The sequence below is a fragment of the Mytilus trossulus genome, chromosome 7 (genome assembly GCF_036588685.1).
Source record: "Mytilus trossulus isolate FHL-02 chromosome 7, PNRI_Mtr1.1.1.hap1, whole genome shotgun sequence".
NCBI lineage: Eukaryota > Metazoa > Mollusca > Bivalvia > Mytilida > Mytilidae > Mytilus > Mytilus trossulus.
In genome coordinates this window covers 49473526-49543259 of record NC_086379.1, presented here as the reverse complement: position 1 = coordinate 49543259, position 69734 = coordinate 49473526, and the positions used below count along the sequence as shown (strand labels likewise).

The 69734-nt window shown below is 32.6% G+C and overlaps 3 protein-coding genes across 3 annotated transcripts; 1 reads left to right on the top strand and 2 right to left on the bottom strand.

The window, feature by feature from the left end:
- Window positions 1-26307: 26307 nt before the first annotated feature.
- On the top strand, window positions 26308-31153 carry LOC134726486 (putative deoxyribonuclease TATDN2). The gene is made up of 3 exons (XM_063590892.1): window positions 26308-27315; window positions 29262-29278; window positions 31147-31153. The coding sequence occupies exons 1-3, from the start codon at window positions 26308-26310 to the stop codon at window positions 31151-31153; spliced, it is 1032 nt and encodes a 343-aa protein (XP_063446962.1).
- Window positions 31154-35151: 3998 nt separating this feature from the next.
- Window positions 35152-37822, bottom strand: LOC134726485 (uncharacterized). Its single transcript, XM_063590891.1, has 3 exons — window positions 37819-37822; window positions 36720-36795; window positions 35152-36263 (listed from the first exon to the last, which is right to left on the bottom strand). The coding sequence occupies exons 1-3, from the start codon at window positions 37820-37822 to the stop codon at window positions 35666-35668; spliced, it is 678 nt and encodes a 225-aa protein (XP_063446961.1). The 3' UTR covers window positions 35152-35665.
- A 2929-nt stretch (window positions 37823-40751) lies between these two features.
- LOC134725218 (MAM domain-containing protein 2-like) lies at window positions 40752-59793 on the bottom strand. Its single transcript, XM_063588864.1, has 3 exons — window positions 59721-59793; window positions 43144-43287; window positions 40752-41081 (listed from the first exon to the last, which is right to left on the bottom strand). Exons 1-3 carry the CDS (start codon window positions 59779-59781, stop codon window positions 40924-40926), a joined length of 363 nt encoding a protein of 120 aa, XP_063444934.1. The 5' UTR covers window positions 59782-59793; the 3' UTR covers window positions 40752-40923.
- Between the last annotated feature and the right edge of the window lie 9941 nt (window positions 59794-69734).

The window sequence follows — 69734 nt, the reverse complement described above, 5'->3', positions numbered from 1 at the left end:
TATTGTACTTTCTTAGGAAGAACGATCAAATTATCTTTATTCGTTAACTTCACATTCTGCTATAACGATGTTCTATCATATCTTGCCTCATATCTTGTCCAACATCTAGAATTGACAATGTAAGCGGTTGAGAACAAATTTAACAACACAATCAATAATTTCACAGTTGTCAACATTTCTATGTATCAATATTCCGGCATATGTAATGTGTATATCCCAGTTGAAACACTATGCCAGGGCTCGCATTATGATAATGATTTCCTTGGTAAAATAATAGAGGCAGTGCCTGCTGCTTACAATGAGGCTATTGAGCCAAACGTTTGGAGTGGATTAGACGAATTGTCCCGTTCAAAAAAGTTACGAACGCAATAATGTGTTGGTTGACTATTTTGTAATAAAATTGATATCGAAATTTGGAAATGTATCAAAGATACAGGAGACAACAACCACACAAAAAGGTTACTAATGGGACTACAACTAACTGCGTAAATCCTTCACCTGTAGACTCAACTGTGTTTCAACTGACCCCTGACCAACTTGAATATACAAGTGTACTAGTTCAGAGAAAATGGACGTCATACTAATTTCCGAAACATAATAAACCAAAATGAAAACAATCAAACATACAAAACTAACAAAAGTCAGATGTTCTTGGCCTAATAAAGGCATTAAAAGACGGCGCAGTTGAACATATTAAGTGACGAAGGATATGTTCCTATTGTGGTAACTGTATTCTGTAACTGTTTTCCCATGAATGGGGCATACCAAATTAGACTGATCAAATAGGTTATTACTTGCACAAGCAACACGACATATGCCACATTTTGTTACCATTCTTTAGTTCTACATAAAAAAAAGTAATCAAAGTCTTCAAAATTTTGCATTAATATCAAAATATATATTATGCTAAACAGAAAGTTGGGTACACAGTTTAAATGATCTGAGTTTGTTTTATACACCTAATCGCTATTTATTCCATTCCGGATAAGTTCTAAAATAACACAACTTTTTTTATCCAGTTGAAGCTATCTGGGACCCTGTTTAAACAATTCACCATGGATTATACTTCTAATGAGACTTTTTTTAAACTACCGAAAATACTTCAAACAAAATATTTATTTACTCAAATTTTAATTTCTAAAAAAGTTTTTCCTCTCTCAGCTCACTACTGATGACCTCTATTTTCGGCGGCATGACCCAAACAGGAAGTTGTATACATGACTGTTTTTCCAGGATTGGACTAAATAGCGATAAGGTGTAGTCAAAAACATACTACATAAAAAAAATCTTGTTTACGGTCTTAAACCTCCACTTTTTAATTTGATCAAGTTGCTTAGTCATTTGATTTGTTCTTTGTTGCGTTTGAAATACTTTTGGGACAGGTGGAAGGACGGACGAAGAGATAGACTAAAATGATGGACAGAAGGAATCCCAAGGGTAATACGTAATGTCCCAGTTGCCAACCCATAGAGTAATACAAGTAATAACATTTTGTAAAAAAGAAGTATAGTTCAAGATATAAAGTTATTGCACATTCGTGTTTAAACGATACCAACTGGTATGTATGTATCGCCCTTGTTGATGAACCAGCAACATATTAAAACATATTCTAAGCTAGAAAACCTTATGGTATTTAATCACAATTGCTCACATTAGAAGTCTAAAAGCTAATATCTTGTCACTACATTTTTTTCACAATGGAAGGGTAAACGTCACAATACAGCAATAATAGTTTATTCTATATGTTATTGAACACTTACTCTCGCAAGTATACGAGATGTTAACATATCCATAATCATACAAACACTCGTGGTTGTTTGTAATATTTCGTATATCCACTTCACATGATACTTGGTCTTTGCATGTTTCTTTGACTGTTTCAATGGCGTGTACTGGTAAGATACAATCTTCAGAAGTTGTCAAACATGAACTGTGGGTTCGTCTGATTGTAACATCGATATTGTTCAATTTTAAATCATTATCACATTCTAGATGAATAGGAGAATTAACAGGAAATGTTACTTCTTTTTTATCTGAAAATATGTGCATACATTTTAATATCAAATACATGTACGTCACAACTATTTTTTTGTTAGAACTAACTGGATAATCAGTGTATTGTTCAAGATAGACATAATTAACTGAACAGCATGTAATAAGAAACTTCGACAAAGTGCTGTTCTGATTCCCTTTGTCATTACTTTGTAGAAATGGCATGGCATTGATATTATTTGACTAATATCACCGATTCAATTATATAAAATCAATAAAACGTTTTAAAATACAGCTGTTCTCAAAAAATAAAAAAATAATCGAGATTAAAAATGTTCTCGGTAATTTTATTCATTTACTTTAACTTTTTTGTATGCTAAAAGTTCTTAAATTTGTTGATAATACCGATGCGATGTTTTTTAACTCCAAAAAGACGACAGATAGCTATAACTTCAAAAAATGTAGATCTATACATTTTCAATTGAGGCACGTAATTGATCATCTCAATAGTTTAAAAGAATGAGATTCCTACCAAAGTCTTACTCTAGTTGCATACAACTTAGAAAGTGTCATTTTTTTTAATTTTATACCTTATTTTTAGTATACAAGTTTCAGGGACTATATTTAACAACATTAACAAAACTAACTATGTGTTGAGTTTGATTGTGTTAGATACAGTCTCTTTACTCTATAATATCAATCGCATCTTTTAAAACTATCAAAATTTATGATAGGAAGATCTTTATATATATATAAGTTTTAAGTACTAAGGGCTAATGAGGGTATTAACTACATACTCGTGGCAAATATACTGAGTGCCAATGAAAACGCAACACTTGGTTTTTCAAAAATAAAATTTATATTAGAAATGATAATCTTTCAAAATAAATTGTTCTTGAAAATTAACAATTCTAACAATAGATCGATATCTAACAAAAATGTTTCGTTGTCATCTTTCAGACGCTACAGGTAAACGAAACATCCAATGTCGAATCATCATGATCAACTCACAGTCCTAACAAAACAGGTTACAACCCCGATGTGCACCGCCATCTCGACAGCGCCGTGGAATTGATCATCCCGGACGTTTAATGTGATCTCGAGGAATGATATTCCACTTGTCCCGCAAAGCAAACTCAAGCTGACTTTATGATATTGGTGATGATTTTCATCGTCTAAACCATGTCTAATCTGATGCAAAATTTGCTCGATCGGACCAAAATCGGGCGAAACACACGACTTTTGGCTAAGATGGGTGTTAAATGTCTATGTTACCACCACTGACAGTTTTTGGTACATAATGAATGAATTTTGGTCTACAGAATTCGATTTTTACGTCTGAGGGCAATTTTGATGTCACTAAGGAAAGACTTTGGTGCTCTTTAAAAATCTCTGCACAAATGGTGCTTTACTGCAATTGCTCAAAAGGATCTACCGTGATCACCATTGAACTCTCGTGACCTTTGAACAGCCATCAGAGGTATTATCGGATATGTTTAAGACCAAATGTATCGGTCTGGCTGAGCATTTTTTGCTTTTTGTATCCCAGGATGTTGCTTATCATTGAATGATCCATTTTTGTTGAATTTGTGGAAGATTTGGGTTATTGAAGAGGTTACAACTTCAGTCTTCTCGTAATTGTATGCTGTGAAAGGCTTCATTGGATCATGTTCAAAACTGCATGTCACTGGTTGTCAGAAAGTCCTGGCATTTACTCAGATGTTTATTGCAGTTTCCGAACAATAAGGGCGGGAAAATTTATGACATTAGCCAAGCTTAAAATGACAAAATCGTGAAAACGGTGCGTATGTTGAAAAGCGGTGAACTCGGTTTATGTCCGTTCAAAATAATCCTTACTTTGCATTTGTTCCAAAAATCACTCAACCGTAAAGGTGTCGACAATTGTCTTAAAAGTTATTTTTAACCAACTATACAAAGTTCTAATATAAATAAAATAAAAATTATCAGATTTTTTTGAAAAACCAAAGTGTTGCTTTTTCATTGGCACTCAGAACAACGCAAACATCGTCTTAGTTTCCGTCAGCCCGTCATGCTCGATGGACGCCAAATTGTATTATAAATATTTACAAATATTATTATCATCATCATAACAATTACAATGCATATTCAAACATCATACAATTTCAATGTACGTATTATCCTAAATAAACCAAAACCAAACTTCCTATAAAATGCACCCCTTCATAGACGGTCAGGGCCGGTCAAGAACAACTAGAGATAAAACGATATAATCGACCAAAATTTTCTAGAAATCTGTGTCCGTAGATGCCAAGTACGCAATCCAGGGCCTAGTGCTCTGACATACACCTTAAACATATGTGTACTGGCAAATTAAATGCGGTAAAAATATCAACATACATACATGTACATCAAAAATTATAGTTAAGTGTTCACTCGTTGCACGACAGCAAGAAAGTCTCCCTATGCTTTACCACCAGAAAGTATACCCATTGGTCACTAAGTGTGACCCTATTATATATTCATACGACCCGTATCCGTCAATACAATATTTTCCCGCTATACTAAACGAAACGCGGAAAAACACAATTATATAGGGACTTGTCTTGCAACCTGCCACCTACGGACCCCATTAAGAGTGTCTGTAAGGTTTCCTCTCGTACAGATATGGTTACACTATCATCTATACAAAGCATCGAACTAATACACGTTACACATATAACGTCTCTATTCTGACCGGACGTGTCTGCGTACTTATACATCCCGCAAAGCTACGTTCAAGTTTATTCGTGGTTTTACAATCGGACTTACTAAGCCAAAATTTCATTCTCTGGTTACCGTGAAGATTAACGATTCATAAAAAGTGTAAAAATATGTTATGTTTTTAGACAAAAGAGAGTCTAAAATTACCAAAGGGATATTCGTCCTTATAAATACACAAAAAAAAAAAAAGTCCGGGCAAAAAAACCTAATAGAAAACTGAACAACAGTATAAAAGCACAACAGATAAACTAAATTTAAGACTGAGCAACACGATCCCCACCAAACACCAGAGATTATTTTTGAAACTCCGGAAGGGTAAATAGATGCGGCTTTGTATGTGTCTTACTTGTTTTATAAAAGTTTTGGCAACTGATAATGATCTTTTACGACAAAGTCAAAAGATAATATCTTACTTTTATTTTGATTTTTTTTTACAAAAGGAACCCCTTGACTCAGATATATAGCATACTTTTTGTTTGTTGTAATTATACAATTGTAACAATGTTTAACCTGCTTACCGTTTGACAAATTTTCTTGTTTCCTGTTTTCAGAAAATCACGATACAATCTTTCATTTCGCGTCAATACAAATACGTGTTGGTTATGAACATTTTCAAGTTTCCTTATACAATTAAGTTTGTTATTATTATAGTACATTAAACAATTCTTCTGGTTTCCTATTTCCGGGGATATAATAAAAACACAAAATTCTGGTCCTAACAATCGATGATGTCAGTCACCTTAAAAAATCAAGTTAATGAAATTTCAAACAGAGTTTAATTGTAAAAAGAGACAACTTTCTATCAAAAACATAACTATCAAACTTTCTAGTGTTTTGTTTTCTCTTTTACTATACGAAGATACAATGTATTCGCCCAAACCCCACCACTATTGAATTCGTAAAATAAGGTAGAATAAGTTTAAATCATCAAAACATTAAATTATTGAAATATCATTGCCCTGCGAAGTTTAAATAGACTATACATGTACATCATGCGTCAACAATTTCAAATAAAATGTTTTTTTACCAAGGAAAACATAATTATATAAGACCATTATTTCAACAACTAAATATATGGACCAAGATACCAATTTCGCCTCTGAATAATTTAGTAATAACATACGACCGATTAAATTTGTACTGTATTACTAATGTATTACTAAACTATGTTTAACAGTCATTCTCAACGAATAATTATAACAAAAAGTGCTGACCTTTGCCTACGAACAGACACACAGTTGCCCGTGTTCAATATATTGCAAAGCTCGCAAAGTTTGAAATTAGCATCGTTGAGGAAGATCCATTGTTGCAGTGGAATTCAGTTTATCTTCCTTGGCCCGATCGTAGCCCGAATTTAAACCGTACCGACCATATATGGGAAACCATTGGGTGTAAATTGCACGAAATGACACCACAGTTCAAAGGTGGACTATCAGTCCCCGAGGGTATCATCAGCTCAGTAGTCAGTCCTTCGGTACTGACATGATTTAACAAACTTTACTAAAATTGTCTGTTTATAAATTTTGAAATTATTATGAAACTAAGGTTTCAACTCCCTCAGGCAAAGTTGGCTTTAGACGAATTTGGCTATTTATTTTTGGTATTTTAGACATATAGCTCTTCAATGATTTACGGTACTTATACATCTTCGGATTTCAAATGTTTGGCTTTGAGCGTTCCTGGTGAAGGTAAATCCAGAAAAGCGCTTCGGACGCAATAAATTATAAAACGTGTTGTTTTCCATTTTTTTCAAACATGTCATGATATAAACAATGATACCCTTCGTCAGGAATGGTTGCTGCTGTCTTAGTAACAAATTAGTCGACTTATGGAAAGAATCAGAAGACTTTAAGATGCGGGTATTGGTTTGAATTAAGAATGCGAACAAAGTACTAATTCTTTCGCGTATAACGATCAACCATAATTAATCAACTAAATAAAATACATATTTTGAAATGTCTGACATTGTAAAGTTCGACTACAGTAAAAGTTGTAAAATGCATTTTTTGTCATACATTTTTTGTTCGTTTGAATGTCAATGTTATCATTAACTACGTTTCAATATTATTTTACAAATATTTTATCATATTCCATCCAGAATAAGAACCTGATTTTTCAAGTTTTAAAATTCAAAGTGTGGCAATACTTTTTTCCATGTGTATATATGTCATTTAAATGTTCCATACATAGAATCGAATTAAAATTTCTTGCACAACTTTTATAGCAGTGATGAAAGTCATTTTGATGATTTGCACCTAGTTTAAATATACTAAAGATGTTTTGATTACCAGAGGTTCAGGGAATGCCAATCCAACTAAAAATGAAGGGGTGTTTTTTTCCATAAACATATATAAGTATTCTAATTAATACATTGAGAAATAAACATTCTGTTCAATAAGGAAAACAAAATTCTGGATCCAGATTTTCACAATACCTTTTAGTGTCAAATTTTGCAATTTATAAATTATGCTAAACAATTCAAATTTAAAATTAGCAAAAGTTCTTTACCTGATATTTGTAAAGTAACCGAAAATAAATCCAGTAGTAATAAATAAACTATGCCTTTCTGCATTTTATCCACTATTCCTCAAAATAAATACAAAACGAGAAAGGTCAATTTATGTTAGAGTGTCGTATATAAGTACGTATTTAGTTTATTTCCGTGTAACACATTTTGATTAATTTATTGTACATGTATATCTATATATTTTTTTTAAGTACGTCTGAGTTTTATTGATATTGAATTTTAAAAATATTCTCTCTCACAGGTCTGTTTTGTTAAGAGCCAGTCTGCCATAAAACCATGCAAAATCTCAAATTTCGTCCAAATTGGTAGTAATAACTTTGCAACATTATATATATTTCCAAAATCTTTGGGTATTTAGGAGTTAAGATAACAAAAAAAATTTGGTTTATTCACACTATTTTCCATTTAACAGCCTTATTTGCATATTAATTTTGTGAATTATAAAAAAATAATGCAAAAAAATCACCAAAATTTAGGTACTTTTTAAAGGACTGAATAATTGATATATCTCTCAAATATAGCATTATCTTGTTATATTTTGCAAAGAACATTATAAAAAAAAAGAAAAAATGCATTTTGACATACTTTTACTTTTTGGCAGGTTGCCAGAGAGGTTCGAGCAACAGATGTATTAGATAACTTGCACGTAGTACATGTACTCAGTAGGTGTTTTCTCTCAAGATCATATTTATTTTTTTAAACTTTAAGGATTTTTTCAAAGGTGCATATCAGTTCTAAAACAAGTTAAAATTTTTAGCCTGGCAAATAATGGGAAGTTATTAAAAAATGCCCCCAAATATCTATAAAATGCACTATTGTAATAGTTTTTGGCCCTTAACATTTTAACTAAAACTGATCAAAGTAGACTTATATTTCGGACAATAACTTTTAAAGTTTAAGTGTATAGATCTTTACAATTTTTTTTCAGAAGGTTCAATACCACAAAAGGAAGCTTTGGAACGATTTTGATGATGATGGTCCCTACCGTTTAGGAATTAAGGGCCCAAAAGGGGCAAAAAAACAAGCATTTTATAGTTTAAGGATAATAACTTGTCATGTGTATAAGTATTTCAATTGCTCTGATATTGTATCATAATGTTTTAAACCACAAGTAGAAGGTTTGGGTTCCTTTAAATGGGCCATGGAATAAAGGCCCAAAAAGGGGCCCAAAACAAGCATTTTTCTTATTTCAAGACGATAACTTGTGTGTACTTGTATGGATCTCTTTCAAACTGTACCACAATGCTCCATATAACAAAGGGAGGCTGGGATTTAGTTTTGGATTAATTGCCCAAAATATGTAGGAATAAGGGGCCAAAAAAGGGCCGAAAAGAAGCACATTTCTAGTTTCCAAACAATAACTTGGGTTTAAGTACATGTATATAGATCTCTCTGTAATTGTACTACAAGGTTCTATACTAAAAAGGAAAGGATGGGATTGTTTTTAAGGGTTATTGCTAAAAGGGGTTTTCAATAAGTTTGGGGGGGATTTGTTAAAAAAAATAAGGGATTTCTTTTTTTTTTAATTTTTCAAATTTCAAATTTTGAAAATTTTCAAGAAGAAATCTTCAATTGCACAGTATTGTGCAATAAATTTGTTGATCTTTGGCCACATTTATTTTGTAACAAAAACCTTCAGATGAATCGTATATAAGTACGTATTTAGTTTATTTCCGTGTAACACATTTTGATTAATTTATTGTACATGTATATCTATATATTTTTTTTAAGTACGTCTGAGTTTTATTGATATTGAATTTTAAAAATATTCTCTCTCACAGGTCTGTTTTGTTAAGAGCCAGTCTGCCATAAAACCATGCAAAATCTCAAATTTCGTCCAAATTGGTAGTAATAACTTTGCAACATTATATATATTTCCAAAATCTTTGGGTATTTAGGAGTTAAGATAACAAAAAAAATTTGGTTTATTCACACTATTTTCCATTTAACAGCCTTATTTGCATATTAATTTTGTGAATTATAAAAAAATAATGCAAAAAAATCACCAAAATTTAGGTACTTTTTAAAGGACTGAATAATTGATATATCTCTCAAATATAGCATTATCTTGTTATATTTTGCAAAGAACATTATAAAAAAAAAGAAAAAATGCATTTTGACATACTTTTACTTTTTGGCAGGTTGCCAGAGAGGTTCGAGCAACAGATGTATTAGATAACTTGCACGTAGTACATGTACTCAGTAGGTGTTTTCTCTCAAGATCATATTTATTTTTTTAAACTTTAAGGATTTTTTCAAAGGTGCATATCAGTTCTAAAACAAGTTAAAATTTTTAGCCTGGCAAATAATGGGAAGTTATTAAAAAATGCCCCCAAATATCTATAAAATGCACTATTGTAATAGTTTTTGGCCCTTAACATTTTAACTAAAACTGATCAAAGTAGACTTATATTTCGGACAATAACTTTTAAAGTTTAAGTGTATAGATCTTTACAATTTTTTTTCAGAAGGTTCAATACCACAAAAGGAAGCTTTGGAACGATTTTGATGATGATGGTCCCTACCGTTTAGGAATTAAGGGCCCAAAAGGGGCAAAAAAACAAGCATTTTATAGTTTAAGGATAATAACTTGTCATGTGTATAAGTATTTCAATTGCTCTGATATTGTATCATAATGTTTTAAACCACAAGTAGAAGGTTTGGGTTCCTTTAAATGGGCCATGGAATAAAGGCCCAAAAAGGGGCCCAAAACAAGCATTTTTCTTATTTCAAGACGATAACTTGTGTGTACTTGTATGGATCTCTTTCAAACTGTACCACAATGCTCCATATAACAAAGGGAGGCTGGGATTTAGTTTTGGATTAATTGCCCAAAATATGTAGGAATAAGGGGCCAAAAAAGGGCCGAAAAGAAGCACATTTCTAGTTTCCAAACAATAACTTGGGTTTAAGTACATGTATATAGATCTCTCTGTAATTGTACTACAAGGTTCTATTCTAAAAAGGAAAGGATGGGATTGTTTTTAAGGGTTATTGCTAAAAGGGGTTTTCAATAAGTTTGGGGGGGATTTGTTAAAAAAAATAAGGGATTTCTTTTTTTTTAAATTTTTCAAATTTCAAATTTTGAAAATTTTCAAGAAGAAATCTTCAATTGCACAGTATTGTGCAATAAATTTGTTGATCTTTGGCCACATTTATTTTGTAACAAAAACCTTTTTTTTTTGTCAAAAATTTAATCACAATCTCAATTCAGACAGCATCAAGTTTGATCATTGACCATATTTAATTTGCCTCAACTGTTCAGAGTCCAACCACTGCGGTTGTATAAAGCTGCGCCTTGCGTTTTCACCTACTTTCAATAACAATTGATGACAATCTTTTAAAAAGCTTGTTATATGAAACAGAGTTGTGAACATACTTGTACTTCAAAAAATCTTCCTCTTTGAAACTTTTGATTGGAATGCAACCAACTATAATAGGGCAAATCACTCATTGAGTGTCTTGATTAGAAAGTTGTGTCTATTAGAGCGTATGTAAAAAAATGTGGTCATTTTTTTTAATTTTATCTACGAAAAAAGATTATGTTTGCAAATATAATTTGCCATATGAAAGTTTTTGATTAATATCTTAGATTAAATCAAGATAAAAGAAAGACATTTGAGGTAACCCTACTTCTTCAAAAATCGGAAGCTTTTCCAAAATTATCTTGAATGTTCCCTCTCCAAAGAGCATCTCTTTCGTGTTTGTTGATACTTTGAAATTTTGATTTTAAGTCCCCTAACGGCTAACGTCTAAGTGGACTTAGGTTTGCACTGCATGTCTGTCAGTCTGTCTATCTGTCAGTTCGGCAAATCAGACTTTTTTGTGCTTGTAGATTTTGATTTGATTTATCATGACAAGTTACAGGGCAAATTCATTATTCACACTTTAAGCTTTATTCTTTGTTCAGTTGAAGCCCTTTCTCTAGAATTAAATTTTTGATGACATACTTTTTCATTATAAAACTTCTGTTCACATGAAAATAACTCATTTTTAGCTCACCTGGCCTAAACGGCCATGTGAGCTTTTCTCATCACTTGGTGTCCGTCGTCGTCGTCGACGTCGTCGTCATCATCGTCGTCGTTGTCGTCTGTCGTCGTTATTAATTTTTCAAACATCTTCTTCTCTGAAACTACTGAATGTATTTGAATGAAACTTAGCAAGATTGTTCCTTAGATTATCCTGCCCAAAGTGTGAGCTTCGATTTTTGATCCGTCAAAAAACATGGCCGCCGTTACTTAAAATAGAACATAGGGGTCAAATGCAGTTTTGGGCTTATATCTCAAAAACGAAAGCATTTAGAGCAAATCTGACATGGGTAAAAATGTTCATTAGGTCAAGATCTATCAGCCCTGAAATTTTCAGATAAATCAAACAAACCATTGTTGGGTTGCTGCCACTTAATTGGTAATTTTAAGGAAATTTTGCAGTTTTTGGTCATTATCTTGAATATTATTAAAGATACAGATAAACTGTAAACAGCAAAAATGATCAGCAAAGTAAGATCTACAAATAAGTTAATATGACCAAAATTGCCAATTGACCCCTTAAGGGGTTATTGTCCTTTAATGACAATTTTTCACAATTTGTTCATCATATTTGCTAACTTTAAAAAATCTTCTCCTCTGAAACTACTTAATGGATTTGAATGAAACTTTGCATGATTGTTCCATAGATTATCCTGCACAAAGTGTGTGATCCGTCAAAAAACATGGCCGCCATTACTTAAAATAGAACATAGGGGTCAAATGCAGTTTTTGGATTATATCTCAAAAACGAAAGCATTTAGAGCAAATCTGTGATGGGGTAAAAATGTTCATTAGGTCAATATCTATCAGCCTTGAAATTTTCAGATGAATCAAACAACCCATTGTTGGGTGCTGCCACTTAATTGGTAATTTTAAGGAAATTTTGCAGTTTTTGGTCATTATCTTGAATATTATTATAGATAAAGATAAACTGTCAACAGCAAAAATGATCAGCAAAGTAAGATCTACAAATAAGTTAATATGACAAAAATTGTCAATTAACCCCTTAAGGGGTTATTGTCCTTTAATGACAATTTTTCACAATTTGTTCATCATATTTGCTAACTTTAAAAAATCTTCTCCTCTAAAACTAATCAACCAAATTCAACCAAACTTCAACTGAATGCTCAGTAGGGTGTATAAAATAAGGTTTGTGCTTTATTTTTTATTTCGTCAAAAAACATGGCCGTCATGGCTAAAAATAGAACACAGGGTAAAATGCAGTTTTTGGCTTATATCTCAAAAACTCCAGCATTTATAGCAAATAAGACAAGAAGTTAAAGTATGTATTAGGTCAAGGTCTACCTGTCCTGAAATTTTCAGCCGAATTGGGTAACTGGTTTTTCAGGTATAATGCCCCTGAATTGATGATTTTAAAGAAATTTTGCAGTTTTTGGTTATTATCTTGAATATTATTATAGATACAGATAAACTGTTAATAGCAAAAATGTTAAGCAAAGTAAGATCTACAAATAAGTCAATTTGACCAAAATTGTCAATTGACCCCATAAGGAGTTATTGCCCTTTAAAAACTTTTTTCACAATTTGTTCATCATGTTGACGTACTTAAAAAAATCTTCTTCGAAACGGCTGTATCAATTTCAGCCAAACTTAGGCTAAATGAGTTTCAGAGTATCTAGTATAAATTTTATATTTCATTTCCTTGTATGTCAGAAACATAGCTCCTATGGCTAAAACAGAACATAGGAGAAAATGATTTGTTTTTTGCTTTTGAAGAAAATAGGACGATTCAAAGAACATTTAAATAAATTGAAAAGCCAAAATAATCATTGATGAGAGATTTAACCAAAAACATTAAGGTGAGCGATTCAGGCTCTTGAGATCCCCTTGTTTTAAAGACAAAATGACATTTTGAATGTTTTTTCTTTTCTTTGGTATTTAGTGATTCAATTTTGTTCCAGTCTGATAACTGTGTGCAGAGTCGTTGTCTTTGGACATAGAAAATTCACTGAGATAGTCAGAATTCAACAAGTTTTTACGTTTTGCTTGAAGATTTTGTCTCGATATTTTTATGTAGTTTACATTACGACAAATTATAGATCAAATTTTTGTTCCATAACAATGAAATTGTAACGGGTTGGGGACTACGTATTGCCATGTATTCCTCGCAGAATGCTTGTTTTTATCAAAAATGTTCAACCCTGATGCTGCAAAATTGTTTAATATTTAGTTAAAGTAGATATTGATGACTTTATTATGTGAAACTTTTTTTTAGATCTATCACACTTTTACTCTTTTTTGATAATACCTTCTTCATGTTCATTCATGACTAAAAACTTGTATTTAGACCATTTTGCACGTTTTTTTACGGTAGACCTCAATAATATTACATGTATATGAATAGTAAAATCTTACCATTTTAATGACAATATAAAAAAGATGATGTGGTATGATTGCCAATGAGACAATTGTCTACAATTAAGAGACCAAAATGACACAGACATTAACAACACTAGGTTACTGTACGGCCTTCAACAATGAGGAAAGCCCATATCGTATAGTCAGCTATAAAAGGCCCCGATAAGACAATGTAAAACAATTCAAATGAGAAAACTAACGGCCTTAAGTATATAAAGAATGAATGAAAAACAAATATGTTACTAGTACACATAAACAAACGACTTCCACTGAATTACATGCTCCTGACTTGGGACAGGCACATACATAAATAATGTGGCGGGGTTAAACATGTAAGCGGGATCCAAACCCTTCCCATAACCAGTGACAGTGGTATAACAGTAAATCATAAGAATGAACTATAAAAATCAGTTGAAAATGGCTTAACTCATCCGAAGGACAAAAAAAACAAGTGGACGTGGGGTTCTTCAATATGCTGAATCTAACCATGCATTTAGTTTTTGGATATTTGGGACCGGTTATCAAATTGGTCCAAATTGAGGTCTTAAGGGTCTAAAATTGAAAATTATTTGATTTCATCAAAAAATTGAATTCTTGAGGTTCTATGATATGCTGAATATAATCATGCATTTAGATTTTGATATTGGACCATAATAGGTAAATGTAAAATTAAACTTTTTTAAGTTTTTAAGTTTAAGTTCTTAGACCACACTCATTGTGTTGTGTCAACTATTTAATCCCAATCCAAATTCAGAGCTATATCAAGCTTAAATTTCTGTCCATACTTGCCCCAAATGTTAAGGGTTCAATGTATGCGGTCGTATAAAGCTGCGCCCTGCGGAGTATATGGTTATTACATGTGGTTATGAAATACATTTTATTGCAATTTGAAATATTTCAGTTTGTCTCAGCTGGTAGTAATATGCCAACTATATTTTACATGTCTTATTCCCAGGCCTCAAATTGCTAGAGATTACATTCTAGGAGGAAACTTAACATTACTGTTATGTCCACTGTTCTACCAAAATTGACATATGGATAACTAACTGGTTCATGTCAGCGTCACAAAATTTCAGTTGGAGTTTTATCAGGAACTTCTAGGAGTAGTCTCTTTATATTTGGCATAAAGCTGTATCATAATATAGACAATATAGCACTTTTCTAGGTAAGAGGCACAATTCTATGAAATTCACAAAACTATAAAATCTTCCTCTTTTCTGCAAAAAGATTACATGAATGTACAAGGCTTTCATGAATCATTATCAAATACAACATGTTTTAAAAATTTAAGACTGAACTCAATTGTGGCCACTTTGAATTTAGACAAAAAGCGTCTAAAAACTAGACTATTATAAAATACATATATAAGATACATGTATATCATGTTATGGAGGGGTATTTGCGAAAAATACAAGTCGAGGGACTTAAATTTCCCGAGCCACTAGGCAAGGGAAATTTTGTCCCAAGACTTGTATTTTTGTTGATTTTTTATAAAATTTATTGATTTTCGAGTTTCAGTTAATTTCATGTATCTAAGAGAATTTTTTGAAAATTAAGTGTTCACCCCAAGAACCGGTTTGGCCACAACATAACAATTTCAAGTTTATTTACAATATACACAGTGTGTATATGTAAAGTATGTTTTTAAAAAATGAACATAATTATGTTCTCATAGTTTTTGGCTATATTCATTATAGGTTGAAAAATACAGGCAAAGTTTAGATGTTTATGAAGTGTCATATTTTGACTTAAGTGGAACCTTAAAAGGTAGCACAATACAAAGATTTTATAACTCCAACTCCCAAGTTTTAAAATGCTGTAACTTTCTTAATAATGCTTGAAAATTTATAAAAGTAGTATTTTTGGATAGCTAACATATTACTCTTGCAAATTAATGCAATGTTAGTATTATGCAACAATTATGTAACCAATTATAATGTTAACTGTGTCTAAAATATTTTTCACCAAATTTCCACTTTCAAACAAAATTAGTTTCTGCAGAGGTATCCCTAGAGAGTTGATTTTATTATATGTTGTTCCTATGGCCATTATCTACAAAAGGGTGTCTCAGATTTCATACAGAATGTATAGAACAAATTTTACACCTAATTAAACATTATCTTCTTTTATGTGGTTAGGATGTTTACACTAATTAGAGATTTATGAGAGAATGGAACACCATAGAGACAATCTGAGACACCCTTTTGAAGCCCATGATGTGTTAATTAAGATTTTGTTAAAATTTTCTGTATAGTTGAAGAGATGATAGAGCTAAATTCATTCGAGTGAACTTACCCAGATTTTGTCGCTAATAACATAATAATTGATTACGTAATGAGTGCATTCATTTAAAAGATTAATCTTTTATCTATCTATATATACCTCTTTTATTATTTTCTATGCATTCATAAGAAAGTTACAGCATTTCAACGGTTAGAGATTGGAAGTAAAAAAATCTTTGTATTGTGCTACCTTAAGAAACAAATTTGTAATCAGAACGATCGCGTCCCTTTATACTTTTATGCTGGATGTAGAAAAGGTCAAATTCTTCACGCGCGACTTAGAATGAATAGTAGTTCTTTAATATGTCACTTGTTTCCAAGAAACTTAGTTTCTTCCCCTAAATGTCACTGTGGTGACTTAGAAACTAGCTCACTTTTTATTATTTTGCCCACTATACTCGGACATAAGACAAGAACTGATAATGTCATTTGGAAGCCTAAAATTAACGGCACTTATGGACACCGAGCTTCTATTAAATGGCTCAGATACAATTTCGAATGAAGAAAACATTAGTTTATTTCTCATGGTACAAACTTTTAAGGTTAATTATCAAAACTAAAAGGTTTACAAACTAATGACTGACACAATTAACCTGTAAGCATTTCGTCTTATCAGTTGCATTTTTCTTTACTTTTCAGTTCATTATGTAACTCAACTGACAATATCAATATTTTTATTATGTAACAGAGCATGTAGTTTTGATTTATTTGTGTATAATGTATTTAATTTACTAAGGAGACAGATTAATATACGCAATTGTTGCTTGTTTCTGGATCTTTATTGTGAATGTGTTTATAATTTATACATGTATTTATCATAATAAATATTGTTTACACTAACCATCCGTGTTTTCATTTTCGCAATAGAGTATCAGATATCAAGATACAGGAAGAGAAGAAACATTTTTTATTGTTAGTAGCTTTTTATAAAACGGAAAAATCTTTTCATTGTTCACATCAAATTCAGGATGATGTGATACAATAGCCTATACCACACAGTCAGATCCCCCCCGCTTTTTGAATTGAAATATGTAAAATCTAACAGAAAGACGCCAAGTGGTGAGTGTACAAAAACGTCCACGCTTCCGTCAGTCGGGTAGGTATACTAAGTGATAGATTGTCTGTGACCTCTACGTAATGAATATTCATAAAGTGACGTCAATGTCAACCGTAATACAAATTATCTGTGTTCACAAACATGTAAATACGGAATTGCCGCTCAAGTTAACAGATTTGTTTAGAATTTGTGAAAGTATAGAGAAATTTAGTGGTGTATTTATATAGGATTAGTTCTATATTAATCTAGAAAGGTTTGTACAAAGTGTACATGTAGCCATGGAAATTTTGGATTAAGAAAACAAAAAAAAGAACAGATGTTTTTCAGATGACTTTTTTTTATTGAAGGTGCAGCAAAAAAATAATGCAGGTTCCATCTGAAACGTATCCTAGTTTCACGGAAATAATTCAAATGTGAAAACAATATTATATATTATCATTTTAGATTATCAAAATAGACCAATTATTTGTAAACCATGAACTTTCCATTTGTAACCAATAATTCTTACATTGGTTTAAATATTGCCGTGAAGTCTGTATAGAAATTTGGGAAATAGACAGTGAAAAAATGTGACGGTCGAAAAAGAAAAAAATTGTTGAAATAGATTGAAGTTAACTCGGAAAAAAGAAAATCTGTAATCTAATGATACAAACATGAAATATTCCATGTGTCCACACAAAGTGATATACATAATTATATTTAAAAAAAAGACAAGTCACTTATAGTTATTAAAAACGATTGACTGATCGCCGAACACAGATATTTTGCATTATTATGATTATAGGCAAGTTCGAGCTGTTTATTTGCTATAGCCGGTATTGGATCTTGTTTGTGATATTTATTACATGTATTGTAGTGAATCTCAGAGGTGCTCCTACTCTCAGGAGAAATATATATACTTAGCCGGAAGTGAGATCTTGCAATTCGGGGCTTCCTGTTCTAATCCATGGTCTATGTCTGAGGTGTGTTACACAGCTCCTACAAGAAGTCTAGATATTATAGAAGCCACGCTAATCTGACAGTTATTGTTGGTAAGTTATTAGCAAGCCCACACAAACACTTCACTGGTGTCAGATGTAAAAGTAACTGACACAAGTGGAAAATAGTCTTTTCAACGCGAAACGTGTCGTGTTGAAATTTTGATTTTCGCGGGTCAAATTTGTCGATTGAACCGTGTTATCCCTGTGAATTAAACATTCACGCATTATTTCCACACCATTACCAATAAAACTTTGAACCATTGAATTGAATATACTCACTTCACTTGAATAAAGGTGAAAACAAATAAAATATAAACCGTATGAACTGAATTTCAGTTTGTAACACGAAAGGGAGACAATTATAAAAACAAAAACCAGTTGTTACACGAAAAGGGAGACAATTATAAAAACAAAAACCAGTTGTTACACGAAAAGAGACAATTGTAAAAAACAAAACCAGTTGTTACACGAAAAGGGAGACAATAATAAAAAGATTGAAATTGTCTTTTGGCAAATTTTTATTTAATCTGAGTCAGTAGTACTGGCCAATTATCAAAATTCAAAAATATGATTATTGAGACAGTAGTGCTGTCCTAATGTTTGTTGTTTGTTTAATTTAAACTAATAAAAGATATTAGAAATAGACATAATTGAGCAATTTGCAGATACTATTACAGTGTGTATATTTTTCTTTGGGGTATATAATAAAAGTATACCACATATTATATTCAGTTTGTGTGATATACATGTTTGTAATTGAATATATATTACAAAGCAAGAAAGATAATGGTTTGATGCTATATATATATTCAGAATAGTTATATTAGTCTAATTGTGTACATTGAAATAAAAAAAAATACACACATATACTTCATTTGTTGTACTTGGGTGTTATATTTATATGTGTTGTGTTTTCTGGTGTTATTTTTGTTGTAATTGTCTTCATTCTCTCTCTATATATATATTTATGAATAATCATATTGATTAAAGTAAATTTTTTATTTTTTTTATTTTTGATTGAGCATACTTGAGACAAAACATAATAGCATTAGAAGATAAACTGAAATCTTAATAAAAAAAAATAAAAAATAAATAAAAAAGTGAAACTAAATTACATGATCGTGTCAGCACTGCTGGCCGTGTTAAAATTAATTGAGGTGTATTGAGTGAGTCAGCTGTGCTGGCTGTAATTAAAACATTTTTTTTCTTTTTTTCTGCCTATGTAAATATTTGTGAAATTGGTGAACAGTTGCAGTAAATATACAAATTAGTTATAATTGTATTTAATATTGTCTTAAAAATTATTTAGTATAGTAGTAATTATTGTGTATTAAATAAAAGTGAAGATGTCGACAATTAACATCAATACTGCGACAAAAGAAGAGTTAAAGACATAGGGGAGGCCAGAGCCAATTTAATTATAAAAGCAAGAAAAATTAAAGGCACCTTGACATTAGAAGATCTAAAGATGATAGAAGGTGTACCAAACACGATTTGGGACCCATTGATAAGGAATGGCACAGTTGAAGTTAGTCCAGAGGTAGAAACTCCAGAAAAGCAACCAACAGCACAAGGCGACACTTCTGCATTAATAGAACAGTATAAGACAAAGTTGTTAATTGCAGAACAAGACTAAGTTTATTCAAAAAGGGATTATACGAAACAACTTGAAGATTGAAAAGTAACTTTTGAAACGCAACTATGGCGTAAGTCAGCAGAGATAGAGGAATGCCTTGCTGAACTCCAACAAACAAAAGATAATTTTCAAAGAGAAGTGGAGAAGGATCAACTGGAAAGGGTAAAAAGTCAAAAAGAGTTGAGTTTTGAAAATACACAAATTAAACAGGAAATGAGTGAGTTACAACATCAGTATGAGAGTACGATGGCAGAAAAAGAAGGTGGTTTTTCAGAACAAATGGAGAGCATGCAACGGGAACGTCAATCATTAATGGATAAAGTCATGGAACAGGCCCAAGAGATGGATAAAGAAAGAGAAAGGAGCAAGGAGCAACATAAGCAGATGAAGCAAAGGGATGCAGAATACGGCAGGAAATTAACTGCATTAGAAGAGCAATTGCAGCATTTTAAAACATCACGACTTATTTCTGAAAAGCTAGCTCCAGGAGATATATTTAGGGGCAAAGTAACTGAGATGTCAGCTAGTTCCTGGTATAGTGATTCTGCAAAGCTTAAATCCAGACAAACATTTAGTTCAGATAAACTTGGAGACTCAAAAGAAGAGGTTAATAACAATGAGAAAATTTCAACATCAGGGAAGGGAAAAGATGACTCGAGCTCTAAGGAAGTCAAATACAATCAACGTTCTGGACCAACACCACCAAAGCTAGCCATTTTTGATGGGACATCAGAATGGAAGCCGTATTTCATGCAATTTAACCATATAGCCAGGAAGTATGAATGGTCTAATGAACAAAAATTAGATCGTCTAATTGAATGCCTCAGAGATAAGGCTCTGAAATTTGTGAGTACTCGCCAAGAGACAGTTCAAAAGGACTATGACGTGTTAGTTCAAAAGTTGAGTCAAAGATTTGGGAATAAAGATTTACCTCACACCATAAGGCGTCAATTACAGGAGGTTAGGCAGTTTGTTGATGAGTCAATAGAAGAGTTTGCTGAGAGAATACAGGAACTAGCAACAGATGGTTATCTCAATACGCCAGAGAATGTAGTTGATACTATAGCTGTTGACGCGTTTCTGAAGGGGTGCACTGACAAGAAAGCAGCGTTATTTGCCATGGAGAAAGACCCAAATACCATGGATCAAGCGTTACAATATGTTAAGAGCTCCATTCACAACCAAAAGATTTTATTAGGGTATAGAAAGCCAGAGGTAAAAAGGGTTCAGTTTTATGATGACTCAGATGAAGCAAGTACAGAATGTCTAGTACGTCAAGTAAAAACGGCAAATAGTTCTAGTATGCAAGACTTACAGAAAAAGTATGAGACTATGGAAACAAGAATGGCAACTACAGAACAACATATCTGGACCATTAAATCTGACATCAAGAAGCTTATCAACTCGATCAGTCCCAAAACCACTGCTGAACGCCAGAGGTCGCCTTCACCAAGAGGACGAAGTCCAACCAGAGATATACGGGATATACAATGCTATATATGTAGGGAAATGGGCCATTACAGTACACAGTGTCCGAAGAAAAGCTGGTCGCCAATGAGACGCAACAGGTCACCATCTCCAAATAACAGTCTTAGAGAGGGGACTTTAAACGAACAAGGACTGAAGATGTAGGTCGCTCATCAGTCCAAAAATCTAAAAAAGGCCAGTTATCTCCCCTTAAGAGAATTAAAACCAGAGGTATTAGGGAAAAACAGGTTACAATTAGTGACAGCAGTGCTGTTCATTGTAACTTGACAGACTTTAATAGTGGCCTTAGAGAGTTAAAACCAGAGGTATTAGGGAAAAAACAGGTTACAATTAGTGACAGCAGTGCTGTTCATTGTAACTTGACAGACTTCAATAGTGGTCAAAATGAAGATACAAAGAATGGTATTGATAATCCTCAATTACGTGAGGTTCAACTGTATCCCAGTGATCGAAATCCAGAATCCAATACTCTTGTGTTAGGTATTTCAATTAATGAGGTAACTGTAAACGCGGTAATTGATACAGCTGCCCAGGTCACACTTATGAGTGAAGAATTTGCAAAGAAACTTAAGCCTCCGGTAATTTTTAAAGGCTCGCTAATGTTGAAAGGTGCTGGAAAAGACAATAGCATTACATCAAGGTATACAGAATGTGTTACAGTTAAGGTAGGGAAGACTGATACCAAGTGGAAAATTATAGTAGCTAAAATCAATGATCAAGTGATACTAGGATTAGACTTTCTTAAACATCTTGATGCCGTGATAGATTTGACTGACTTGTCAATAACAATAAGGGGTGAAAAACATTTTATTAATGAAGTTAAATCAGAAAACAGTAGTTTTAAACATTGCCGCATAACGTTGGAAGAGACTCTTATTGTTCCACCTAATTCAACTGTCAGACTACCAGTAAGATTATCAGAGGAATTTGAAAATGAAGTGGCTATTCAACCAAGTAAGTCTTTGAATGGGCTGATTATGCATAATATTTTGACCAAAGCTGATTCAAGAGTACCTATTATCCTAAACAATTTGACAGATAAGTCCATAAGTCTGAAGAAAAATCGCTTCATTGGTACAGCAATGGAAATTTGTGGGGTGATAGATGAGGAAAGGTGTGATTATGAGGACAGAGCATCAGTAAGGTCAGTTAACACAGTGGAGAGGGAACTTAGAGACTTAAAAAATGAATGGGATGAAATGTATTCCAATTTTCCTGTACAATTAAAACCTTTATTAGATTCGTCAAAGGAAAATTTAGATTTAAGCGAAAATCTGAGATTGGCGTCACTATTGCTGGACTTTAAAGATACCTTCTCAAGACATGACCTCGACATTGGACATTATACCAAGGTTAAGCATAGGATCGACACTGGAAACTCAGCTCCTGTAAGAGAAAGAATGAGAGGAACACCACTAGGGTTAGAAGAAGAAGAAGAAAAGCATCTCAAAGATTTATTAAATAGAGGAGTCATACAGCCATCATCATCAGAATGGAGTGCAGCCCCAGTACTAGTTCGCAAGAAGGATGGGAAGATCAGGTACTGTATTGATTACAGGAAATTAAACTCTATAACGCGAAAAGACGCATTTCCGATTCCAAGAATAGAGACCTGTATCGACACTTTAAGAGGTAGTAAATTTATGTCCTGTTTAGACATGGCATCAGGATATTATCAGGCTGAGATACACGAGGACGATAGACACAAGACAGCATTCATAACTAAATATGGATTTTTCGAACACATAAGACTCAGTTTTGGATTATGTAACAGTCCTGCATTCTTTCAGCGGATGATAGAGTTAATTTTGACAGGTTTGACATGGAAAGTATGTCTAGCATACATTGATGATGTTATTGTTCTGGGTAAAGTTTTTGAAGATCATCTTGTAAATTTAAGAACTGTACTAGAAAGATTCAGGGAAAATAATTTGAAATTAAAGCCACAAAAATGCAAATTTTTCCAAAAAGAAGTTTTTTTCTTGGGTAAACTGGTAAATGAGAAAGGAATAGCTGTTAATCCCTCTAGTAGAGAAGTTATATTGAATTGGCCAGTTCCTCTGACGAAGAAAGCTGTTGAATCTTTCCTTGGGTTTACCAACTATCATAGGGAGCATATTAAAAGATTTGCCACCCTTGCTGAGCCTTTGTATGCTCTGACAAAGAAGAAAGTAATTTTTCAATGGGAAAAGCAACACCAGAAAGCTTTTGAATCATTACAACAGGCACTTGTCAACTCAGTTACATTAGCATATCCAGATCCAAAGGAAAAGTTCATTCTAGATACTGATGCCTCCCACACCACCATTGGAGCAGAATTATTACAAGTAATTGGTGGAAAAGAATATGTAATATGTTATGCAAGTAGGGTATTGGCACCAGCCCAAAGAAAATATTGTACCACTAGGAAAGAACTGTTAGCGATTGTAGTATTTACCAGACAATTCAGGAATTATTTATTAGACCAACAATTCATCATAAGGACAGATCATAACAGTTTGACATGGCTACTAAGGTTTAAAATGATCGAAGGACAACTAGCCAGATGGTTAGAGAAATTGTCTCAATATGACATGGTAATACAACATAGAGCAGGGAAACTACACACCAATGCAGATGGACTATCAAGGAGACCAGATGATTTAGATTCTTGCAATTGTTATTATGCTGGTGCAGATATAAAATTGCTACCTTGCGGTGGTTGTTCATATTGTACTCGAGCACAAAAAGTCTGGAGTTCCTTTGAAGATGATGTCGATTATGTAGTTCCATTGTCTGTAAGGAGTGTTTCAGAGCAAGAAGAAGATTTGGACGAAACCAATTTAGATAATTTAGTGAATTGTAATTGGATAAGCGAGTCTGAAATTACCAATATGGGAGCTGAACAAAGGAAAGATCAGGAACTTAACAGATTGATAGTATGGTTAGAGGATAAAAAAGAGCCAGAGGAGCATGAATTGTTTTTATGTAGCCCTTCTATTAAACATTTATGGAATTGTAAACATCAATTAGTACTTAAGGATGATATATTATGCTATAAATGGTTAGATTCAGTTCATTCAAGATTGTTATTAGTTGTTCCAAGATCTTTAAGACACAAAATCTTAGAGAATTGTCATGATGCTAAACTATCAGGGCATTTTGGACAGGCAAACACTATTGAAAGATTAAAACAGAATTACATTTGGTATGGTTTAAGAGAAGACGCGAGAAATTATGTGAAGTCTTGCCATACTTGTAATGTCAACAAAAAAGCCAACGTCAAACCAAAGGGGCCCCTAGGTCAATTTCACGCAGGGATTCCTATGGAAAAATTGCACATGGACATTCTAGGACCACTACACGAGAGTTCTTCTGCTAACAAATATGTATTAGTGTTAGTAGATCAATTCACAAAATGGATGGAAATGTTTCCATTACCTAATCAAAACACAATTACTGTGGCTAAAACATTACTAGATGGTTTCATTTCAAGATTGGGATGTCCAGTCCAAATTCACACCGATCAAGGGAAAAATTTTGACGGTCATTTGTTTCATGATATTTGCAGACTGTTACAAATCGTCAAAACTAGGACCACTCCATACAGACCATGTTCTAACGGACAGGTTGAGCGATTTAATCGAACCATTTTACAAGCCATCAGATGTTATTTGAAGGGAAAACAGAAAGATTGGGACCTTCATTTACAAACCATTGCTGGTGCTATACGATCAACTGTGAATAGACAGACATGGTTTACACCTAACATGATGATGTTAGGTCGAGAAGTACTACATCCAATCAATTTACTAACAGGAACTTGTTCTGTCAATTTTGAAGCCAAGGAAACCGTTCATCATGTAATTGACCTGAAAAATACTCTCCAGGAAGCTCATAAGTTTGCACGCAAAAAATTACAGGCAGCTCAGCTTCGTCAGAAAAGAACTTACGATATAAATTTATATCATAAAACTTACGAAGTAGGTGATATTGTTTTCAAGTTGGATTCAACATCAAAAATAGGTCAGAGCAAGAAACTCAGGGCTCCCTGGCAAGGACCCTATGTAGTAATCAGAGTTTTGTCCCCTGTGTTGTATGAAATTACAGGTAGAAAGAAAGAGCTGGTAATACATCATGATAGGATAAAACAATGTGACGACGGAATTGTTCCATTGTGGATAAAGAGACTTCGAAACCGTCTGTTTGGTCAGGGTGTTCCAAAGGGGAATATAGATTCAAGAAAAGAAGAAAACGAGTTGCCTGAGGGTTGGTCAGATTATTTATTTTCACCTCCATATTCAAACTGTGACAGCAGTGCTGTTCTCTTGTCTCTTGATGAGGATACTTTAAAAGTGCCTGGATTAGATTTAGACAGTGAGAAGGATAGTAATCATGGTAGTTTTGCTGATCCATTGGATTTGGCTAACATGAGAAGTGACAATAGTGACAGCAGTGCTGTTCTCTTGTCTTCTGATAAGAATACTTTAAAAGTATCTGATAAAACTGGAACAGCAGGTAGAGAAAAAAGACAGAGGTGTCTGCCAAGCTATTTGTCAGATTATGTGGTGGATGTAGTTAACGAATAGATTTGAGTGACAATGTTAATCACAAATGTTTTTAAAAATTTTGTATAGTATGTTAAAGTATATAATATTTTTTATTTTGTTTTTTCTATTATTTTATTATTATTTCATGAATACACACAAAGGTAATAGTATTTGCTCATTTTCAAAACCTACATATAAAAAATTAAAATTAAATACAATAACTAATGAGTAGGCTCATTCAGTATTTTCCAGACTGCATGGTATAATGAGTGAGGAAGAATTGGATTATGAGGATGACCAGGATCATTTAACTGAAACTTAAAGGCAGGTAGCTATCAGAGGTGAGGCTACAAATGTCCGCTTGAGACACAGGGAGTGTGATATTTGCTTTCACACATTTACCAACCCAAGAAGACACACCATTCAAACTCATCTACCATGGTATGTGGCGCCAGAGACTGCCTGTTGGATTTGTGGTACTCAGGAACAGACAGCCAATTTCCTGAACAAGCACATAACTCGCTGTCATCCCACAAATGCTATTGATGCTACCTTTAAGAACAGAGAAGTGATGTACGCTGAGCTAATGAACGGTCTTTTACGAGAGTTAGCACGTTCATAAGGTACTTCCTACCCAGTAGGCCTTGAAGAGAAACTGAATGCCATAATGAGAATTAGGACACAATTGCCGCCTACAGAATTCCATATTTCTGAAGTTAAACTCGTGGATTCTTTCTTGAAATTGAATTGTATGGAACCTGATGCTGATTACAAAATTCCTGCCACTCCACTTATGGAAATCTATCATATTCTTCACTGGAAAATACTCAAAAATCTCATTGGTTATTTGAATTCAGACGAACAACTTTGGTTTTTAAAATTCGAGGAAAGGAAAAACAAAGACGGACTTCAAATTGGACAGTTGAGCACAAAGTTATCCGGACCACTACCCATCATAGACTCTCACTTCCATCTAGACCAACTATGTAGGCAGATGGGTAGTGGAGCTTTCCAGGATCTGGATGACCTTGGCTCCCAAAGCATGTATGAAACGCAATTAAGATATGCCATTGCTAACTTTGTTTTTCCGTCAGCTTGGCCAAACTCCTCACAGCGTAGCGAATTCAGGAAAGATCACCGTTTAAGATTCACCTTTGGCATTCATCCTAAAATTATAAGCTCATCATCAACTTCATCTTTGGAACATAATTGGACTGATCTTCAAAATTTATTAAAATCAACAAAAACAGTGGCAGTGGGAGAGATTGGTTTAGATGATTCTACCAACCCTTCAAGGAGAGATTTCGACCGACAAATTACATATTTTAGAAAACAACTTTATTTGGCAGCAGCATTGAATTTAACTATCGTCATACACTCAAGAGGAAAACCATCACTGCATGAACATGTGTTGGCCATTCTAAGTGAAATATGCAAACCAGACCAATTAATTCATTGGCATTGTTTAACCTGTTCCACTCAACTGTACTCAGCAGCCGTCAGTCAGTTCTCTAACATTGTTTTTGGCATTACTCCATTTATTTTGAAGGACCGATACTCAAATATTGTAGAAATTGTGAAAACTTTTGGCATTACACGTTTAGTGTTGGAATCAGATGCTCCATATATCCCACTTCATTCTCACACCATTGGAAATCCTTACTCCGTTCATGCAGTAGCACTTAAAATATCTGAACTTTTACAACAACCCATTGAAGATGTTTTCAAAATTACTACCGAAAATTCAAAGAAAATCTATAAATTACAGTGATATATAAATACTTGTGACTTCCTATATATATATGTACATATTTTTTATGTGGACTTATAGTAAAATTACTTCTTTAAAAGGATTTAAAGAATGTGTAAATGATTGACATTTATATGTACATATGTAATTAAATTCCTTGGTGGAAGGAATGAGATAGGAGGATGAAGAATCAGGAGTAATTTGTGTTATGCGGAATTCTAGTGTGCGACAGCTGTGCTGTCCATCTAGGATTTTGTGTAAGGATAGAAGGATGAAGAATCAGGAGTAATTTATGTTATGCGGAATTCTAGTGTGCGACAGCTGTGCTGTTCACCTAGGATTTTGTGTAAGGATAGGATGATCAAGAATCGGAGTAATTCATGTTATGCAGAATTCTAGTGTGCGACAGCTGTGCTGTTCACGTAAAGTTTTGTGTAAGGAAGGAGATCGGAATGGTGAAGGAATATTCACAGCCACACCTGTCATTCCGACAAGTCATTTACATTTAATAACATTGAATTATAATTTTAATATTTGGAAATTCGCAATAACGTGTTATGTATATCAAGACATGGATAAAAATGAACATTCTGCGGAAAGGAACATTACTGAAATTGCCTTCACAATTCCGTGAATGGTCAACAAAAAGAAGATGACAGGGAGGAGTGTAGTGAATCTCAGAGGTGCTCCTACTCTCAGGAGAAATATATATACTTAGCCGGAAGTGAGATCTTGCAATTCGGGGCTTCCTGTTCTAACCCATGGTCTATGTCTGAGGTGTGTTACACAGCTCCTACAAGAAGTCTAGATATTATAGAAGCCACGCTAATCTGACAGTTATTGTTGGTAAGTTATTAGCAAGCCCACACAAACACTTCAGTATGTTGCCTGTACACTTCTGATTGGTCAAATGATGACAACAAGAAGATTTGTGGCACACAAAATGACTTTTTTATTACTTGTTTTACAAATAACATACCAAACCAATAGAGAATTCAAAATGGTGACTTTCCCTATATACGAACTAGTCTGATATGTCACTGTATCCTTCCAACTATTTGTCAACGTCTAATTAAGAAATAATGCATGGGGGCTTGAATATATCGTTATTTTACCACGAGTTGGCCCTTTATGACAAATATTTTACCCTGAGCGATAGCGAGGGGTAAATTATCGGCATAAAGGGACAACCCGTGGTAAAATCTAGATATATTCAAGCCCCCATGAATTATTTCGATTCTAATAGGACAAATACGGCAATTTTTTTGGATCGAAGCGCTCTAGGTGGAGGCCATTATTTGCCGTTCCCATAAATTAACGCACTTTTAGATTGGCGTAAAAGAACGGAGCAAACAGAATAAGTGACATGCTTAAACTATTCACAAAACATATTTAGATAGATTTGGATGAATTCTAATGATAACTCACTTATATGTGATCATATGTCGTCTATGTATATAAAAAATGGGTTTATACCACATTTTAGCATCGTTTGTTTACGTTTACTTGTTGTGATGATTTTTGGTATCAAAAGCGTGTATTTTCCCGTAAAATGCTTAAATGATCTTAAATCATAACGTCATCATTCTATGACGTCGGGTACTTCATTCATAAAAAAAACATATGACGTGGGAGTACGATCGGAACAGCCAATGCAATATATTCATATTTTACCACGGGTGTGTACTCAAAGCGTTTGAAGGACGTCATGTTAGAATGACAATTATATTTCAAGGTTAGATTATCCTTTTTTGTCTTATGCAATACAAAATAAACATTTGTCATACGTGTTTTGATTGAGTTAAGTCTGCCAATTGATATTTTGTCGTGTGTTTTTCTATGTTGTGATGTTAATTATGCTATTGTTTCAGAAAAAGAGAGAATCAAGGTTTGATCCATTAAAACGTTTAATTCCGCTGCAAATGTTTGCACCTGTCCTTAGTCAGGAATCTGATGTACAGTAGTTGTCGTTTGTTTATGTAATATATACGTGTTTCTCGTTTCTCGTTTTGTTTAATATATAGATTTATTTAGACCGTTGTTTTTCCCGTTTGAATGGTTTTACACTAGTCTAGTAATTTTGGGGCCCTTTATAGCTAGTTGTTCGGTGTAAGCCAATGCTCCGTGTTGAAGGCCGTACTTTAACCTATAATGGTTTACTTTTTAAATTGTTATTTGGATGGCGAGTTGTCTCATTGGCACTCACATCACATCTTCCTATATCTATTTGGTGTTTTTGTCGTTTGTTTCAAATAAGTTGCATTTTTTTCTTGAATAAAATTGAAAAAATAAGCTAAGCATATACAGTAAAATTGAACACAGGAATTTGAAGTAACTCAAGTAAATGTCTAAAATTTAAAAGTCTGTTTTAAATCATATAAACAAGCAGATATATATATTTATACAGAGATCAATGTAAAAAAAATCCACATACACATCAAAACACATTCACTTACTTTTTTGTAATTTTTTTATGGGTTTGAAACTTAATATTTCAAGTAGCAGTTATACCTTCTATTTCGATTTTTGTTTAGACAATTTTTTCTTATTGTTGTTTTCAATATATGTAAAAAATAATGTTAAACAGCATGTAAAGATTATACTTTTAAGAGGTCGGTAAAGGGTTATTTTCTTGCAATGTGTTTTGCCATTTTTATTTTACGTTAAACCTCGAAAAAGGTTCGTTATTCACCGTATTTCGTGAAATCGGTAAAAAGATCAGCGCGCAAGAAATTTTAAATTGTTCGTTCATCGTGAAATAACAATTTAATTTCGCGTTCTTCCGTGCAGATATTCCCCCTCTCTTTCAAGCAAATTGAGTGTTATCTTTAATCTACCTTTAAAAGAGTAAGATATATAATATGGAATCATTACATGACAAAGAGCAATGTAAGTCAACAACAACATTAAACTTCTACATGAAACGTCTTTAAAAAACCCTGTTATAAAGCATTATGTGTGTTAAAAATTTCCATGAAACAAATAATATGACAGCTAAGATTAGTGGGAATAATTAGTTGAAGTGTCAATGAATTAAAAACTATGTATGATATTAAAATGTATCATATTCATACGGAAGCCGATAAGGGCCATTCAAAAAAAATATTTTATGTCGTAATTACGACATAGCATGTCGTAATTTCGACATAACCTGTCGTTATAACGACATCGCTATGTCGTAATTTCGACATAACATGTCGTTATAACGACATAGCTTTGTCGTAATTTCGACATATTATGTCGTAATAACGACATCACTATGTCGTTTTAACGACATAGCGTTGTCGTAATAACGACATCGCTATATATAAAAGAATATGTATTATGATTGGCAAAAAACTAAATGACACAAAGATTAACATACAGGTCATCATAATGCCCCCCAATAATTAGAAAAGCCCCCGCATTGTCAGCTATAAAAGAGGGAGGAAAGATACCAGAGGGAGAGTCCCCGAAATGCTGTGTGGCAGACAGTGTTATTTTTTTTAATTATTAGCTCCCTTGGTAAAACTCCAAATTTCATATTTAATGTATTCTATTGTTAAATGATTTACATGAAGCTTTATAAGTATATATTTGTTAATTGCATAGCTTTTGCTATTTGAATTAGTTGTTAAATATTTCTATTTATATTTTAAAGTTTGATATTTGCATCATCGCAAAATCTTTGGGTACTTTCGCAAAAACAAAATAAAAATGTTAGAAAACACGAAACATTATTAAAACAAATATATGGTTTGAATTATGTTTTTACAGCTATTGATCATATTCTAAGTAATATCTAGTTTATTTGAGGATTAAAATAAGAAAGCAATTGTGAAAAAACCGGATGTCCAACGGTACCATTATGAAAAACCGTTTTAACTCTCATGTATTGTGATCCTATTTCTTATTCTCCGATCTTTTTGATTCCTGTCAGGATCAACGACATGTGTCGATTCTTTTTGGCGTTAAAGCCGTTATTTTACCTAATTTCATTTGACTCGCTGACTGCATATTAAACTGGAATAAAAAAAAATGTCCGACGTTTTTCGTTAACCCAACGACTAAAAGTAGATATAGCAGAAAATGAAAAAAGAGTAAGACAATAATAATAACTAACAAAAGTACAAATATTTGCCTCATGTGAGTTCAAATATTGCTGATTCAATAAAATCTTCTCTACACAGTCGTTTTTCAAACGGTAGTCATTTTGTTCAAGTTGATATTTCATTTTTCAAAGCAAATAACGCGTATTTTTTTATAATTGATCAAAACAAAAGTTTGATACACGAGGAGTAAAAAATGCCAAGTTATCAACTACATATTTGGGTCTTAAAGGAATAAAATGCTTCTATACATTACTAAACGGTAGCCAATTTGTCCAAACATCTAAAAACGTCTAAGATCCTAAAGACGCTAATTTCTGACGTTACATGTAATTGGGAAAAAATCCCATTACATGAACTTCGTCCAACTTTTGCAAAGACTAATTTGAGACACCAAGACAGTCCTCTAAATGTAAAAAGCGAAAGGAAATTTATGTTACGGAAGTACTCCGAAATAGATCATTTAAATTCGTCACTTCAGTAAGGTGCAATCACCAGTATTAAAAGACTTAATACCAGTTAACGGAATGTTATACTTCGCGATTTGTCCTGCTATTCATGGTATAACTGTCGTGATGAAAGCAATTCCTGTACTAGCGCAAGCCGGAACTTTTCGTCCGAATATAAACTTGTGCATGAAATGGAGGTAATTGAAAGACAAATCCCAAACAGCGACGAAAACCGTTTCATCGAATTAATAAAAACCCAGGATTATATTTGCCGTTTTCGCGGACGATCCAGGAGTTGATTACTATATTTTAAAATGTATATATCTGAAGTCAAGATGACTAACTTGGGAAATAAACCTCAAGCTACCGTTCAAGTAATTGAAGGGGTGTATTTCGACAACATATGTGCCAGGGAAATACAATTCTATTCAAATTTAACCAAGGGTAAACATGTTCGATTTATTTGCAGTGTCAGATATATTTGTATTAGGGTTGAATTAAGATATAGAAAATTTACAAAGACAGATGATATCACACTGGATGCTATGCACCTTGGAAGTTAAACATCCTATGATAAAATAAATAAATATAGAAAAACCGTATACATGTACTTCCGTCCCATCTTTCCTTCCTGCATTAATTGCGACAGTACTGCATTTTTAGTTCAAAAATCTTAAAGCGTTTTCCAAAGTCGAGGTAATTTTTGATAAAATGACATCACAAAACGAACAGAACCAGAATTAACCAACAATGTAAAACCCTCTTCGACACCTCATTTTAAGTGTAAGGTGTTGTAAGAACATGGTGCCCAACGTTTGAAAGTAAATTAGAACAATCATTACTTCAATTTACCCTAATTACAAAAAGCCATGTAGTTTGCGCTTATTAAAAGGAAGACAGAATGCTTAGCTTGCAGTAGAAGTTTACTATAACCTAGCGGTAAATTAAAGCCTTGCCTAGCTGTAAAGCCCTTTTTTTCAATTCATGTTTCAATTTCTACGGAATCTATAAAATATATAAGTTTCTCACTAAAGGTATCCAGAGAGGGTAATCAAAAATTTTGTGACGATGCAAATATCAAACTTTACAATATAAATAAAAATCTTTAACCAATGAATTAAACTAGCAAAAGCTATTTAATTAACAAATATATACTTATTAAGCTTCATGTAAATTTTTTTAACAATAAAATACATTAAATAAGAAATTCGGAGTTTAACCAAGGGAGCTAATAATTGAATAATAACACTGTCCGCCACACAGCACTTCGAGGACTCTCCCTCCGGTATCTGTCCTCCCTCGTTTATAGCCGACTATGCGGGGGCAATTCTAACTCTTTGGGGCATTATGATGACCTATAGTTGTTAATTTCTGTGTCATTTAGTCTCTTGTCAATCATAATACATATTCTTTTATATATAGCGATGTCGTTATTACGACATGATATGTCGAAATTACGACATAGCTATGTCGTTATAACGACATGTTATGTCGAAATTACGACATAGCGATGTCGTTAAAACGACATGTTATGTCGAAATTACGACATGTTATGTCGAAATTACGACATAGCGATGTCGTAATAACGACATGATATGTCGAAATTACGACATGCTATGTCGTTATTACGACATAAAATATATTTTTTGAATGGCCCTTATCGGCTTCCGTATATTCATGTATTTGCGTTTGAATCCCTTTAATAGACCTTTTCAATATCTCTCGATACCTACAGTTGAGAACGACTACGACAGGTAAAATGTGAGGGGTCGTCTCAAAAAATAAAACAGGGAGATCATTATTGATTTTATTGCTTTCATTGACAATGATACAACTTTCCTATAGAGTCCAAATGACATGGATTTTTAATTTATCTAAGTCACATTTCATGTTTTAAGACGTTGAGCTTTTAGCTGTCCTGTTGAAATTTGGAAAAATGAAAAGAACAAAGCATGTTTTATTTTGGTAAATATTTAATCAAACAATGTTTTATGTCAATCTATTGGTTTTATGTCTGTTGTCAAGGGCAGCACATGTTTCCACAATGTCTGTCAGTTTTGGCCTTGAGTGCCTCCATAATGTAATCAATACTTTTCAATTCACCAATTTGATGTTCCACTTCAATTCTGTATTCACCAATCACTCGATTGAGTTTTCTGCATTTTTGCGCCTGTCCTCAGTCAGGAGCCTCTGGTCTTGTATGATTTTTAATTTTAGTTTCTTGTGTACACATTGGAGTTAAGTAGGTCGTTCATTATCACTGAACTAGTATATATATTTGTTTAGGGGCTAGCTGAAGGACACCCCCGGGTTCTCGCTGAATTGAAGACCAGTTGTTGACCTTTTGCTGTTGTCTGCTCTATGGTCGGGTTGTTGTCTCTTTGGCACATTTCTCTTTTTTATTTTATTACCAAAACTATATACCGGAATTGAACATAGAGAAAAAAAATATTGACCCGATGAAAACAAAACAAAATATAGCAATGGCAGAGTATAAAAAAAATCAACACAATTTTATCAACTTCTTGTAAGAAACCTAAAGGTCATTTTCAGGAACGGGGGAAGGACACTACGACGGAGGGACAAGGTACATTGTATGTTGTTTTCTTGTCCAAAAAGAGTTTGAAATGTTTTAAACAAACTCTATAGTATATAAACCAACAACTTAAAATATAAATTTAATATCATACGCAACTATGTACCAAAAAAATACACTTCTTAAAAGTTGTAACCTTGAAACGAGAAGTCAATTATATATTTTTTTCAAAATTCATCAAGGAAAAACATCAACTCTCACAAGATATCTAGAAGCGGAGAAGTCCGTCGATGACAAATAGATGTGATATTTTCCTTCCACTTTAACAATCACTATGTGATTTTCGCTCCAGAAATTGAATATGTACATCAACTAAGGTGAAGTTCGGTGAAAAAACACCAAGTTGGTCGTGTTCACAAGTGTGATACGGACGGACGGACAGTCTTGAAAGTAATTATTTTTTACAAATTTTGAAAAATTTCATAAAACTTATTACACCAACGATCATTACTAGCATGCGGCAAATATTTGATGAAGACTCACATAATCATTAAATTGAAGGAATGCATACTGATTGCTGTATATTTATTTTTATCATTCAACATGAAATTTCTTCTAAATACATACAAAATAAGAAGATTATATGATAGAGATATATATATATATATATATTTATTTATTTGGTTAAGATATATTCTGAAGCTATATATAGTTAACTCAGTAAATAACCGCCAATCCAATATGTTACGCAATGAGAATCGGGATGTATTTTTGTCTTTGAGACGACCCATCCATTTTACCTGTAAACTGTAGGTGTCATTAGTCGGTGTCGAGAGATATTGAAAAGGTTTATTAAGAATACATTCAGTATTAATCCAAAAATGTAGGTTGTATTAAATGATTTACAGAAAATGCGGTTTGAATATGATACCTGTATCTTTCTCTAATTATAGAATCTTGCTGATGTTGATTCATATACATTTTATATTATTTCATGGATTGTGTGCCCTTGTTTAATACTAACAAAAGATGTAGCACCTCCCGAAACGAAAGCGGACTATTTTATCAGTTGTTGTTAGATAAGGGAAAAACAAGTATCGATTCAAGCCTGAGTTGAGGAGCAGGTAAATAGTTGGATCTACTACCAGCATTACATTTTAAAGTTGATTTTCGAGGTACTTTGATAACCTTTGTACATGTGTTCATGTCGTTGTTGAATTATCATTCTCATCTGCTGTTTTTTGTCCGAAGAAATGATCATATGTATTTTCCCTTCCTTCTTCCTTTCTTTTGTGACTTCCGGTGTCGTAAATATTATCCACGGCATGGCTATAAATGTTAAACTCTAACTCTTTGAGACGATTATTTCCCGCATGGTCGTAATCTCTTTCCTCAGGTAAAGCAAATTTACTTTCATCGTCAATATTGTTCTCAGGCTTTGCAAATTCATAATCTGAACGCGTGGTACATGTAGGCAAAGTTTTTCTATTGTAACCTGTGGCATAGGGGTCTAATATCATATAACTGTCTGTTGTTCCAGTACCACCGTCTCTAGTCTCATTTAATAATGCTTCAGCTGTCTGATCCACAATCGAGTAATTGTGGTCGCTTAGAGTTGAATTGTCCGGTAAAGTTGTATCCCGACGCACTGCATATGTAGTACTGCTTTTTTTGACATTATTTTGTATTTGATTGGAATGATTAGCGGTTAGTGGAAAAGCTAAATCGTGACTTCCAATATAGTCATACTCTCTGGAATTCTTTCTTCTGGTTTCTCTTGGTTTAGACTTGAATGAATGCCTTTAATATATATTTTGCATATAAGTTATTTTGATTTCTGGCAAAAATGAACTAGATAAAAAGTTATTCATGCTTGTATAAACCATCAACTTAAAAAAAAATTATTGCTCTAGGTCTAATGGCTTTCCTGTTAAACGTATATTACTTGTAATGTTATGAAAATATGCAAACGTAATACATATACATTCTTTTATACCGCTTAAGTTAGAATAAAATATTCATTGGCAATATGAAGGACATAATTATCATTTATAAACTATCCAGGTATAAACGGGTACAACTTAATGAAGCACTTGACATGCCCAAATAGATATATTTCGGAGTAATCGTGCATGCATAATTATAATTCTACAAGCTTGATTTGTTTTAAACATCATAGGCAATCTGCTGTAATTTCGTAAAACATTTCAAGAAGTACATTTAAAACTTAAAGAGTACAATTTTAAATAAACCTACCGTATAATGAGAACAACAATCACAATAATAACACATGCTAGTAATAAACCACCAAGAACCAAGCCTACAACTAAACCTGCAAAATAAGTAAAGTAAAAAAACATTTACGACATAGCCTGTATCGGTTTGCGGCAAAATGGGAATATTATATTTCAAAATGTGTTCACAGTGCAGAACAAAATCTGAATTCTTGTCAGTATAAAAAAACTGATGTAGCAATTGTGTATACATTTTGAATACCGTCATATCACATAATTAAGCTTCGTTTAGGTAACTTGACGTCTTTTCTAATTACATGCCAACTTAAACTATGGGATAATGCATGTGGGAGGTACTTGTCTTTTTTTTTGGCCGTGTTGTTGCCAATTGTCATTCGAACTATGATGTGTTCCCTTTGTATATTAGTTCTATTTACTATCAGATAATCTGATGTTCACAAGTAAGACATAGTACGTATAGCGAAAAACAGTGTTTATCTGTTGTTATTGAATCTCTTGTTACAGTGGTACCATTTACTGGAAAGACATTAATGCTTGCGATATCAATAAATCGGCTTTAAAATATTGCTATCATTGTACCGAAAACTACACTTGAGTATTACGAAATTCCCCCTAAATGGCTTTATAGTTTAAGCTTGCATGTCAAGAAACCTCGCAAAACTGCGAAATACTGATGAAGCATGACAGAGAATAATCGGTTTTATACTTTCATACAAAATAATATTTAGCACAATACGTAAGTGGACAAAAAGAAACGAAGACCATTTTGCAATGACCATTCATGTAAGACTAAGAAGATGTGGTATGATTGTCAATTGAACTACTCTCCGTCAGGAACCAAAAGACGTAGAAATTAATAATTATTAGTCGCTGTACGGACTACAAAAATGAACAAGATCAATACGGCGTACTAAGCTATATTAGGCCCAGATATGACTACTGTTAAACGATTCAAACGACTATATAACATTTAACGGCATGAGTAATGCATAAAACAATTAATAAAAATCAAAATTATAAGCATCAATAAATGAAAACCATTGATTTGAATTTGATTTGTCATTAAATGCACAAAATATATGTTTTTGTTTATACATTACTCATACTAGACGTTTAATTCGGGGGCTTTAAACAGTCGGAAAAACGACATTAGGACGGGACATAAATATACTTTCACATCTCGCACAACAAAACAATACTGTTTAATTTGCAATAGTACAAGGGCCATTGTTTAACATCTGGTTATACCATAAAATTGAGAATGGAAATGGGGAATGTGTCAAAGAGACAACAACCCGACCAAATAAAAAACAACAGCAGAAGGTCACCAACAGGTCTTCAATGTAGCGAGAAATTCCCGCACCCGGAGGCGTCCTTCAGCTGGCCCCTAAACAAATATATACTAGTTCAGTGATAATGAACGCCATACTAATTTCCAAATTGTTCACAAGAAACTAATATAAAAATAATACAAGACTAACAAAGGCCAGAGGCTCCTGACTTGGGACAGGCTCAAAAATGCGGCGGGGTTAAACATACTTGTACATGTAGTCTTATTGTTAAAAATACTGGTTGATACAATTATATACTTGAACAGATCTTATAAAACCTAGAATTTTAAGTTCATTTCCTTATTACTTACTTTGTTTGAAATTAATCAAATAGATAAAAGGGATACAACTCTTGAGTATGATCTCATTGTGTACGCTGTCATGTTAAAACCACATGATAGAACCAGGCTACGTTTTTTTTTATTGCGTTAATCTATTCCAATTGACATTTTATAGTATGCCTTTCCATGGTATGATGTAATACTATTGTTTCAGAAAAGGGAGAAGGTTTGGAACCATTAAAACGTATAATCTCGCTGCAATTATTTGCACCTGTCCTAAGTCAGGAATCTGATGTTCAGTAGTGGTCGTCTGTTTATGTTGTTCATAAGTGATTCTCGTTTCTCGTTTTTATATAGATTATATCGTTGGTTTTCCCGTTTAAATAGCTTTACACTAGTAATTTTTGAGGTCCTTTATAGCTTGCTGTTCGGTTTTAGCCTAGGCTACATGTTGAAGACCGTACCTTGACCTATAATGGTTTACATTTATAAATTGTGACTTGGATGGAAAGATGTCTCCATGGCACTCATTACATATATTTCTACATCTATATATGTTAATAAATACATTTGATGTATTAACTGTCTTCTGATTGGTTAATATAATTAGCTTTATTTTCAATGTTATCAATTTTTAAGGAGACACGCCCACTCTAACGTTATATATTCATACGCAAGCATCTGTACGTTGTTATTCGTATACAAATACATTTTTGTCTTGAGCCTTATTTTTGATAGAAATTTATTTATAATGAATGGCAGTATTTTATTTTGAAATTACTGAACCATAAAATTAATTTTTGATAGAAATTTATTTATAATGAATGGCAGTATTTTATTTTGAAATTATTGAACCATAAAATTAATTTTTGACTCTTCACATTTAAGATATTCCGCCTCGCGGATTATTCAATGTGAAGAGTCAAAATTAATTTTATGGTTCAATAAATTCAAAATAGATAACAGCCATTCATTAAGTATATAATAGTTAGCAATTTAAAATTTTCTCTTTTCACAAATACTTTTTTTTAATCGATACAATGACATACAATTAATACTACATGTTTTTCACCAATTACATGCGAATTATTATATTCAAATTGTGTATGATAAATAAAGGCACAGTATTATACCGCTGTTCAAAACTCGTAAATCCATGGACAAAAAAACAAAATCGGGGTAACAAACTAAAACCGAGCAAAACGCATTAAATATAAGAGGAGAATAACGACACAACACCGAAACGCAACACACACAGAAACGGACCAAGCATCAGACAAAATCCCACGAGAACAACAAACATAACATGTATGAACATTGCGTATACAAATTCACCCTTTCCGAGAAGTTTGGTCCCATTTAAACATTCATTACAGATTTAACAAAAGTCAATATTTCCGAATTTTTTGCAAATCCATGCAAGAAAAAAACCCAAAATGATATGGATGTCATATGATTTTTAGAAAATAATGAGTTTTAATGATGTAATATTGATGGGTTTTTTTCTTCAAAAATATTTTTTTTAAGCCATGTACATTCAATTAACAGATGTTTTGTTCGGTTATATATGTTGATGTAAGCCTCGTCTCAAATGAGTTAAATACATATTTATTTCTTAAGATAAAAGATTTTGTAGATTTTGTAGTACCATGATCGGATGCGCTTGCAATTGATGCTTTTTTATTCAAAATTCATTCAATTTTATCTAGAGTTTTAGCTGTTTCGTTGTTTTCACCGTTGAACGCATAGTTACACAAATGTTCAATGCATACGTACTTAAAACTAAATAAATGTCAAAAACTGCTATACAAAATGCATACAATGTATATGTGTGTTGTAAACTGTAAGAATTTCCATCTTGCAGATTGTACAAGGTTTTAATATGATTCAACATATTTTTGAAGGGGACAGCGCACATTGCATATCTTTCCTATTGTTGACTTAACGTTTTTTTATTGTTTTTGTGACACATCTACGCTACAGTCTGATATTTTTGTTTACTGTGCATATTACTATATTTCAATGGCATGATTTATTCATTGTTGGGTTGCTGTTTACTTGAAATAACACAAACGGATCTCACCATGAGCAATGCATCGCATAGATAGTCTAATCAAGTTCCCGTAAAACATGTTATTGAGGTTCAATTCATGACATTTAAAATCACGTTAGAGAAAGTTAGAAAAAACAATCAATTGTAAACATTGCTGTGTGCAACGACAAGAAACCAAATCAAAGTAATTGTAGAAGTTAGTTTCATACCTATATTGCACTCGATGTTGTTTATAAAGATAACATTGTGAACTGGGGCGCTCAGCTTCTTGTATAAATGACTATTAAAATTAAGTGTATCAACAAATATTCCGCTGGTTATTTTAGTGGAAAGAGAAGTTAGTTTCATACCTATATTGCACTCGATGTTGTTAATAAAGATGTCGTCAACTGCAATTGCACTTTTGTATCCATTACCGCGAGTTGCCCTAAATATAATTCGATATGGTCCTATATCATCCAATGACAACGACTGAAAGTGCCATTTGTTTCCTTGATTGGCGGATTTTTTCCACAACTCTTTGGATTGTTGACCATTAAATTAAAATATTTTCAAGGTATTAATATGTTTCCCATACATGTGGTACCAAAATGTCAAAATCTGCTTTGGACACTGATTTATCACACCAGACTGTAGATGAGTTACATCGTTTTCTTTCGATGGACTTTGAGATTTAGTGTAAAAGTAGTAACCATTTTCTAAAATAAATTGTTACGCGTATAAAGGCGATTAAAGATACCTAGATTGGCAAATATGAATCAATGTTAAGTTTAAAAATATTCAAAAAATGCAAGGGATGCACATAAAGGGCCATTTCGGTATAAATTGTTACTTATGACAAGTGTATTCCGACTGAATATCTAGGATTGCACCAACAAATAACATGTCTTACATGTCTTATATATATATATATATAAAAAACAACATGCAGTACGATTGCCAATAAGACAACTCTCAACAAGAGACAAAATTGACACAGAAATTAACTATAGGTCATCGTATGGTCTTCAACAATAAGCAAAGCCCATGCCGCATATTCAGCTTTAAAAGGCCCCGAAATGAAAATGTAAATCAATTCAAACGAGAAAACTAGCGGCATCAATTGTATAAAATAATTGAAAGAAAACATATATGTTACAAGAAAATTGGTACCGTAAATTTTATTACTACCACTGGGTCGATGCCTCTGCTGTTGGACTATTAGTTCCCGAGGGTATCACCAGTCCAGTAACCAGTACGTGGGTACTAGCATAAAACTACGGAATTTGTGTTATTAAAATTTGCTGTTACAAAATGATAGAAATTATTATAAATTAAGGAATGTATCTCCCTCATGCAAAGCTCTGATTCCTTTCGCGGATTTGGGTATATTTTTAGGACCTTTTGGATTATAGCTCTTCATCTTTAATATAAGCTTTGGATTTCAAATATGTTGGCCATGAGCATCACTGAAGAGACATGTATTGTCGAAATGCGCATCTGATGCAAGAAAATTGGTACCGTAAATTTTATTACACATAAACTAACAACAACCACTTATAGTAACGATTGTATTGTAACGATGATAGTCCGTCGGAAGGGGACGATAAATGGCTGACCTGTGTTAAGAGAGAGCCATATCTCTTGCACGTTAAAGACACCCTTGTAGATTTCGAAAAAGAGTAGGCTAATGCCGCTACAAGGCAGCACTCGCACCCGCAAAGTGGAAAGGGTTTAATATAAGTTGCAAAACTTGTTTCCCAATCCACTCTAAATAAATATGTTTAAACTAAACATTGGTATAACAGTACAACATAAGACCGAACTGTAAAAATCAGTTGAAAAAGGCTGAACTCATCAGATTGACAAAAATCAAGTGGACGTGACGGGTACTTGTACATCCCAACATCAAAAATGACACTAAGAATAAATCTGAGAGTACTCGCTTGGTCTTCATTCCCCTCAATTTCTATTGATAATTTTAGTTTTACTTTTTATTACATACCAATTCTAAATAATGCTTAACGTTCCGGAGCACCTGTGATCACTCCCTGTTTTTGGTTGGGTTTGTCTGTTTGTCTTTTTTATTTTTTAAATATGACGTTGTCAGTTTACTTTCGATCTATGAGTTTGACTGTCCTTCTGATATCTTCCACCCCTCTTTCATGCATATATTCGTTAGAAGGCACGAAATCGAGTATAACCACAAGGTTTATAGTTGTACAATATATTTATAAGTGTATTAGTCTAATGCAAATAATTGTCATAAAATATTTATTAAAGAAGGGCAAAAGATACCATAGGGACATTCAAACTGATATAACTGTAACAGTAGTTTCCCCCTTAAAGTATAGCCATACACAAACTTTCAGAACAGATAGAGCGCATCTTTTCTTTACATGTATGAACCGTGTAAGGTCTCATGTCATGCAAAATACATAGTGAGAGTTATATAAACTAAATGCTCTAAGAAATATCCGTAGATTGAAACAAATAATTAACAAATGCACAGTAAACAGAACTTAAAAATATTCTTCCTTAAAAATTGCAAAACAATATTTAAGTAAACGTAAGGCATGATGCTGTGACGCAATTCATATTTTTAGTAGATATGAATTTGAATATGTATAGTTTTAGGTTATTCAAGGCAAAATATATCAACCATTAGAATTCAAGGTTTTGATTTTACATGTAATTCCATTTGAATGCTTCTCGGCAGTTTTTTGTTTATTTGTTACTTTTTGTTTTTCTTTTAATATATTTTTTACATTGCAACTTTACCAGATGCAGTTGTGTGATCTTTGTCTGGTCCTGTAGATGAATGACGACCAATTCCGCGTTGACGTTTCCACTTGTATCTATCCAAACCATTGACCAACCAACCGCACTTTCCACTTTCAAAAGTACAACTACTATTAGCAAGTCCTGTGAAAGATATATTTTTCAAACTTCAAAACAAATAAAAAGTTATACATGTGGTACAATTTTATGTTCAATATATATATACTTCTGATTTAGCAGATTACATTGAAATACAATTGATGAGATATTGTTACAAGTAGTTGTTCAAACGGCTTTACCAAACTTCTAATATGTATGCCGTCATGTCAATGGTATCAGTCACAGTTACACAGTTCTAATCAAATATATGTATGAGGTCATATAACGTGACACCATCTACCTCGGATGTATTATATAATGTAATGTTTCTGTACAAACATTTGTGAAATCTCTAAACTTTATAGATTCATTAACTTTATTCGGTTGATTTGCAAAGAAAACATCAAAAATCTAAATATCATTAAAAGATTTCAATGCAAAATTCATACAGCAGTAAGTAAACAGTTAGCAAGCAGAGAATACTTTTCCCGTTTATACATCCTGCAGTTGTGATTTCGTGTTATGGTACGTTTGTTTCTTCAAGTTCTTGTCTCTTAATTTAGTTATGTGCTTTGTTTATATGCCGTCCTGTGTTTCTTTTTACATATTTGTTTGTTTTGAAGTCATAAGGAGTATAACACAACAGTGGTTGCTGTACCCCTAATTTTGATATTTAAATCTACTATTTCTGTTTGTTTTGTTCACACATCGTTATCAATATAATGGAATTGTATGCGACTGTCATACAAGTGAGAGGTTTACCTAGCTACAAAACCAGGTAAAACTAACCATTTTCTACATAGGAGAATGCCTGCACAAGTTCAGGAGTATGACAGATGTTACTCATTCGTTTAAGTGTTTAAGTTTTTACATTGTATAATTGCCATTTGTGATCCGTAGTAGATATATATATATATTCTTACATTGGTACCAGTGGATTATCGGATTTATCCGATCGAGATAGTTAAATTATCAATTTTAAAGTCCGAGCCGCCTCGGCGAGGACTTTAAAATTTATTATTTAACTATTGAGATTGGATAAATCCGATAATTCACGAGTAACTATGTAAGAATTTGTTTCTCTAATGATTAAAACATACATTTTCTTTTTTTGTTAACCGAAAATCCCCTTCGAGTACCTTTCCAATTGCACGAAGTTGTCAATTTCATTAACACCTGTAATAGCATAAATTAATTCATTCCTGTTAGCTAAAAAGGTCATGACCCTTAAAATCATCCAATGATCTTCTAAGATCACTGCAAACCACACGTTGATTAATTTTTTTTATGCAATGGGTTCGGAAAGGGATAAATTTACATAGAATTAGAGAAATATATATATATATAGAGAATAATACATGGCAAAATCCGTATCATATGTCGTATCATCCCGAGACATCAATATCAGCCCAAGGGCCTTTAGGCCCGAGGGATGATATTGGTCGAGGGTGATACGGCATGTGATACGGATTTTGCCATGTATTATACGCTTTATCATATGTTTCAACAGAAGAGTATTATATGAACTGTTTTCTGATTCATAACACTGGGTTACCTTCAGATCTACTTTTGTCTTGTTTCAATGGCCTTAAAAAAGAACTGCTCAATTACTAATCCGAAGCACCTTGGTTACCTTACAATTTACGTGCTGTTGTTTTAAAAATAGTTTGTTTATTTTTGTATTTTTTATAGTTGCATTTAGTGTGCCAAAAAATAAGAATTTTTTTTGACGTTCTTGACGTCACATACAATATGAAAACGACGTTCGTGACGTCACATACCAAACAATGACGTCATAAAAAAAATTTGAGGAAAATTTTTCAAAAGCAAAAAAAAAAAAAAAACTGACTTTATGTAAAAAAAAAAAAAAAAAAAAAAAAAGTAGGGGTGTGATAAAGGGAAGGGGTGCGATAAAGGGTATGCGATAAAGGGTAGGGGTGTGATAAAGGGTATGCGATAAAGGGTGCGCATCAAAGTTGCGCGATATGGATTAAACAGCAGGCTATTTATCACATATGCAAAACTACTGTATTTACTACTAAACATATGATAAATATATTTATCATATATTTAGTACAAAATACAGCTATTTTGTGTATCTAATAAAGGTTCTTTTTTCCAGTCTGTATCACCTACCCTGTATCGCATACCCCGTATCGCATGGCTAAACCCGTATCGCATACCCCGTATCGTATGGTAAAACCCGTATCGCATACCTTTTTTTTTTTTTTTTTTTTTTTTAAACTCAAGTCAGTTCTTTTGGTTTTTTTTTGCTTTTAAAAGAATTTTTTTTCTATTAAAAAAAAAAAAATTAAAAAAAAATTAAAAATATTAAAAAAAAATAAAATTGTTTTTTCTAAAAATAGGTCAATTTTTTGAATGACATCATTGTTTGGTATGTAACGTCACGAACATCAAGTTTTCATATTGTATGTGACGTCACGAACATCAAGTTTTTACAACAATTTTTTTGGCACACTAAATGCAACTATAAAAAATACAAAACACTCAATAATACAATAATAAACAAAGTATTTTCAAAACAACAGATTGTAAGGTAACCTAGGTGCTTCGTATAAATAATTGAGCAGTTATTTTAAAGCTTTGAAACAAGACAAAAGCAGAACTGAAGGTAACCCAGTGCTATGGATCAGAAAACAGTTCATATAATATAAAACTCTTCTGTTGAAATATATGATAAAGCGTATAATACATGGCAAAATCCGTATCACATGCGGTATCACCCTCGACCAATATCATCCCTCGGGCCTAAAGGCCCTCGGGCTGATATTGATGTCTCGGGATGATACGACATATGATACGGATTTTGCCATGTATTATTCTCTATTTATTATATATTTAGTACAAAATACAGCTATTTTGTATATCTAATAAAGGTTCGTTTTTCCAGTCTGTATCACCTACCCTGTATCGCATACCCCGTATCGCATAGCTAAACCCGTATCGCATGGTAAAACCCGTATCGCATACCTTTTTTTTTTTTTTTTTTTTTTTTATGTAGTCATTTATTTTTTGGGTTTTTTTTGCTTAAGAAAAAATTTCCTCAAAATAGGTAAATTTTTTAATGACGTCATTGTTTGGTATGTAACGTCACGAACATCAAGTTTTCATATTGTATGTGACGTCACGAACATCAAGTTTTCACACAAAATGCGACTATAAAAAATACAAAACACTCCAATAAATACAATAATAAACAAAATACTTTTAAAACAACAGCACGCAAATTGTAAGGTAACCCAGGTGCTTCGTATAAATAATTGAGCAGTTATTTTTAAGGCTTTGACACAAGAAGGTTACAAAATAGAAAGAAAAGATAGAAACGCTATTAATTATGGCGGAGGTGTAATTGCGTACATACGAAATAGTGTATGTCATCAGAGAAGAGTCGATTTAGAAATAAGTAGTATTGAATCTTTATGGATTGAAATTAAATTTCCAAACACAAACTCTATTTTAATAGGCATTTTTTATCGTCCACCAAGCTCATTTCAATCTTGGATTGATTCAGCTGAAAAAGAAATAGATAAAGCTTCTGCAGAAAATAAAGAAATTATACTCTTAGGAGATTTTAATATAAACTATTCACAAATAAATCATACAGTTGTCGGAAATCAAAAATGGAAGGACTGTATTAATTTGTATGGTTTACAACAAATTGTACATAAACCGACAAGAGTAACAAATAAATGTGAAACTACCATAGACCATATATATACGACCGATGTAGACCATATTATAGAAGTAAATGTGCCTAGTTATGCTGTCAGTGATCATTATCCTGTTTGTGTAACAAGAAAACTTAACCCAAAAATATCAAAAATGGAGCACTTGTCCATAGAATATAGATCATTTAAACAATTTGATAAAAATAAATTTATTGAAAATTTAACAAATACTCCTTTTCATCTTATTGAATCGATTGGAGATGTTGATGAAGCAGCTAATTATTGGTACAATCTATTTCTAAGCACTCTAGAGAAACATGCTCCTAAGAAAATTAAAAGGGTAAAAAATATCCAACAACCAGAGTGGTGGACTTCTGATATAAATAGCGCTAGACACCAAAGAGATCATTTTCACAGAATTAATGATATATGTAATTATAAGATTTGGCGTAATAAGGTTACATTTTTAGTAGAACAGGCAAAGAAAAAGTATTTTCAAAATGCTATTTCAAATTGTAAAGATAGTAAAACTATTTGGAAGTATGTCAAAAGTCTTAATCCTAAAAAAATACATAATAATATCACGCATTTAGAATATAAAAATAATGTAATTCAAAATGATGTTGATATAGCAAATACATTTAATTTGCATTTCACAAATATTGCTGAAGATTTAGTTGATAACAAATTATGTAATAGTGATGATAGTGCCAATTTTGATGCACTCAATAAATTTGTAAAATCAAAGTTACAAAGGGGTAGTGAAAAATTCATTATACCAGAAATGAGTATTTTAGATGTAAATATGTATTTAAAAAAACTTGACAAGTCGAAAGCAACTGGTTTAGATGATGTCGGACCAAATATTTTGAGTATGTGCAGCGATGTCATAGCACCAGCTTTGACATATATATTTAATCTAAGTATCAAATGTGGTAAATTTCCAAGTATTTTTAAAACTGCAAGAGTATGCCCAATTTTTAAAAGTGGCGATGCCTGTAATCCTGATAATTATAGACCAATAGCAGTTTTGCCTTGTCTCTCTAAAATCATAGAACGACATATAGCTAATAGTTTGTATATATTTTTGAATAGCTATGACCTTCTTAATACTACACAGTCAGGTTTCAGACCTAAGCATTCGTGTACTACTGCACTTACTAAATTAGTAGATGAATGGTTAGCAAATATAGATAATGGAGAGATAAACGGAGTTATATTTTTAGATTTAAAGAAAGCTTTTGATCTGGTTAATCATATAATTTTATTGAAAAAACTTGAATATTATAATGTTTCAAATAGTACACTAGACTGGTTTAAGTCATACTTGTCTGACCGAAGCCAACAAGTTAAGGTCAATAACGTCATGTCTAATACTAAATGCATAAAAACTGGTGTACCACAAGGTTCTATCCTGGGCCCTCTGTTATTTATTTTATATATCAATGATTTACCACTTAATATAGAACATTCATTAATAGATTTATATGCAGATGATTCTACATTACATTGTAGAGGTAATGATGTAATTCAGATAGCTTCTAACCTTCAAAATGATATTCATGTTATTGAAAACTGGTGTTTGCAAAATTGTATGAAATTAAATGCCAAAAAGTGTAAATCAATGATTATTGGTTCAAAACAAAGGCTTTGTTTAACTGGAAACAGTTTAGATATAAATATTTCAAATGAACAAATAGAAAATGTAGATTGTGAAAAACTACTTGGTTTATATATTGACAAAAACTTAAATTGGAATCAGCAAATAGATAAAATGTCAATTACTATATCAAATAGAATCAACTTATTACAAAAGATAAGAAAATATTTACCTATGCATATACGTATTATCTATTTTAATGCTTATATTCTGCCATTATTTGATTATTGTTGCAATATATGGGGAAGTTGTTGTGAAAGTAAAATAAATAAACTTAATAAATTATTAAAGAAATCTGCTAGGGTTATAGTAGAAGCTGACATAATGACATCATCCAGTTTATTGTTTAAAAGTTTACACTGGTTAAATGTGGAAAAACGAATTCAATACCAAAAGGCAATACTTGTATTTAAATCAGTTAATGGCATGGTTCCTAACTATTTAGAAGAAAATTTTCATTTTACCAATAATCAAAACTATAACTTACGTTCAGCTGATGAAAAACTATTAAATCTTCCAAAACCAAAAACAAATTTTTTAAAGAAAACATTTACATATTCAGGTTCTCAAATATGGAACAGTTTACCAAATGAAATCAAAATGAGTGATACACTTGTATCTTTTAAAACAAAATGTTACAAATTTTTCATCAATTGTGCAAATTAATATGCATTTTCATTATTATTTCAATACAATTGTATATTGTGTATAATATAACTTTATTATACTGTTTGTATTTATAAAGATGTTATTATTATTTTGAGGACTCTCAGGAAGATTAGTTTTAACTAATGGGATCATCCTCTTAAAATAAAGATTATTTATTTATTTTTATTTATTTAAGACAAAAGCAGAACTGAAGGTAACCCAGTGCTATGGATCAGAAAACAGTTCATATAATATACTACTCTTCTGTTGAAATATATGATAAAGCGTATAATACATGGCAAATCCGTATCACCCTCGACCAATATCATCCCTCGGCCCCAAAGGCCCTTGGGCTGATATTGATGTCTCGGGATGATACGACATATGATACGGATTTTGCCATGTATTATTCTCTATATATATATCTATAAGTTACTTTTTTTCACGAAAGCAAATTTACAGATCTAACATTGTTGGGTTGATGTTTATACGAGTTGTATATATATTATGTACACAGCCATGTATCACCATCATTGATGGCGATCCGATGGATACAACCAAAAATTTGCGAAAGCAAATTTACAGATCTAACATTGTTGGGTTGATGTTTAGACGAGTTGTATATACATTATGTACACAGCCATGTATCACCATCATTGATGGCGATCCGATGGATACATCTTTTGTAGGGTTGTCACTGACTCAGACGTACTTATGAATATAATTATTTTCTGTGACTGTATCTTACATTAATTTGTAGGATCCTTTACTATAGATAATTTAGCTGATCTGTAACAATAACATCTTCATGCCTTATATATCATGTACTGTAGTACGCCGCTAGATAAAAACTGACGTGGAAAGGTAACATATGGCCACCGAAAGCTCTTTTTTTGAGAGCCCAGGTGGTCGTGTGGTCTAGCGGGACGGCTGCAGTGCAGGCGATTTGGTGTCACGATATCACAGTAGCATGGGTTCGAATCCCGGCGAGGGAAGAACCAAAAATTTGCGAAAGCAAATTTACAGATCTAACATTGTTGGGTTGATGTTAAGACGAGTTGTATATATATATATATATACATATAACTCTTCTAAACAGCAACCCAACAATGTTAGATATGTAAATTTGCTTTTTGACAGATCTAACATTGTTGGGTTGATGTTTAGACGAGTTGTATATATATATATATTGTTGAGTTGATGTTTAGAAGAGTTGTATGTATATATATATATATATACAACTCGTCTAAACATCAACCCAACAATGTTAGATCTGTAAATTTGCTTTCGCAAATTTTTGGTTCTTCCCTCGCCGGGATTCGAACCCATGCTACTGTGATATCGTGACACCAAATCGCCTGCACTGCAGCCGTCCCGCTAGACCACACGACCACCTTGGCTCTCAAAAAAGAGCTTTCGGTGGCCAAATTAATGTAAGATACAGTCCCAGAAAATAATTATATTCATAAGTACGTCTGAGTCAGTGACATCCCTACAACAGATGTATCCATCGGATCGCCATCAATGATGGTGATACATGGCTGTGTACATAATGTATATACAACTCGTCTAAACATCAACCCAACAATGTTAGATCTGTAAATTTGCTTTCGCAAATTTTTAGTTGTATCCATCGGATCGCCATCAATTATGGGGATACATGGCTGTGTACATAATGTATATACAACTCTTCTAAACATCAACCCAACAATGTTAGATCTGTAAATTTGCTTTCGCAAATTTTTGGTTCTTCCCTCGCCGGGATTCGAACCCATGCTACTGTATATATATATATATATATATATAAGTACGTCTGAGTCAGTGACAACCCTACAACAGATGTATCCATCGGATCGCCATCAATGATGGTGATACATGGCTGTGTACATAATGTATATACAACTCGTCTAAACATCAACCCAACAATGTTAGATCTGTAAATTTGCCTTCGCAAATTTTTGGTTCTTCCCTCGCCGGGATTCGAACCCATGCTTCTGTGATATCGTGACACCAAATCGCCTGCACTGCAGCCGTCCCGCTAGACCACACGACCACCTGGGCTCTCAAAAAAAGAGCTTTCGGTGGCCATATGTTACCTTTCCACGTCAGTTTTAATCTAGCGGCGTACTACAGTACATGATATATAAGGCATGACGATGTTATTGTTACAGATCAGCTAAATTATCTATAGTAAAGGATCCTACAAATTAATGTAAGATACAGTCACAGAAAATAATTATATTCATAAGTACGTCTGAGTCAGTGACAACCCTACAACAGATGTATCCATCGGATCGCCATCAATGATGGTGATACATGGCTGTGTACATAATGTATATACAACTCGTCTAAACATCAACCCAACAATGTTAGATCTGTAAATTTGCTTTCGCAAATTTTTGGTTCTTCCCTCGCCGGGATTCGAACCCATGCTTCTGTGATATCGTGACACCAAATCGCCTGCACTGCAGCCGTCCCGCTAGACCACACGACCACCTGGGCTCTCAAAAAAAGAGCTTTCGGTGGCCATATGTTACCTTTCCACGTCAGTTTTAATCTAGCGGCGTACTACAGTACATGATATATAAGTATGGAACGCCAACACTGTCTTGCTATGACCATTTTCATTATATGATGTGCTTTTACCTTTATATGCTGTGCTTTTACCTTTATATGCTGTGCTTTTACCTTTTTATGATGTGCACTTGTCATTATATGATGTGCAAAACCCTTTATATGATGTGCAAATATCCTTATATGATGTTCAAATATCCTTATATTATGTGCAAACGTTATTATATTATGTGCAAACATACTTATATGATGTGTATATATACTTATATGATGTGCAAATATACTTATATGATGTGCAAATATACTTATATGATGTGCAAACATTCTTATATGATGTGCAAACATTATTATATGATGTGCAAATATTATTATATGATGTGCAAATGTACTTATATTATGTGCAAATATCCTTATATGATGTGCAAATATACTTATATGATGTGAAAAGATCCTTATATGGTGTGTACATATCATTATATGATGTGCAGTTACCCTTATATTACGTGGAAACATCTTTATATGATGTGATTGTGTCATTATATTATGTGCTTGTAATCTTATATTATGTGGTTAGGTTTACTTCATTATATGATGTCAAACGTCATTATATGATGTCGAAACGTTATTATATGATGTGCTTTCATCGTCGATATGGTCAATGAACATGATTACGATTAGAATGATTACTGTCTACGTCATATCTGATTCCGATCTGCTTCTGTAAACTATTAACCCGGCTCAAATATGTGTCAATCGCTAGCGATAGTGCAATTTATAGGGAAAATGAGACAAAGCAATTTAACAAAATCAATGTTTTAAAAATTTCGGTTGAAGATTAAGATCAGTTAATACAGGAGCTAGTTGAAGAAATTCCCGGCTGTGGAGAAAATGATTGAACCAATCTTTTTTCCACAGAAAACGCTAATTATGTGAGAAAATACCACAACAATTTCGAAGACTGCAAGCTTAGTCGACGTAGTGCCCACGAAATGCGAAATGGCTATGTGGGTGATTATAACAAAAGAAAAGTGGTATCTTTGCTAATGAGACAACTCTCCACAACAGACCAAATGACACAGAAATTAATAACTATAGGTCACCAAACGGTTTTCAACAATGAGCACATATTGGCATATACAGATTGTTTATTTTCAACTTATTTTAATGGAGATTTTTTAAATGCTAATAAAATTCTGAAATATGAGTTCTCTTGAACTGAATTTTAATGTGCGTATTGTTATGCGTTTACTTTTCTACATTGGTTAAAAGTATAGGGGGAGGGTTGAGATCTCACAAACATGGTTAACCCCGCCGCATTTTTGCGCCTGTCCCAAGTCCGGAGCCTCTGGCCTTTGTTAGTCTTGTATTATTTTGATTTAAGTTTCTTGTGTACAATTTGGAAATTAGTATGGCGTTCATTATCACTGAACTAGTATATATTTGTTTAGGGGCCAGCTGAAGGACGCCTCCGGGTGCGGGAATTTCTCGCTACATTGAAGACCTGTTGGTGACCTTCTGCTGTTGTTTTTTTTGTTTGGTCGGGTTGTTGTCTCTTTGACACATTCCCCATTTCCATTCTCAATGTTAGTATGTCAACAGATTTGGAGTAGCGTCAACGATTTCTGAGATATGAAGGGTTGATTCCTTACGAAGTGTTTTAGATTATTTTTTTCGTCCGATTAGAACGGATTTTACCGTTGTGGTTCTTACTTTGATCCTTTTCGGTAATGGCAACGGATTTTACGTAGACGATACAGTTATTGAGTTAAAAGGGAGAAAAAAACACTGAAAATCACACTTTGCCACACTTTTTCCAATTTAGGGTATTTAATATTTTTATTTTCCAACCGAGATGAATGGGGTGACGCCCGTCTTTTGCATTTTGTTTCTCTTTTTCGTCTCTTTAAAAAAATAGAATTAAAAACATTAGGTTTGTCATTACTGTGTCCACTTTATTACTGTGTCATCACTCTTTGTTTCAACACTTGCCCGCTCGCTGGCATCTCCTTGTATCATCGGTACAGCGGATATAGGTACTAACCAAGGGGTCGTGATTGATTTTTCTTCTGACACGGTACGAAAATCTTTGTACTGTTAACATTATATCTATATGTACTTCAATCTTAAAATATTTGTTGTTTTAAGAAATGATTTAGTGGTAGGTTATTGATTAGAGAAGTCTCACTATTTGCCCAAAACAAGAATCCTTACTAAAAACATGTGCAAATACTTGTCAAAGAGTTTGGCGCTCGTCTCATCCGATAGGATTCTATATTCATTGCATCTCTTTTTCTGATAGAAGGCCACTGTTGGCGTTGAAATATTTTGTACATATGTTATTTTTCGATATTTTATTCCGACAAGAAGCGTTGTGTATAGCTGACCACATGAATCCTTCTGTACGGTGCATAGTTAAATAAATGTACGGTATATAGCTTTTCACGCTTCGAAGTACCTATAAAGCTATATCCGCTGTACCGATGATACACGGTAGTAATTATAATTCGGAATACTTTGCTTGCTTGTGACAATGGTGTTCGACAAGGAGAAAACGTATCACCTCTCCTATTCTATTTACTTTTGATTGACTAAAATAATTTCTTAGTGACTAATAATATCACAGGACTAAACAGAACTATACCAGAAGATCTGGAAAGAAAATGAAAAATATATCTTAAGTGTTTTGTTAAATTGTTTGCAGATGACACGGTGTTGAACTTGTTGGCTGAAACAGCACAGGACCTGCAGACTCAACTCAATGCTTTCCATGATTATTGTAAGGCTTGGAACTTGAAAGGAAAGTTGACAAAATTAAAGTCTTAGTGGGGTTTGTTTTGGACGGAAGCCAAAAAATCTTCGATTTTCTCACAATTATACTAACATTGAGATGATAAAACAATATAACTATATGGGAATTGTTGTTACTAAAACGGGAAATTTTAATATGACAAAAAATATTTATCCGATAAGACTTTAAGCCATGTACGAAAACTTGAAAACAGGAAGGGTGTGTAAGATTTCTGTAAAATGTCAACTTCAGCTTGTTCGTTTATAAAAAAATATATATAAACACGTGCGTTTGTCCACCAGCTGGCTCAGTAATTTTGAAACCTGTCTCTCTCTCTTCTTTTGTATAGTAAACTGTAAATAGTTATTATTTTTATCTCTGTACACTGATGTCATACATTGACTTTGTGATACTAAATATATAGATTTAGAGGCCATAAGTATACCGGTATGGATGATTGATTGACTGTTATTTAGCGCCACTTTCAACACTTTCATGCTATTTCGTGGCGGTGAGTTTATATTGGTGGAGAGAGCAGAAGTGCCCGGAGAGGTGGAGAGAGCAGAAGTGCCCGGAGAGACCCCCTGACCTTCCGAAGGAAGAATTGTATATCACCTTACCCGGACACATTTTTCTGATTCCGAGCCGACCAGCTTTTTATCTTAATCCTTAATCCCGCGTGCTTATATAATTAGCTTGGAAGCAACATGTAAATATGAATTTTAATGTCTTTGGTTTTGACCCGGCCGAGGTTCGAACCCACGACCTCTCTCTCTTGAGGCGAACATGCTACGACGAAAGTACCACCACTAGCTATATAGACATGCAGTAACCCGCAATATAAAAGGTTTCGTGGGAAACCGCTCATATACTAGTATTCACCTCTTGACTAAATTAAACAGGGCTAACGTGCCGACCATTGATATTTTTTATGTGAAGGGGGGGAGTTGTTTTGTAAATGTTGGATTCTAAATTTTTTGAAAGAGATTTTGTCTATTTCAGAAGGGAAGCGAAATAGTTTGTTTCCATTTAAGATGAAAAAAAATAAAACAATGATGAAACTTAAAAAAAAGATAAACCATGTTTTTTTTGTTTATATTTAATTTCGAACAAGGAAATACACGTGCTCCTTCCCTCAAACTAGAGTCGGTGTCTAACACATTTATTTATTAATATATAATGTATAGATTATCTGTTTAAGCTTTGGATACAAGGATTTGACAACACGTCATTTTATTTTCTGTCCTTGTATATATTACATCAGCCAATGACATTTCAGCCTTTAAATTTTTGAGGGTGTGTATCAATCCAACAAAACCATAGGATTGAGCGTTTTTAATCTGCTGTCTAAATGAACTTAAAACACTGCATTTATTTATTTTTTACTGAGACCTGTTGTTCTCTTACAGATGGAGAGTGGTGTTTTGAATTTTTCAAAGTGAAGATTTACGGCAACGGCTTTTAAATTTTGCGTTTATCCTGGAAACATAATATATTTAAAAAAAAAAAAACAACCAAATAGTGCAATGTGTCTGAATATACTCTATAGTAAAGGTACTTTTTGGGCTGTTTTGGCTTTTCAGAGTTTTGTTGTTTTATTGGCTATTATCTTGATAACTAATAATAGAGAAACCTTTTCTTGCAAGGTATAGACAAGAACATATATAATCAAAGTACTGAAGTATGAAAGTTGTTTGCGACTTTTCATTTTTTAACAATTCAGGTGAGCAAAACGAGGCGTAAAGATTGATGCCTACGGTTGACGAAGAATTCGGCATAACATTATACCGCGGCAATTTATAACTTTATACAATTAAATGCCAGTTTTCCTATCCCCTCTTGTTTTTTTGGTTACAAATGACCGGTTCCTTATATGAGCAATTACTCTATCAGAGTCCGTTTTATTCCCAACTGTTTGTGTCTATCTTAAGAATATATAAAGAGAAACTCGAACAGCTAAAGAAATCAGAAAGGCAATATTTACTTAAATGAAAATACTAAACTTTGTGTATTATCTTCTTATAGAAAAATTACTAACGTTAGGTATACCGAAATTGACAAATATAATGCCTTCCCTCGTTAAAACGATCATAGAGCATGACATAAAAGAATTGTTTATTAAATTTGATGACCTTAACCGTATTGTAGACTCCGTATGTTTATTATTAAAGACTTGCGATTTAAACAAAACTTTGCAATTCATTTATATTTTTACAATTTTCCAACAATACCAGATGTGATTTTTCGCATCTTAAAACGAGATATTAACATGCCAAGGTTTATCTCAAAGCTCAACCATTTTCCAAACGGTAGCAACAGATTTGATCCTAATTAGTAGTAACGGTTACTCCGCAGAAGCAGATCGGAATCAGTTATGACGTAGACAGTAATCATTCTAATCGTAATCATGTTCATTGACCATAACGACGATGAAAGCACATCATATAATGACGTTTCGACATCACATAATGAAGTAAATAAAACCACATAATATAAGATTACAAGCACATAATATAATGACACAAACACATCATATAAAGATGTTTGCACATAACATAAGGGAAACTGCACATCATATAATGATATGTACACATCATATAAGTATATTTGCACAGCATATAAGTATATTTGCACATCATATAAGGATCTTTCAACATAATATAAGTATATTTTCACATCAAATAAGAATGTTTGCACATCATATAAGTACATTTGCACATCATATAAGTATATTTGCACATCATATAAGTATATATGTGCATCATATAAGTATGTTTGCACGTCATATAAGTATGTTTGCACATCATATAATGATGTTTGCACACCATATAATGATGTTTGCACATCATCAAATGATGTTTGCACATTAAAAAAGGATATTTGCACATCATATAAAGGTGTTTGCACATCATATGATGACAAGTGCACATCATATAAAGGTAAATGCACATCATATAAAGGTAAATGCACAACAAATAAAGGTAAATGCACAACATGTAATGAAAAATGGGCATAATAAGACATTGTTGGCGTTCCATATATAAGGCATGACGATGTTATTGTTACAGATCAGCTAAATTATCTATAGTAAAGGATCCTACAAATTAATGTAAGATACAGTCACAGAAAATAATTATATTCATAAGTACGTCTGAGTCAGTGACAACCCTACAACAGATGTATCCATCGGATCGCCATCAATGATGGTGATACATGGCTGTGTACAAAATGTATATACAACTCGTCTAAACATCAACCCAACAATGTTAGATCTGTAAATTTGCTTTCGAAAATTTTTGGTTCTTCCCTCGCCGGGATTCGAACCCATGCTTCTGTGATATCGTGACACCAAATCGCCTGCACTGCAGCCGTCCCGCTAGACCACACGACCACCTGGGCTCTCAAAAAAAGAGCTTTCGGTGGCCATATGTTACCTTTCCACGTCAGTTTTAATCTAGCGGCGTACTACAGTACATGATATATAAGGCATGACGATGTTATTGTTACAGATCAGCTAAATTATCTATAGTAAAGGATCCTTCAAATTAATGTAAGATACAGTCACAGAAAATAATTATATTTGATGTTTAGACGAGTTGTATATACATTATGTACACAGCCATGTATCACCATCATTGATGGCGATCCGATGGATACATCTGTTGTAGGGTTGTCACTGACTCAGACGTACTTATGAATATAATTATTTTCTGTGACTGTATCTTACATTAATTTGTTATATACAAATGAGGGTGCTTTTTATATGGCCTTCCAAATACCGTTTCGATCCCTAACATCACTGAAGAGACATTTATTGTCGAAATCCGGATATGGTGTACTAAAGAAATATTGACACCGAATGTTTGTGGCACAACATCCTGTCCACAAGTAAACATTTTTTTTTTTTTTTTTTTTTTTTTTTTTTTTTTTTTTTTTCTGTGACGTATTCAATTTATAATAAGATCCATTTTGTTACAACCTGTGATCAATTTTATTTGGCAATCGCCAATGGCAGTCAGCAGGGTTAAAGAACATCAGTTGTTCGACCTGTTAGTCAAATGCGTTTTGTTTAAATATACTTTTTCACTCTTTTGGTCTTTTGGAAAATGTTGTTTGTGCTGTTTTTAGACCCTTCTACAACGAAATTTGTTTGACATGCACACGTATAAAAATTGCGGTTTTTATCCAACGCAGTCATAGGTTTGAACGTAGTTTTCAATTTAAACTCGTATATATATATATATATATATAAACAAATGAATACGAATATCCAGCGCATGCATTATTATGATATTGTATGATGATAAGTGTTGTTCTTTTTCCTTTTATTAAGATTATGAATAAAACATATAATACACATGTTATCAGGTGCATAAACGTTTTACCTATTACATATAGCTATATAAAATGCATAAATTTTAAAGGCTGAATAAGTTGAGGAAGTAGATTTTCTAATTTCATCTTCTCCATATTTAAAACATTCAGATAATAAAGCAAATAAGTTCAACTGAATACCAATTGTATGATCAGAAAACACTTTTCGCTAAAGGAAAAAAAAACTGTGATATAGAACAAAACGTTGTCTTGTTTTAAACATCAGAAAAGGACATTTTGCTATCAGCAGTCACTTCGGTTCAATTTGGACAGCATAGAATCCCAATTTCCATTATGTACAGTAACATGCAGTTTTAAATAAATTCTACATGTAGCCCGTAAGAAAATGCAATAGAAGAAACTAAGTAGAATGAATGAGATTAACATCAATTTAAAAAGTACTCATATAACTGTCTTTATGATATGGATATCAACAACAGTCCTTTCCGTTAGTTATATTCATGTAGTATTATGAATGCCGCCGTAAATCATAAAAGAAATACCTAAACCGTTTCTAGCTAACAATTGGTTTTAAGGCAACTGTGTTTATTTCCGAGGCAAAGGACATATCTACAACAGTACCTTCATATATTTCTTGCACATAATTCGGATTATAGGTTTTATAAACTTTTCAGGTGAATGACGACATTTAGTTGCTATGCATAGATAGAACATTGCCTAGATTACCACAAAACACTGAAAAACCTGATTGTTTTGGTAAAAAACATATCAAAGAAGCACTTACCCAATATTGTATTTACATTGATCAATACAAGTATGAGCAGCTCCAATGTTAACAACATCATAAAGTTTCTTGCTCGTTTCATCATTTATTATTATAAAATATTATAAGTAAGGATGTAATCATTTAGGTCAGTATAAGTATACTTGCATTGATGTTTTCCGTATTTTTATATTATATAATATGGAAAATACTTGTGCATGTTTTTTATAAGTATAAAGTTATATTGAACTCATATTAGACATGTTACGAAAAGGTATATTCTCGACGCTGATGTTGACAAATTAGACTTTAAATTAAGGGACGGTGTCAAAACATAGATTTTTATTTAAACAAGGTAAAATTTAATCTTGTGCGTCTTGGTAAATTCAAATCACATTTGTCTAGAACATCATATGTAACATCCTATGATGGTGATTGCGTTTGTGATATCATTTCTTGCTATCATAAGACATAAAACGTGTATTCGTGCAGGAGTGGATGGGCTAGAAAAATGGGGGGGGGGGCTGAGAGTTATACAAGTTCATTCGATATTAGATTGAGAAAATATACATATTAAGCTAAATTGGTTTTATTGTTGTATTACAGTTCCTGAAAAAGTTCTTTCTTTCGCTCCACTAATCATACACCAAGCTCTATAGTCTGGTTGATTTTTCTCTCTCGGGTGTCTTCAAAAGCTTCCAATGACTTAGCGTGTTCGACATATATCCGACAATCTGATATAGAAAATTTATTTGTTTACATTTTCTTCTTTCTACTCGTGATTAAGCTTCCAAGTTGGTGGCGTCTGTAGGGGTAAACATTTTCTAAGAACACATATGACATCCAGTAGCTAACGACCACCACTGAACTACAGGCCCCTGACTTAGGACAGGTTAATGAAAAATATTGCGGGCTTTAACATTTTTGTTATATATTTCCTGCCTTTTTATCGCCCTTTTCTATCCGGACTTTTTATTAGTTTATTCAGCCTTGTTTGACATGAATTGTCATCAGTCCTATTTTGTGTGAAGTTTCACATTCTGCCATTTTTTTAATCTCGAAACTCCTGTCCTGCCTTTTACAAATTGAATCCTTGCCCCCTCCCCCTCCCCCTCCCTGAAAAAGGTAACTCCGTAGAGAAGTAAATGGTACACATCCAACAGATTTGATATAAAAATGCCATAAATATTTTTATAGAATCCCTTGCATTGTATCTTAAAAAGAGAAAAGACCCATCGATCATCGGTGTTAATTTTACTATCGTCATTTTTTAATGAAACGGTTGGAGAATTTCCACAAAACGTTTCAGGAATTTATAAAATACAAAATATCTGCATACAGTGGTGTTAAGGTGTAAATGCAAAGTCATTATGCTATCATGTATTTGAAACGCTGCAGGGATGTTCAACCGGTGAGTAGTGAGTCATATATTACATAAACCTCTTACTGTTCTGAACATGCATGAAATAGTTGCCACTGGATGTACAGCAACCAAAAATCAATAAATCACAAACCCCTTATAAAGAAAATACAAATTGAGCTGTAACTGTTCAAATTAAGACAAAGTTGTAATGAAAAAAAGGAAAACAATACATGTATTCGAAGCTATATGATCGCGAGTAAATTTCCTAAAACTATAATGCAATATGTGTCAAGTTGAAATTGTAAAACAAAATCCTGTTTAAGGTGTTTTAGAATAGTAAAAAATAGGTGGTAAACAAGTGGATCGAAATGCATACACTCCTTTGTTTGCTTTTCATAACTTTATAAAAATTACCGTAAGAAACTTATTTCTTATTTTCCGCGAAACTAGGTCATACATGTTATCACTTTTTGTATACTTGCTTGTTATGCGGAATGATTTTCTATAAATACATTATAATAACCTTATTCAGAAACGAGTAGGTATAAAATAGATTATAATATATACAAGATTATTTGAAAGCCCTGTTAAGGGCTCACCGAAAAATTACACACACGTATGTACCCTATGTCTCTGTTGCCCCGCACATCTACTGCGTTTAGGGAGCTACCATTTGATTTTTATGGGGGGAGGGGTCCTGGTTTTTTTTTTTTAGTTTATCCTGACTTTTTTTTACCTAAATTGTCGTCCTGACTTTTTTTTTTGCAAGTGTCTCATCCTGCCTTTATTTTTTACTCAAAACTCCTGTCTTGCCTATTTTTTTCAAATTTCTCTATTTGTTTTGCATTGCTATCTATTTCTCATATTTCTTATGGTAAAAATGTTATTGAATATTCGTTCCATCAGGAATTTCCTCCAAAAGGATCGATGCAGGTTTTTAAATTATATTCAATGTATACACAGGTAATCTCTTTTGTGTTTTGACACAACCCCACATTTAAAATGTAACTTGTCAACCTCAGCGTCGTGAATATACCTTTTCGTAACATGTCTAATAAAATTGTTCAGTCATTTATTCAAAATCAAAACAAGGTAAAAATAGGACTGTCATATTTAATTATTAAAAGTCGCTCAAATATGATGAAAATAATTATCAGAAAGCCTTAATAATTAGAATTATCTATCAGTTAAACAAAATGAATAATGCATTCAATATGTCAAAGGAGTAGATCCGGTAAGATCTCTTTTTGGCCCCAAAATATAGCGGTTTTACAAAATTGTTAAAATGTAAACTTTTACTTAGTTATTGGATAGTAGAATGGTCTTGCTACATAATTATGGGCTGTTTTTGACAATACAATGCACATATATTGAGTACTAGCACCATGAAGTCGTGCTAAATTACTGAAATCTTCACAATTCCAGCATTTTAGTTAAATTTTACACGGTTTCCGGGTAAAACGAAAGTGGCCGCATTCGTGTTCATCCAAAATATTGAAATGGAAGTTGTATTTGATGATAATACATAACATATGTAAAGATTGAGGATGAACACGGATGCGGCCACTTTCGTTTTTGACAAAAACCATCTGAAAAGTGACATTATTTCGGATATTTGGTAGATTTTTCATATTTGAGCTTGAATCAGATCGTTTTAAATGACTTAATAAGTTAAAATCTTACACATAAATTAATTGAATCATATGAAATAGACTCTTAAGTGTTTAAAAAGTGGTCAAAATCTTTCGTCAGATAAAATTGAAATTTGAGGCCAAAATCGGTCTTTACCGGACCTACTCCTTTGTTACAAAATGACATGCATCAGCATAAAAGTGTACATTTATGTAGTATGTATGAAATATTGCCTTTCTTGATTAACCTTCATCAGAAATGGTCATATCCAAATATTTAAAAGGACAAGGAGGTACAATTACTTAAACAGGTGACACGCTCAATTGAATTGCACATTACATTTTGTAAATTGTTTTTATCAAGTGAAAAGAAAAATCAAACGTTTTTAAAAACAACACGAAGTCACAAAATTATCTAGCATGGTCAGTAACCGTGTGTATATTTGGCAGACATGTTGGCCTTCAGTCTTTTTTAAACATCAAAACGGTTTTTAACGATTTTATCCGTCATGCACATGTATATTTAGGTTTTGAAATGTTTCACCTGTCATGCACATTGCAGGCCATACCTTTCAAATGACATTGATGACAACTTGACTGTTTCACAAAACCTATCAAAGTTGATTGCTCTTCTACAGCATTTGTTTTACATGTATCTATGGTTTTAATGTTTCAAGATATACAGAGACACATTTTGTTTTTTGACAATACTGGAATACTTTTACATTAATGCTTTTCAAATACATAATTATTTGTTTATAGGGGAATGTATGAAAAAACACCTAAATATGATATATAGTATTGTTTTATTCTATAAAGACATTTATGTAAAGTGTGAAAAATAAACAGAAAAGAAATAAAACAATCTTAATTTTTAATTTAGTTCAATATAAGCTGTAAAAGATATATACATGATTTTCTTCGAAAAGAGTAATGCATATATTGCAAAGAAATGTATGACATTACACAAATTTCTGCTTAAGTAATGCATTTAATTACAATTATATGTAATGCCAAATATGCTGTCATATTACATTCCATTACTTGAGACCATGCATTACATTTACAAATTTGCATTACCCCTTGTCTGCTCTCCATCCAAGCCAATTTTACAGAAACATTCCATTAAAGAAATGAAACGTCTTTTAAACGGGTCCTGATTCATGCCTACAGCCAGTAATGAAGAATAGTATTAAACCACTCAAGCAGGAAAACAAATGATATATTTTAAATATAAACTGTTATAAACCATACCAACAAACGACAACCACTGACAAACAGGTTCTTAAATTACATGTAGGACATGTGTAAACAAATGCAGCGGGTTTAAACGTTCAAAAAGGCGCCAACCTTTTTTCATAACCTGACTCAGTGGTTTATCATTACAACATGAAAAGGCACAGTATTAAATATCAATTTAAATTACTTAACGCAATCAAAAAGAAAGATTAACATAACAAGTTAACAACCACTAAACTTATAAATACAAGTAGCTATAATGGCATAAATTATGGTGTTAGGAGTACGGAAATAGTTTTACAAAATTGTTTTGTTGTTCATTGTTGTTCGATAAAAGAAGTAAACATTTATCGTAATTATAAACACCTATCATAGGTGGGAACATCTCCGACGTGTTGCCTTGTACTCTCACCAACATTTGCCCTATGTGCTCCGAGTTAGTTGTCGAGGAGGTATAGCTTGTGGTAAATGTAACATCTGGGTCCAAATATATTATTATTTTGGCTGGCAATCTTAATGGGACCCTACTTGAGAAACAAACATGATATATTGATGATGGAGTTTCTCAAGAAAGTTTCTCTTTTCGACCCGATATAGACAATTAACTCACCTTCTTTCATCATTCTGTCCATGTATCATCATTCTTTCTCTTGTCCACAATGTAAGTCCGCAAGGAAATCACAAAAACGAAAGTTTAATGGAAAATAAGGGACGCAGAGAAATTTAGGGAGACAATTCTAAATGAGTTGCTTCATATAGATCTTCAAACACTGGTAATTGATCAGCAAATACATATTATCTCAAATTTATTTATAAATGCCCCAAAACAGTCTATTTCGACCAAAATTGCAAAAAGGCCCGGAATGGAAAGCTTCCCCTGACGTTACAGTCTTACTTAAGATGTGTAAAATTCACTACAAAAAATGGGCAGAACTGGGCAAATCAACTGGACATCCATTACCTCTTGAATTAAGGGGGTTCGCGGGTCTAAATCAATGTTTTATCCTAATAGATTTAGTAGATTTATTTCGAAATAAAAAAAGAACTAAATTACAGAAGTCGCTTAAATTTTACAATTATTTATTTTATGTACAGCTTAATTGAAAACAATAATATAACATATATGTCACCGATGAGTTACAGAAGATATTTCAATTTTAATGTCAAAAAAGGCATTTTTGCACAAATCTGAAGCTTTTTCAATGATACAAACATTTTAAAAGTCATGTGGGGCCAAACCGAATCGATTTTTTGTGGTAAATTTTTGTACCATATCATAAAGTAATAACTAATAGTGTAAGTAATAAAATTTGTAATGAAAAATCAAACGTTTAATTTTAGCCGAATTTTATGCAACCTTAGGCGTTACTATTTCAGCGATCAATCAGCGGTCATCGATCAGTCACCGATCAGTCAAGTTCGCGTCAAACTCACGTCAACAATCCGTCAGACTTATAGGAAAAGTATTTGACTGATCGGAATAATCTGACGTATAGTAACGATCGACCTTGATAATGGATTAAACTTGAATACGTCACATGATAAACTTATACAAATTACGGAATCTTAGATTCGTTAAATTTAATTAAAATGGCGACGCGTGAAAATCGAACGTTCAATGATACATTTTGTTTATTAATTTTTTAGCAAAGTTTTATGAATTGAAATGAAAAGAAATGAACAGATAAAACCTGAATTAAAATATCTTCTTTAAAGAATGGTCTTTAAAGTTTTATTCAGGAAATATATTTTCAAACCCGGCAAATTCTAAAACGGTGTCTACATCGCGATTTTGATGTTATTATTTTCCAAACATACCCGGGGAAAATCGAAATGAAAGGATCGGTTATTGAAAAATGTAGTCTATTTTTTTTCAATATTTAAAATTTTTGTGTCCTTACATGTATCATCATAAAATTCTTTAAAAAATCTGTTCATAATCACGGACTTTCCATATTCCTGTCACAATCGAAGCAGTTAAAATAACAGATTACAAAAATAAATGCTGGTTTTGTTTACAAGAAATATGAATAATTTCAAACAATTAAAACAACATTACATTATAATTTTCTGATAGTCTTTTTTACCCTCATAAAAAAAACTTCTCCTAAACAAGGAAAAGTACCAAAATCAATGGTGGTAAACCTAAATATATTCCTTAAAAAGAAAGAAATAATTTGGAGCAGATTTATTCTTGAATAATTCACATTTTCTACAAAAAAACATATGCAAATCATATAACAACTGATTGCAATTGAAATTTCAATATTTTCCAATATGAGAAGAATTATTTGCTTTTAACAAGGATTTGTGTAGTTAGACTATAACTATACAAATCCTTGCTTTTAGGTATCACTTACAAAAAAAGTAATATCTTTTTCCTTAAGTAAGCATATAATCTATGAAGAACAACCAATCCTGAAAAACAAAAAGTAATGAAATCATATGGCGGTGAATAATTTTAAGCAGATTTATTCTTGAATAATTCACATTTTCTACAAACAACACATGAAAATCATTTATAACAACTGATTGCAATTGAAATTACAATATTTTCCAATTTGAGAAGAAATATTTGCATTTTACTAAAGCTATCGAAGAATTAAATTTGAATGAAAATGTTGACGAATTTGGACTATGTGTTGAACACCTCAATGTCTTCAAAATGAAATAGAATCTTATCTAACTAAACTTTTGAACAATATACATGTAACTTGATATAATAAAAACTCTAAAGACTCCAGGAACCTTCAAAACAAGTTCATGAAATATGAAAGTGTTTCTCCATCCACGAAAATTGGTACCCACAAACATAAATGAATCCACAGTTTTATGTTTAACTAACTGAATAATTGCTGTTTACTTATCGTCCATTGAGAAGAAATACAAAAATATTATAATGGGAAACAATCTAAAGACTTAAAATAATGTAAATATGTACAGAACGATAACAAATATAAACATACATTAAGGTTTTTATTTACATTACTCAATCGTGAATATACTTACAAATAAAACATCAATGCACGCTAGAAAAACAAAATGGATTCGTATCAGCTGTAAACTATTCAACAATCTCTTATTGTAAGAGGCAATTTGATATAGATATGTCATTTTCTAAAACATTTACATTCTTATTTACATATACATGATATAGCCATATACCGAAATAAGGTACATATTAAGCAACAAAAGGTTTAATATACACATGGACAAAAGAATTGCAACACCTTCATTTTTTACACCTTGACAAATCAGTCTCTTATTTTGGATAGAATATGACAGGATATTTGTAAAATGATATTGAAATGTAGGTAATGATAACATTGCCACTAAAACGAACAAAAAAATGTATGAAAACAAAAGTTTTGATTAAAATACCACAATTTTGAAAATTGGGTTTGTACCTTTATATGATGTGCTCATGTCATCATATAATGTGAACACATCTGTATATGATGTGCAAATATCCTTATATGATGTGCAAATATCCTTACGTGATGTGCAAACATCATTATGTGATGTGCAAACATCTGCTTTATTATATGAGTTGAAACATACTTATATGATGTGCACGTTTTTTTAAATGATGTGCAAACATATTTATTTAATGTGTAAATATACTTATATTAAGCTGAAAGATCCTTATATGATGTGCAAATATATTTATATGATGTGTACATATCATTATATGATGTGCAGTTTCCCTTATATTATGTGCAAATATCTTAATGTAATGTGTTTGTGTTATTATATTATGTGCTTGTAATCTTATATGATGTGGTTTTATTTACTTCATTATAATTATGATTTCGAAACGTCGTTATACGATGTGCATTCATCGTCGTTATGGTCAAAGAACATGATTACGATTATAATAATTACTGTCTACGTCATAACTTGTTCCGATCTGCTTCTGCGGAGTAACTACTAATAAAGCTCAAATATGTAGCTACCGTTTGGAAAATGCTTGAGACTTGAGATAAACCTTGGCATGTTAGTACCTCGTTTTAAGATGCAAAAAATCACATCTGACATTGTTTGAAAATTGTCAATATATATATGAATTCCAAAGTTTTGTTTAAATCGACGGGTCCTCAATACTGAACATACGGAGTCTGAAATACGGTTAAGGTTATTAAATTTAAGAAATATGTCATGCTCTTTGATCGTTGTAACGAAGGAAGGCTTTAAATTTTATTAACTTCAGTCTACTTGACGTTACCTTTTTTCTATAAGACGTTAATACACGAATTCTAGTATGTTCATTTATGTCAATATCGCCTTGCTGGTCATTTTAGCTGTTCGAGTTTCTCTTTATATATTCTCAAAATATACACAAAAGAATTGGACAAAATCGGACTTTGATAGGGTAATGGCTCATATAAGGGACATGTCGTTTGTAACCAAAATTTTTTTGTCATCCGTATGCATCAATTGTTTACGTCTCGTTCCGCTCACCTGAATTGTAAAAACCTAAATATTAAGATTGAACAATTTCTTCTAGCAGAGAATTTTTCATTTGAAACTAATATTGAATGAAGGTGTGGTAAATATTAATGAAACCACAAACGGCAAATTCAAACTAAGTTCCCTGAAGTCGCCCACAACTGTCTTACTTCAGTACATTTGTACTTTGATTATTAAGGAGTAGGGGCAATAAGGGCCAAAATCGGCCTCAGCCTAGAACAAATTCATTTTTTCTGAAAATCATGCCTTAACAATCCACTTTATAGAACAGAAAAGATTTTGTTCATATCTCAAGCCGTTTTTGCGTAAGAAACCTTTAAAACTGATGGCAAATAAATAAAAAAATCGTCTTTTTCTATGGAATATTTTTATTTGTAGCCGTTTTGAAATTTCAATGTAGCATATCCTGTTTTAACATTCAGTTGATAAGGGAAATGTTATTTTTCAACGTATACATTGTACAAATGCTATTTCATAAAATTTGCTTACAATTCATTATTTTTACCACACCATAGTTACCTTTGCTAAGGCAACAGAAACATATCTTAAAATAGTGAAATCCTAGATAAGCGCTTTCAGCTAGCTTGGATGTTAAATTGTTGGACAATATAATTTTCTTAAACTTCTTTAAGACCTCTGGATAAAAAAAAATCAATTTCAAATATAAACATGATAAAATCTTTGTCATACTGACATAGATATACATAAGAAGATATGGTATGATTGCCAATGAGACAATTGTCTACAAAGGCCTTAGTTTTTTTTTCTCGAAAACATTGGAATTCCTTGATGAGGAAAAATTATATGAAATATTTGTTTAAAATTAACGGAGAATTTTTTTTTTTCAGGAATATTTCAGAAACTTTTTGACTCAAATCAAAATGTCAATAATAGGTCCTATTTCCATTGGAAAAAACACGAATGGTCCTATAAAATTCTGTATAATCATTTCAACATGATTATTCTCTCTAAATATTTTACACTTGATACACTTGAAGACACTTAATTTTTGAAAAGGATTTATTTTTAAATTTTAAGTTTTAGATAATGACATTATTTTTTAATGATTCGTTCTTAAATACTCTTAAACCAAGATTATTTTTCTAAGATGCGCAGAAGATCTGCTCAGAAAACGAATCAGATCTACCTGGAACAAAATATACCTGTTAGAAAAAAAAACCTGTTTTTAATCAATTGATTTGTAATTGGGTCGTTATCTATCTCAACTCTCTCTTTCAGTGGGAAAGCCAGTGACATTGAAGAGCTCCTTCATGTGGTCCCGCGGGAAAGGGGATATAATCTAAAAATTTCGAGGTGGCGCTGTAACCAGCG

Excerpts from the sequence above, each read along its gene's own strand:
- LOC134726486 (XM_063590892.1), top strand. The coding sequence starts at position 26,308 with ATGAGAATTAGGACACAATTGCCGCCTACAGAATTCCATATTTCTGAA.
- LOC134726485 (XM_063590891.1), bottom strand. Across the intron at positions 36,264-36,719 it reads ATTGTTGTTCTCATTATACG|GCATTCATTCAAGTCTAAAC; the intron begins GTAGGTTTATTT and ends TATATATTAAAG.
- LOC134725218 (XM_063588864.1), bottom strand. The coding sequence starts at position 59,781 with ATGATGTTGTTAACATTGGAGCTGCTCATACTTGTATTGATCAATGTA. Across the intron at positions 43,288-59,720 it reads CAATGTAAATACAATATTGG|GACTTGCTAATAGTAGTTGT; the intron begins GTAAGTGCTTCT and ends TATCTTTCACAG. Across the intron at positions 41,082-43,143 it reads AGATCACACAACTGCATCTG|AAAATGGTTACTACTTTTAC; the intron begins GTAAAGTTGCAA and ends AATTTATTTTAG.